Genomic DNA, 61,455 nt, shown 5'->3' on the forward strand with positions numbered 1-61,455 from the left:
AATGTCCTCAGCCAAGGACCAAGCACGCATATCAGAAAAGAAACAGTTAAAAAAATCAGCAGCTTCATAATAAACGGACATCATATCTTTTTCACCGGGACAAAATAAAACCACATTATCTCCACCTCTAGGTAACACCCGAACATTATCAAAACCAGCATCAATGATTTTCTGTTGCACAATAGGAATATAGTCTCCATTTAGCACTCTTGCCAACGCCCCTTTCCGAGCCCACACAACATCTTCATTATCAGACAAAAACTTACGTATGACATTAGCACCACCAATGCCTCCCGCAACGGAACTTAAACGAACTTGCTCCCTTTCCTCCTCACTACCCTTAGCATATAATTTAACCTGTTCAAGTGTCTGCTTTCTAGCCAACGACATACCTTCCTTCTCCGAATCAAAAACTCCCTCATTGATTTTTTCTCCCTCAATATTATTTTCTTTCACAATAATTTTTTTACCTTCATCACTATTTTTCGACTTATTTTTTCCTCCATTATTTTTTGATTCTTTTATATTTTTTTTTTCAATTTCGGCATTATTTTTCGACTTATTTTTTCCTCCCACTTCCGCCGATTTCTTACCATCCTCCACCTCCTTCAACAAATCTTTCTTAACCTCCCCAAACCTATCAAAGCGTGCGATATTTGCCCACACTTTATTCTGACCAAAACATACATTATTAAGAGCTTTCTGCAACTTAACCACATCCTTCACATTGAGAAAACGCAAAAAACCATAGTTTTGACCACGGGCATTCCTATTTCTAGCCATATAGACATCCGACAAAATACCACAAACCTCAAAAGCCTTACGGACATCAACATATTGCACATAATCAGGTAAGTTTGTGACATAGAAGGAAGCCCTAGGGACTGAGTTGTTACCTTGTGATGAAGCAGCAGGTGGAATAGAAGCAGAAACATGTCTGGAATGCCTGGAATGTGCCCCCTGCCTACTGTATGATCTCCCACGATCAGACATGGATTGATGGCGTGAAACTGCAGCTGGAGAATATGCTGGCCGAGAATGATGATGTTGAGAAGGTCCTGACCGTGAATGATCAAAGTGTGGTCGGGAATGCTGATAATGCGGTCGAGAATGATGATGCTGATAGTGTGGCCGTGAATGATGATGACGTGACCTTGAACGTGAATGAAACCTGGTGCGTGAAGGAAGCCTGGTGCGTGAAGGAAACCTGGTACGTGAATGAAACCTGTTGCTGATAAGTGGAAACCCTAATTCATCAAAATTTCTTGAATCACATGACAGATAGCGTGAATCCTGAGAATGATCCTGATTGCGTCTTCCTGAAGAGTGTAACCGGTCCTCCCTGTATCCTCCATGCCGAGAAGAAACCCTAAGCTTGTCCTGTCCTCGATCACCCGGTCGGATCGCTTTCCGACGCTTGTAGCTCACCGTAGTCCATTCCCCTGAATCCCCTCCCCTTTGTGCCACCCTGGCAGGCGTCCCTTCCCTCCCGTATGCCGGCGAGTGGTGCCGACGCGGTTGCCTGAGGCTTCCCCCATGGCTGCCGCCTCTCTCTCTCTCTCTAGCTCACTCTCTCTCCTCATCTTTTTTGGTTACCCTTATCATACTTGCCTTTGGACTTTTCAGAACCAACATGCCTCTTCCATGTCTGAGTTTGCAAAGCCTGAATTGATTCTTTGACATCTTTTCTTTCAATTATCCTCAATTTATGGGCTTCCACGGACCCTAAAAGATATTATATCTTCATAATAGGAACATTACCAAATTCTTGAATAGCTACAATGACATGATCAAAGTGAGGAGTCAAGGTTCTCATAACCTTCTCAATTATCATCTTCTCTGTCATAGTTTCACCACAACTCTTCATCAAATGAATAAGATTCTGAATCTTGGACACATTCCCTGCTATTTCCTCTTTTGCAAACTCGGCATGAGCAATCCTGTCAAATTTTGCATTATCAACCACTGAATGAATGCAATATGACGCCTTGCAATCCCTGTTCTTGGAATATCTGTGAAGAAGCCTTTGAGCTTCAGTTGTGTTTTTTGCAAGCTCTGTGGCGCCATTGGTAACCACCTCGAGAGCATATTGAAGGCCACACAAATATTTCGTATGCTATCCCATCTTTCCCAATTCTCGCTATCAAGAATCAGAAATGAATTGGGAATTCCGTTTCCACCATTCATCGTTGCAACAGATGAGAATTCGACCCTGTAATATGTGACCTATACGCATAAGAACCAAAAAATTTCTGATACCAATTTGTTGGTGCAAGCTTGATGCTTACACACAATGATGAGAGAAAAGAGAGAGTTCAAAACATTCTATTATGTGGTGAGAATAAATAATGAAGAGAGTTTTGTTTGGTGAGTTGTAAAACTATGAATTGATATTGAATAAAGATTATAGTATGACATATTGATATGAGGTACAACATATGAGGTATATCAACGGAATACAAAACTAGGTACTTATATGGTAAGTGTGTAGCAACTTGCTCTACAAGTCACTAACTATTTAGTTACTATCTAACTAACTATTATTAACAAATATTGTTAGATTTATCAACAACACGAAAGTCTTATTGGAACTTATTTTGAATGGCCAATAGTAATAGATTTCTATAGAATAGTTTAGTCGATTTTAGATTTAATTAATTCTACACATGTAGTAGGAAATGTCAAGAAGAATCTAGAAATAAGTGTCTAGAATATGACATCCACACCTATAAATAGGTAAGCATGTATTCATTTGTATTTGATACAATTTGGATAGCAATACAATCTATTCTTGCTTCAAGTCCTCACACTACTTGCTACTATATATCACCTATCAACTAAAGACTCTACACTATCCAACTACAATCTAAACTAAAACTACTACCTAAACTACTAACAGTGGTATCAGAGTTACGTTCGATCATATATTAGGCGTAGAAAACTATGATTTTTGGAGCATTTTTCTATGGTATTAAACATGTCTTAGAAAAAATTTTAATAGTGAAAACTATGATTTTTGGACCATTAAAATAAGGAAAATGTTAACGAGTGCCCCCGGGGCACTGGTTAAGGAAGCTAAAAGAAGAAAGTGAAAGTCAAAAAAGACACTTTTTAATCTTTTAATGCATTGATTATACAGCTTTCAAGGCAAATATTACTATATTTGCTTCCTTAACCAGTGCCCTGGGGGCACCGGTTAACAAGACCCTTAAAATAAAGATATGTTTTTTATCTCAAGATTTATGGGAGATTGTAGAAGAAGGATTTACTCTTTCCGCAGAAACTTCAACCCTCAGTCCAACTCAGAAAAAGAAGTTGAAGGAAAATAAGGAGAAAGATTCAAAGACATTGTTTTTTCTACAACATGTGATAGCAGACAATATTTTTTCGGATAGGCAGTACTGGTCGCCCTGCCCTTACGTATCATTTGCCATGCAGCGCAGGGGGCAGAGGCATCGTAGGCAGAAGGGTTGATTCTAATCAGGCTTTTTTTTTTGTACATTTTGACTATGATGATGGTGATGTGTTATTATGACATGTTTCGTACCATTTCGTATTTCTATGACATTTTCGTACGTTTTATATTATTTCTTGCGCTTTATTTTTATCATGTCAAATATAATTTCGTACATTTTATATTCATGAATTGGCAATTGGATGAAAAAGAGTGAAAAAATTTGTTTAAGTATGTGTAAAAACATGTTCAAATGAAAAATGGAAGGAGAGCTGCTTGAAATTGAACCAAACACACAGCAGCAGTTAACTGCCGATGGCTATAGCGGTAGTTAACTGCCGTTAGGGATGGGAATAGGGCAGGTCGGCCTATAGGGGCCTATGGCCTAGCCTACGACAGGCCAGGCCAGACTTTTTTCTTAAATAGAGAAGGCCCAGACATTTTTAGAAGCCTATTTAGCTTAAAAGGCCAGGCCGGAGGCCATTCAAAAAGCATCTTAGGCCTATTAGGCCGACCTATTTATTTTGTACTTTGAATTAAAATAAAAATATGTTAACTGTTTCAGTAATTTAAGCTTATTAGTCTACATTAATTTTTTTGCATATTTATATGTATTATTATAAACTAGAATTGAAATCTGATACAAAATATAGTTAAATTCCCTAAAAATTAATGTTGATTATCAAAAGAGAGTTTAATCTAATTGATATATTAGTTCGCTAGTCTATTTAAACTTAGATCACATTGATTATTTAAAGATGTTCATATGAAACAGGCTAGCAGGCCGTATCAGACTTTCAGAAGGCCAGACTGAGGCCTAAAAAGTAAGCCTATGACAGGCTGCAAGCCAGGCTTAGGCCTTCAAAAAAATTGGCAGGCCAGGCTCATGCCTTACAAAGCCTAGCTCGGCCTAGCCTATTCCCATCCCTAACTGCCGCTGGCACCAGCGGCAGTTAACTGCTTCCGGTTTAGCAAACAGTAGTTAACTACCGCTGAGGGCTTTTAAGTAATTTTCATGTGTTATTAGGAAGTATTCAATGTCAGAAAGCAATTTTCATACACATAAGTCCAGAATATAAGTCCAGTCCAGCCCAAATGTAAGTCCAATTTTATCCAAGCCTGTGCATATATAAGCTAAACTTCTCATGAAGAAACCTTAGTTTCTCCCATTGTGTTGTTGTGTGCCGCTGCTCAGAGTCTGAGAAAGGGGGTTTTGTAATATCCCGCCTGTCAGTATCGGTGTATTACCAGTCGATCACGTAAGTATCAGAGTCGTTTTAAACAAGATAGAGGCAAGGGCATAATGGTAATTTCATGTGGAAAGGTTATTTATTTAGATTTGTCCCAAAATATCTCACTTTCCTCTTTCTTTTCTCTCTCTAGGTTTTGTTTGTGATTTTGCTCTCCTTTCTCTCTTCTTTCACGCCATCCTTTCCTCTCTTCTTCACCAATCCTTCTCTAATTCTTCTTCCATACCAAGCATATTTTCTTGTTCCTTCTTAATCCTCAAACATATGGAAGCTTAGTCTTCATTGATCCTTTATCTTTCCTTTCAAGAAGTGATCTAAGATTCTAGGGTTTGGTCTTGATCAAGAAACTAAGGCTTTAGTTGTTGTTTTGGGAGCATATGTGAGTATGTTGCATGGGATTGATGAAGCAAGCAAGAATCAATTATGGGTTTGCTTTGAAAGCAAGATTTAGGGTTTGTTTGTTGTAAGTTCAAACATGGTTCAAGTATGGTTTCTTCATGTTCAAGGTGTATTAGTTTTGCAAGAAGGAATGACAAGTTGATCGGTTTGAGCAAAGGAAGCAAATGGAACAAAGTTAGGGTTATGGCTTGTTTGAGCTTAGAGCTTGGGGATGCTTCAAGAACTTGGTTAGGTGAGTTCCATAGATAGCTTTCCCACCCTTTGGGATTATGATTATGCCATGTATGTTTAATATGAATAACAAGAAAATTCTAGGGTTTATGTATTAGTTTAGTTGCCCCTTTTCATGCCATGCTTACTAAGTGTGTTAATACTTGCCACATGAATGTTTTACAAGTTTCTTATGATCAAATATGTACCAATATGTTTAGGGACACTTGGTTTGAGGTTTTTGGGTCAAAAATGCCATTTTTAGGGGTGTTGGACTGTCCTAATTCGCCACGGCGAGTAAATAGCTCGCTAGGCGAGCTAGAAGGTCGAACAGGGGGTTCTGCTCGCCTCCTACTCGCCATGGCGAGCAGTAGCTCGCCTCCCCAGTAAGTTCACTCGCCTAGGCGAGTAAGTAGTGCAATCTGGTGCTGCTTGCTCGTTTTAGGCAGATTCGGTGATTTTCGTTCCGGATCTTTTGTGCAGTCTTTTATAAATGTAAACCCCTCAAACCAAGGTCCTAAATGATGATCAAGAAAGCATGATTCTTATGATGTGAAGCAAGTATTAAGCATGTTAGTAAGGCATGGCATACTAGAGAAATCATGTCATGAAACGGGTAGTAAGTTATCCATAAGTAAGGGAAAAATTAGAGCCTCGACATAGTTGTCGAGAACTAGCAAGTTAGCAAGATTCCTAGAATGCTAAGACGCGAAGTATAAACTCTTCGCATATGTTTAAGAGTGTATAACAAGCATGATAAGTTGTGGGTTGATTAGTTAATCACTCCACCATGTTTAGGAATTTACAAGCATGAACAAGTATAAGTTTACAGTTAATCGGATCGATTCAAGGGTCCGAGGTAATAAGCAAGCAAGTATGAATATGTTTAAGTATACGTACGACAAGCATGTATGGGATTGTTCTCGGGGTTACTCCACCCGGGACTATCCGTAAAATGAATCAAGATAATAATTGTTTGTTCAACGCTAACCTAATGAATGAACTTAGATACGTTTATGCACGATATGATTATGTTATGTTTATGCAAGAATGATTACATGTATGATCAAGTTAGGAGCATTAGATGCTAAGACAAGTGCAAGTTATGCATAGAACAAGTAAAGAACATGATACCGATGACGATCTTAGGTTTCCCCTAATCGTCCGGTTTAGCATCGTGCCATGATTATGATATGTTTAGGCCTCGATACATAGAGCGTATTCTTGGCAATGCGGTCCTAGGTTCCCTCGGCTGCCATGACACGTATAGGAAGTGAAGCCTATAACAAGTGAGATAAGCCTATGACGGGTCTAGCATGCACTACCGTCTAGGATACATGACCACACACGTATAATCAACCGTCAGGTTGTAATGTAGACACGTGGTGACCGTAGGTTTTCCCCCGAGGTTACCTATAGCCTAGGATTTAGGGGAACTCACTGAGACATTATGTCTCATCCCAATCCTTATTTGTTTCAGATAAACAGGTTGGATGGCAAGCTAGTAGCCGAATGGATGTTTCAACAAGTGATCGTTCGTACCCGCAGCATGATGTTATGGACTTCAAGGATGTATTTTATTATACTTTAGAAAAGATGAGTAGTATATCTTTGTACGAATGCATGTTGTTGTAAATAATATTCATTCGAAAATTTATTGTTGTATATTTTAATGTATCCAGTACTAAATTCAACGCACGTGATAGACTTTCTAGATACGTCTAGTATGGGTGTTACAGGTTTCCTTTCTGTTGTTTTTCGTCGCTGTTCCTCTGGCCCATTTCTATAAATCATCTCTCCCATATCGATTAATCATCATCTGTGACCTTTAAACATCAATCAAAACTCAAAACAATGTCAAGCAAGTTCAAAGGTAAAGATTTGTACTTGTAAAAAAAAGTACAATAAGGAATACTAAGGTTTGTCTTGTATTCTAGGGTTTTTAGTGATTATCAGATCCCTTGAGAGTTGTCTCATATGTGGTATTTATAGCCTTCTATGGGCTTGATTTTGAGTTTGCTTAGTTAACAAGAAACAAGGGTATTTCGGGTATTTAAGCGTTCTCATAGCGGGTTCTAGAAGTTCTCAAAGGCGGCGTCCTGATGAGGACATGCCTTGGGCTTTCTAAGCATTTTAAGGGATACTTTTCCTTTCTAGAGGATTTTAAGGCCCTTAGGAATATATTGACGGTCCACAGCCCCTCAAGCACGAGTCTTGGAACAAGGCGAAGTGATGAATCTGTAAGGTTGATCGTACATGATGCTTTAGAACGTTCTAGAAATTTCTGGAAACCTTTTGAGGTGGCATTCTTAAGAGGACATGCCTAAGGACGTTTTTGGTCCTTCAGAAAAGCATCTAGGCCCTTAGGTCTTTAGGAAGAAATTGACGGTCCACAACCCCCAAGCACGAGTCTTGGAACAAGGCGATGTGATGAATTCTTTGAGGATTGCTTACACGCTGCTCTATATGTTTCTAAGTTTTTGTTAGGTTGCGCTCTTGACTAATTTTTGTCGAGTACAGTTATGCTGGTGTTTAAAACTTTGTTATCTTCTTCTTTTAATTAGCTCTTTTTTCGATTTGTCGTCCGTTCTAATAGTTAGTGTTGTTGCATCATTTTGGTAAATGAACTTATGCATTTTGAGACGATTATTGCCATGCGTCGTTTTTTGTACATATATGTATTTCTTTAGATAGTTTCTTGTGTTTGTCTTGGTGATTTTTCTTGAATCAGAGCCTTTTAGGCATTTCTATTTCTTCATGACGCCGAGTCAGAACCATGAAAAAGGTTGACCCATTTTGGGTGTTCTATTTCTTCATGATGCCGAGTCAGAGCCTTGAAAAAGGTTGACCCAGTTTGGGCGTTCTATTTCTTCATGACGCCGAGTCAAAGCCTTGAAAAAGGTTGACCCAGTTTGGGTGTTCTTTATCTTCTTGGCGCCTTTGTATAGTCTTTGTCGTTTGAATTTTTCTGAATGAAATAGACACAGAGGAGAACATTTTTAAGAGAGTAGGGCGCCTCGTTAAAAACCATATGCATTTGGGCGTGCTGTTTGGTGAGTTCTTCATTTTAATCTCGCCTTTGTCGGGTTTGTTTGCCTCCCAAACTTTATTTATCTGAGATATAACATTACCTCCAAACTTCCAAAATAAAGGAATCTTAATCATACTCATTATTTAATGAGAACTACTTACTTCATTGTCTTCTCTTATTAACTCGCCCATATTTTTTACTCCTCTTCCTATTCTTTTCATTCTGTTTATTTGATTATCTTGTGCTATTAATCTTTTTATTTCTCCTATTAGATTGGAACTAAGTCTTCCTATTATTTTTCTTCAATTGAAATTCGTTACTTAAATTTTAGTTTTGAATTAACTTGCCGACTTTGTTCTTTTATTTCAAACTTATTCTTTTAACCCTTACTAACTTGAAAATAACTCCCTTATTGTATTAATTTTATGAAGTTGGAAACTAGTTCTTCTGCTCAAACTCATTCTTCTATTTGGGTCTATTTTGTCTTTATTTCAATCTGGCGTTTATTTAGTCATAGTCATGCTTTTACTAAGCAGTTAGTTTAGTTTGCAAAGTAAATGATACATGAAAGAGTTCTCAGGAAAGAGAGGTGGGTCACTTGGACCACTTAAATACCAAGGTTTTCCTCATCAGAATCCCTGTGACCTTTTAACCATACTACACTTTACTTCTACTATGGGGTGCCTAGAGTAATTTTCCTTTTGTTAAGCTGGTACTACCTCTCTAAATATTTCTGCTAGTCTTTCTTTTTCCACTAAATTTGCTCACTTCATTTTTTATTCCTATTTCTACTCACTCGCCCATAAATATTGTTGCTAGAAGCGAGAAATAATAGTAAGTTAAATAAATTAAATCAGCGCTAATTGTCCATATTTTATGTAAAACTTACACATATGTACACCAAAAAATAATTCCAAAACAAATGTTATCACTTAAACATCCTATAACAAACTCTTCAAAACATCAAATCATTCTTGACGCAATTGAGCATGCTTCCTCCACCTTATTGAACTTTTGTCTTAAGAGAACTTGATTGGCAATTGAGGACATTTATGATAATTGATTTCCATAATAACTTACCTTATCTCACATCTCCTTCATTCCAAAATTAATATTGAATCACTTTCTACAATACATTACATACAATGCAGTTCCTCTTTGATAATCACTAATATGTCAATGATTTTTAATCTATGTGCAAAAAAATTAAGATATTTATTTTTACTATAGACCATTATTGGATAATTTTCTTCAGCCCCCTTTTCAAAGTAACAGAGGTACTCTATTTCCATACATTAAAGTTAAACATCACCACGATTTATTTGAACTACTACATGTTAATAAATTATTTCATTCTTCACCTTTTCAATGCAAGAAAAAGTTTATTGAATTGGAAATTTCCACAAGTAAAATAAGAAAAAACCAAGTCATCAACTCAAGTTATAAATATGTTCGAATTTTAATCTTGCATAAATAACCGCATGAAATTTCATTAAGATGAACAAACAAAGTACTAAAGTAAAGATAAAAGTTAAGAAGAGAGAGATATAAATAAAAATTAATGTATTATTTCATTAATATATGTACGTGATCGTGATCAGTACGTACATAGAGTATTATTTATGATATATATATATATATATATATATATATATATATATATCATTCATACATGATGATATTATTTATGATAGAGAAGGAGCAGGACCCGGACCCGGAGCGCTAGCATGAGGGCTAGGAGGAGCGCAGATAGGGTTAAGGCAGATGCACCTGATTTTTGATCCACAATTGAAATCCAAATCCAAACGTGAAGCATCAGTATTGAGAGCAAACAGTACTACAAGCAAAAAAATTAGAATAATAATCAATAATTTCCTCATGTTTTTGTTACTTTGTAAGTATTGTTTTTTTTTTTTTTTTTTTTTTTTTTTTTTGCTCAAAAAAAAAAAAGTATTGTTTTTTTTTTTGCTTTGTACTGTAGGATGGAGTTGAGTGTGTATTTATATTCAATAACCTCTCCCACTTGTTTACAAGTTACAACCTCCCCCACTTCTTTCCATTCATCAAAAATAGAAAAATAAATTAAAATCAAACCTCAATTGAGTTCCATATAACAAAATAGCCGGACATCATTTAATTTTAAAATCAAAATAGTCATATAACACGTGCATGTAATCTTCAAATTATTTGTTACATTATCTCAAACTTAGGCTTTTAATTATCTATTAATAATCAACTTAATATCAAATCAAATAAACCTATTATTTACACTTGAATAGAAGGTAAGCGGGCAACAAGCTGCGCCGCTAGACCTTTTTGAATGGCAAAACCAATCCTCGTGAACACAACATTCATGGACCTAAAAAATAAGCGGATGTGAGACTCGAACCCGCACCATTTTGCTAAAAGAAAAGCCACCTTTCCACTGCGACCAAGTGAAATAATAAGATGTTATTTATAAAAAATAATTAAGTCAAAAATGAATTAAAATATAAAAATTGAATGAATCTGATAGACAAGTTAATTATTTTCCAACTCAGTTAAGCTCAATAATGTTCGTAACATCCTACGTTTTCCTCTATGAGATTGTTTTAGAATAAGATTTATTAAGGATAATCTAGAATGAGAAATTAAGTGTGAGTAATTAGAAGGTGCATATAATAAGTGAGGTTAATTAGACCAAGCCCAAAAGCTAGATAACCAAATGATGTGAATAGAACATGAATTTTAATTGGCCAAAAGGGTATTTTAATAAGAAAACTGCTCTTTTCCCGTACGTTTTTTCTCCTTCCCACCTCAAACTGCCTAAAATAACCTCAAACGTGACTTAAGTTGCGTTTAGTAGAGTCAACGTAAGTTAAGTCACGTTGAGCCAACATGAGTTAAGCTACGCATGTACAAAGCCAACATGGGTTAACTCATGTTAGTTTTAGGTAAGTTAAGATTCTATCAACTCTTCACAAAGATGCTATTTTTTTTTTATTTCAAAAAAAAAAGATGCTATTTTTTAAGACCCCAAACATACAATATGTTATGTTCATTTTTTAAAAGCTAAGTCATGTTTTCAAAACATAAAATCATTCATGATCCAAAAGAAATTATCATTTTGAAGAAAGAGACACCACACTTTAAATAATTGCTCGAACATAATGAATTTATGGGTCCTTTCACTAAGCTATGTAGCACTTCCATCTCGACTTTTACTTTTTAAAAGTCAAATATATTAATAACACCATGAAAGTCGCTATTATTTTTTATTTGAGTTTTGATTTGATACTATAGAGTATTTTTCATGCTGCATGTCTCTTTTCAAAGGATGTATTCTAAGCGATGTAGCAATTCAATCTCGACTTTTACTTTTTAAAAGACAAATATATTAAAGACACCATGAAAACCACTTTTATTTTTCTTTTGAGTTTTGATTTGAAACTATTGAGTATTTTTCCTGCTGCATGTCTCTTCTCAAAGGATGTATACTAGCAATTACTATCTATATTTTTTATATGCTTTTCAATTCCTCTTTTTTTTTCCCTTTTTTTTTTTTAAAAGGAGTCGTGATATTTTTTTTGTTTTCTATTGGTTAATATAAGATAATCTTAGCTACTTTCAAACATTTTAAAAAGGACGGCTATATCGAGTTTGATTTCTAGTGGAAACAATTTTTGTTTAAACTTTATTTGCTTTCCGGTCAAACTCTAGACCAATGCAGTGTTAACCGACAAAATATGTATCACATAAATTAATAAAATTAATACCTTTTTCTTATAAAATGAATTATAAAAGTAAAAAGACTAATTATAAATACATGATTAGGGGTGGTTTGAGAGGGAAACCAAGGCTTTAATAGCATTGCAACTTAAATTTACAAAACAAGACAAGACAAGATATTTCATTGCAACTTTATTTCCATATCTTTTTGTTAAATAAAGATGTGTTAAATGAAATGTGTTTTGTGTAGTATATTTTTAATAATGACTTTTTATCATAGTGAAAGATAATTTATAGATTTATTTCGGATATTGATAATTTATATTGAAAACTTGACAACAGTAAAAATATTACTAAATGAATATTTAATTCAAAAACAATTTTGACCAATCTATTTTAACTCAATTGAAATTCTAGTCCCCACATTTTTAAAATCACTATTTAGGTCCCATGTTTTACATTTCTTGGGTTTTTTAAGATGTTAATAATTTAAAATCACTCTCTTAGACATTCTTGAAGTCTATTGAATATCTGCCCCAAAATTGCACAATATTATCTTTGTTACTGCATAACAAGATTGAAGGCTAAGTACTTATTTTTATTTTTTATTTTTATCATTTCACAAAATGTGAAAAGCAAACAAAAAGATTGCAAGAAACATGACCTACACAATCACATTGGAGCTCTCAAAAGATAAACACGCAAATGTAAATTTCATTCAAATTGATGCACATTATAGGCTCTAACCATCAAGTTTTACCATATTCTCCTATTGGAAGTAGCCTCATGTATATGTATGACCCTAACATTAGTTTAGACTAATTAACATATATCCCACAAACCAAGTCTACCTTATTTCACATCTCCTTCATTCCAAAATTAATATTGAATCACTTTCTACAATACATACAATGCAGTTCCTCTTTGATAATCACTAATATCTCAATGATTTTTAATCTATGTGCAAAAAAAAAGATGATATTTATTTTTACTATAGACCATTATTGGATAATTTTCTTCAGCCCCCTTTTCAAAGTAACAGAGGTACTCTATTTACATACATTAAAGTTAAACATCACCAAGATTTATTTGAACTACTACATGTTAATAAATTATATTTTCATTCTTCACCTTTTAAATGCAAGAAAAAGTTTATAGAATTGGAAATTTCCACAAGCAAAATGACAATAATAATCAATAATTTCCTCATCTTTTTTTTTTTTGAATGGCAAAATATATAAATATATATATATATATATATATATATATATATATATATATATATAATAGATAATTTCCTCATCTTTTTGTTACTTTGTAAGTATTGTTTTTTTTTTTGCTTTGTACTGTAGGATGGAGTTGAGTGTGTATTTATATCGGTGATTATTAACCTAACCTCTCCCACTTGTTTACAAGTTACAACCTCCCCCACTTCTTTCTATTCATCAAAAATAGAAAAATAAATTAAAATCAAACCTCAATTGAGTTCCATATAACAAAATAGCCAGACATCATTTAATTTTAAAATCAAAATAGTCATATAACACGTGCTTTTAATTATCTATCTATATCATATATATGATATGAAGTTATTTTTAACAATAAGAACTTCTTCAAAAAAAAAACAATAAGAACAAGATACTTTCTATCTAGTATTAAAAAATGAACAAGATACTTTCAATCCCAACATTTTTAAAACCACTATTTAGGTCCCATCTTTTACATTTCTAAGGTTTTTTTTAGTCCCCATCAGTTTTGGTGAATTTTTACTCTCATTAATAGCAATTCCATGTCATTTATAAAAAATAATTAAGTTAAAAAAGAATTAAAATATAAAAATGGAATGAATCTGATAGACAAGTTAATTATTCTCCAACTCAGTTAAGCTGAATAATGTACGTAACATCCTACGTTTTCCTCTATGAGATTGTTTTAGAATAAGATTTATTAAGGATAATCTAGAATGAGAAATTAAGTGTGAGTAATTAGAAGGTGCATATAATAAGTGAGGTTAATTAGACCAAGCCCAAAAGCTAGATAACCAAATTGTGTGAATAGAACATGAATTTTAATTGGCCGAAGGTATTTTAATTAATAAGAAAACAGCTCTTCTCCCATAAGTTTTTTTCTCCTTTCCACCTCAAACTGCCTAAATTAACTCCAACGTGACTTAAGTCACGTTTGGTAGAGTCAACGTGAGTTAAGTCACGTTGAGCGAACATGAGTTAAGTCACGTACGTACAAAGCCAACATGAGTTAACTCATGTTAGTTTTAGGTAAGTTAAGATTCTATCAACTCTTCACAAAGATGCTAATTTTTTAAGACCCCAAATGTAACACCCACGACGTGGCTTTCGATATCCCGCCAGTTGGAACGGGCACTATCCGTAAGGATGACCCCACGTTAATAAGAGGAACCGAATCACATCGGAATGAGAGGGATCCGGAGGCCGTGTAGGTATGGGACTACATGGTTGAAGCTAGGAAGGCTTATAAGAATTGTTAGGTACTACCCATATCAACAAGATGCATCTTCTTTTCGGTAGCTCATTCCATAAGAACTTCACAGTTAAGCGTGCTTGACTTGGAGCAATTTTGGGATGGGTGACCTACCGGGAAGTTTCCCGGTAAGCGTGCGAGTGAGGACAAAACACGCTGAAAAGACTCGTGTTGGTTTGTGGGGTTAGTCGGCAATCCTAAAAAGCAGTCTGGGATGTTACAAAATGGTATCAGAGCTGGTCGATTCAGATCGTGCCTTGGGTCATTAGAATTCAATAAAATGTAGTGGGACCATTGGGTTCCGGATGTTTATTCTAAACGTCATATCTAGTTGAGCCTGATCAACTCGGTCTAGTATATGACAGGTAGGACAAATGTCTGAGAGCTGAATAGGACCTAGGAGGAATGAAGCATGCGGAGAAGAAAAGTCAACGTGTCAGGTTCTATAACGAATTTTGATGAGGAAGTATTCAACGACAAATGACCCAAGGAAAGGTTCTCCAAGGACATAAGGGAAATGTTAAGATTAAGACGGAGTACTCTGGTATTGTTGAACGACACTTTTTATGTGGATACCGTAAAAGTAAGATATTCAGGGTGACTAAGGGATGATTGCAACTTTGACAGGAGCCACAATATAAGAAGCATAAGCAAGGTATAGAAGAAATGAGTATTTCTAAAGGCGTAACAAGAACTACGTGATCAGAAGATTAATTTAATATGAGAAAATTATCCGACGAACAATGGAATTCATAAACTCTCAATGGATGTAGAGTATGTAAGAAGTGAATGACTCGAATGCCGAAACAAGCCAACTTTTGATGTTTGAGTTGTTAAGTTAAACTAATAAGAATTGCATGCTAAGGAAATTTAATTAGACCCCCCTGCATCTATCACGAGTTATTAAGTTGTTTGTTGAACTAAGAAACACAAGTTTAGCAGTAAGTGGAAAGATATCCTAGTAATGGCCAGAGACAAGATGTAATTTTCGATCGATACAGAAAATAAAGATTGAATAATAGGTGGTCGAAGATTAGTGAACTAATGAACGAATGATGTCAAACTCTTTCAATAGGATGACGAGGACATGCATGTGTCAACACATGAATATAGTAGGTTGATATGCTAAGGATTAATCTGGACTTTGGATTGAGAATTACTTCGAGGTTCTGTTATATGAAAACTTGCCACTAGTGCGAAAGAATTAAGAATGAAGTAAAGTATTGCGAAGCTAAACATTTTCATTTGATGAATTATCTTACGCATGTTCAGGTTATGAGTATTTAAAGTTACAAGTAAGCACTGCAGGGCAAACCTGGTTTCTGGTAGGATTCCAGTTAAAAGGTAAATCCTGAGTGTTCATGTTTATGACAAGATGCCTTTAGTGATGGTTTATGTTAAGCGGGTAAGATCCGAGTCTGAGACAATAAGTTTATGTGTAGCAAGGTAAGTTCTGAATCATAATATACTAAGCAAACTCTAAGTTTGAGTGATATTAAGATCAAGAAGGCTATGTTCAGTTACATGTGTGTTAATAAACAAGATGAGGACATGATGCGATGAATTCTTTGGATATGTATGAATGGAAAATGTTTGGCTCAGACCATAAATGGTAAGTTTTGTCATGATGATTGGTAGTCGATCTCTAAATTTCGAGGACGAAATTTTTTTTTAGGGGGGTAGAATGTAACATCCCGCTCTTTGCTTAATGGAATTTTATCTGTTAAATGTATCAAAGGACTGATGTTCATGAAAAGCGAGCATGATGAAGAATGATATGTACGATGGAAGATATTAATATGTTTGTCAGACGATATCAGTTAAGTATGGACTTATGTACCAGAGTCAAGCTAAACTCGACTAAGACGAAGGGCATTTAAGTATTTACGTACAAGGGAGTATATAAGCATTTTTGGGGTGGAAATCTTCATAATTTCCTTCACTTTCTCTCTCTAGGTTTTTGGGAAGAAAATTCTCTCCTCCTTCTCTCTATGAACCGCCCTCCCTCTCCTCTCTAAGTCATCCAATCTTCCTTCAATACATGATCAAGTATGGTTTTGGTAGCTTAACAAGCAAGAAACAAGTGGAGGAAGAGATTAAAGCATGGTTTGGTGGAAGGGCTAAAGATCAAGAATGAAGAGGAAGCTAGGGTTTGATGCTTGATGCTTGAGAAGTTGCAAGAAACATGTTAGGTGAGTTCCATAGATAGTTTACCTACCTTTGATTGTGTAAATTCATGTTAGAAAGGATTGATTTATGTTTATGAGGGATTTAGAACCCTAATGTTCTTTTGAGCAATTCTTGTTGATTCCATGTTAGTTTGCCATGAAATATGTTATTTAAAGTCAATATATGTTGCTGGATGATTATGGTACATTGCAAGATCAAACTGGATGAGTTTTGGGGTCAAAATGACAAATTTAGTACCACAGACCCGAAGAACCACGCTATTAGCGAAAATTTCGCTAATAGCGAAATTCTTCAGGCAGGCCATGCCCCAGGTGCGCTAATAGCGCAAGGCTCTGTGTTGGCCAACATGCTTTTTGGCTGTTGGCTCATTGTAGGGTCGGTGGTGCGTTCCGATGCTTTTCTTTCATCGTTTTACAACTTTATAACCCCGAAACAACATCTAGGTAATGCACATAACATCAAACGATTCTTGAAATGAAAATCATGGCAAACTTAATAAGAATGGCAAGAGTGAATCAAGAGAGTTTATTTCGATATTACTCGGGTAGCAATGATTTAAGAAGGGAATGAATGTAGAGCCTCGACATAGTTGTTGAGAACTAGCAAGTTAGCATGAATCCCTAAGTATGTCAAGTATAGGAATATGAAAGCATATTTAAGTAAGACGCGAAGGATAATCTCTTCGCACATGAGCTAGAATAACTTAGCTAGTATGTAAGTTGTGGATTGATAAGTTAATTCTCTCCACCATGTTAAGTATGAATAAGTATAAGTTACCGCTAATCAGATCGATCAAGGTTCCGAGGTAAATAAGCAAGTATGTATATGTTTAACTTATGTGTACGACAAGACTATGACTTAATAAGTGTAGGTGACATGTCTCTTGATATCCACATCATGGGGATACAAGGGGTTCTCGTAATGGGAACGATTCAAGCCGTAAGGGACCCGCATGTCACTGAGTAAACAAGACGTAGGTGCTCGTGTCTCTTGTTATCCACGCCAGGGGGATACGGGAGGTTCTCGACCTAAGGGGAACGGTTCAAGCCGCAAGGGACCCGCACGACACCGAGGGAGTCCGATGTACGTACATCGGTCATGTATGGGATTGTTCTCGGGGTTACTCCACCCGGGGCTCTCCGTAAAATGAATCAAGATAATGATTGTTTGTTCAACGCTAACCTAATGAATGAACTTATGCACGACTATATATGTTATGTTTTCAATTATGTTCATGATTATGTAAGAGTGATTACATATATGATTAAGTTAAGAGCAAGAGCATTAGATGCTACAAGACAAATGCAAGATATGAAATAGAACAAGTAAAGTATGTTATGCCGATGACGATCTTAGGTTTCCCCTAATCGTCCGGTTTAGAATCGTGCCTTGATATGTTATGTTTAGGCCTCGGTACATAGAGCGTATCTTTGGCAATGCGGTTTTAGGTTCCCCTCGACCGCCATGACACGTATAGGAAGTGAAGCCTAAAACAAGTTAAGATAAGATTATGACGGCTCTAGTATGCACTACCGTCCAAGTATGAAAGTCCCCACACACGTATAATCAACCGTCAGGTTGTATTGTAGACACGTGGTGACCGTAGGTTTCCCCTTGAGGTTGCCTATAGCCTAGGATTTAGGGGAACTCACTGAGACATTATGTCTCATCCCAATCCTTATTTGTTTCAGATAAGCAGGATGTTTATGCATGCTCGTAGCCGGATGGATATTACTTCAAGGGTTCGTTCGTACCGCTGCAGGACATTATGGACATCAAGGACGTATTTTTATGTATGGATGAGATGTATTGTATCATTATTTATACGAACGTGACTTGATGTAAATATTATTCATTCGGAAAATTTTATGTTGTATATTTTAATGTATCCAGTACTAAGAATAACGTTCATGCTAAACTTTCTAGATACGTTTAGTATGGGTGTTACATGTTAAATGAACTCTGTTTTGTGCAGTATTTTATTTTATAATGACATTTTATCATAGTGAAAGATAATTTATAGATTTATTTTGAAAACTTTTTTTTAAAGGAATTTATATTGGAAACTTGACAACAATAAAAATATTACTAAATAAATATTTAATTCAAATACAATTTTGATCAATATATCTATTTTAACTCAATTGAAATTCCAGTCCCCACATTTTTTAAACCACTATTTAGGTCCCATGTTTTACATAACAATTAAATGTCAGTTATAGAAATTAATTGAGTTAAAAAATAATTAAAATATAAAAATTGAAATGAATCAGATATACAGGTCAATTATTTTCCAACTCAGTTAAGCTAAATAATGTATGTAACATCCTGTGTTTTCCTCTATGAGAATGTTTTAGAATTAGATTTATTAAGGATGATCTGGAATGAGAAATTAAGTGTGAGTAATTAGAAGGTGGATATAGTGAGTCAGGTTAATTAGACCAAGTCCAAAAGCTAGATAACCAAATGGTGTGAATAGAACATGAATTTTAATTGGCCAAGGGTATTTTAATAAGAAAACTGCTCTTCTCCCATACGTTTTTTCTCCTTCAAAACATCAAATCATTCTTGACGCAAAACAAATTAATTCATTTTGAAGAAACGGACAAAATGGACAAACTAAGATCAAAACCAATACAAAATTGATAAAGCTAAAAAACAGAGAAAAATGATGCAAGAAAGCTACTTCCAATTCGGCAAAACCAGTAGCAGAAGAGCTATGAATAGATAGTCACACCAAAACTGAAATCCCAAGAACCATATGAAGCTATGAAACTCAGCAGCAAGTTGCCGTGCCAAAAACTCTGCAGCAAAGATAACCTGCAAACTATTCTAACAATTGACAGCCTAAGTGGATTGGACACGCGTAGGATAAAAGCGGAACGGAAGGAAACCCGAAAAAACACACAAAAATAATCCTACAGGTTCGAACATGGACGAAGTAGTAAATATAAATGTTGTAACAATTACTAACATTTGTCGTTCAAGAAAAAGAAATAAAAAATTACCCCGGTGAATTCTCTGATACCCTCCAGAATAGACCCAGCCAAGGATTCATACAGAAAAGCCATTGCTAAAACTGCCGTTTTCAACCACCATAGCGACCATCAACGCACCAGTAAATTGGGTCGCAGCAGAGCATAGCTCCGCACTGCAATTATGCTATTAGGCAGCGATATTGAAAACATAGCTATTGAGATTCTCTCTTAATTATTCTTTGCCTCTGATTATCTTCCTGTTTCGAAATAGATCTACATACAACTATGTCTGGTAATTCAAGTTGCACCGTTTACATAGGTAACCTAGCTTTTTTCAATTTAGAGGATTATGTATATGATAGTTTTGATTTTGAATTTCATAGAGCTCCTTGCAAATTAACTGAAAATTGGTTATACATATATTGATTCTATTGTCTTTTAGGTTAATAATAATCATGTTCGAAAATGTGAACGGCATAGAGTTGCTTATTTATTTGATTTTTTTTGTTAATTGTTCACTTTGCTTTTCGATTTTTCTCTTCATGCAGTATGGATTCTACTCACCATTGGTGATGTTAATTACTAGATAGCATATGAAAATTATCGAGTGGATTTCTGAACATATTAAGAACTCTAGGGGGTTAGTTGTCATGGTGTAAGAATCAGCATTTTACGACCATTATCAAGATATGTTGCCGGCAGAGATTCTCCAGAAACCAATACAATAACCTTGCCCCATAACATGCTTGCTGGTACCAATCATTTGAGCTTTTGATAATTTATTTCAAGTTAGAAACCACCAGAGTTGTCAAATATCAGCAATGGCAGATATCATTTGTCTTTAGTCATGATCATATCCTAAATCCATGCTAAAACTGCCGTTTTCAACCGAACTAACCACTCGAAATATCTGAAAACCAATCAGCCACCACTACAGAAGAGCATGTCAACTCTTCAAAACATCAAATCATTCTTGACGCAATTGAGCATGCTTCCTCCACCTTATTGAACTTTTGTCTTAAGAGAACTTGATTGGCAATTGAGGACATTTATGATAATTGATTTCCATAATAACTTACCTTATCTCACATCTCCTTCATTCCAAAATTAATATTGAATCACTTTCTACAATACATTACATACAATGCAGTTCCTCTTTGATAATCACTAATATGTCAATGATTTTTAATCTATGTGCAAAAAAATTAAGATATTTATTTTTACTATAGACCATTATTGGATAATTTTTTTTTTTTTGAAAGAAGAGGTTGTATTTATCATGTATAATTTTCGAGTCAATATCAACGAAATACAAGAAGTCATGACAACATCACATTGATTTTGTCTCAACTTTACATATAAGACTAAGATCAGACATGTTCATCGTGGAATTGTGCCTTATTATTCTCTATGTCTTGAAACCATTCTGAAACAATTTTTCGTAAAGGCAAAAAAAAAAAAAAAAACAAATCAAACAAATTTTCTTTTGTTGTAGAGACCATTCAAACTTATTTTTTATTATAGAAAGGCATTATCCCTCAAAAAAAAATTATAGAAAGGCATTCATATCATTAACATTTGCCTAATAAATCCACATTAACATAATGATTTTTTTTGTGGTTAAATGAAACCGAAATTTGTTGTTGTGTCAACCATTTAAATAAGTTTTTTAATTATAGAAAGTCATTCATATAGTTGACATATTCACATTAACATTTTTTTTAAATAAAAACAGATATTTTTGTTGTAGAAACCATTCAAATCAAATTTTTTTTACTACAGAAAGCCATTCATATATATATATATATATATATATATATATATATATATATATATATATATATATATATATATATATATATATATATATATGAGGATGTATACTATGAGAATGACTATCTTACATGAGAATGATGAGAATGATCATCAACCATTAGATCAAAAATAAATGGTTGATATTAAAAAGTCACATATATACCTCACTTTATTATATCAATACTCATAAAATCATTTCCCTTTTCATATTCTTCTTCCCACAATTTCTCCAATAAGTAGTATAGATAAACTGAAAAAAAAAATGCAACCGTTAAGTCTAAGCACTGTGTAATACTAAATCAACCTTCAACTTCAATTGATAAATTAAAATAACCCCACATCAATTTTAACAATTGAATTATTTGGGATTGTACGGTTTGAGAATCAAACCACTGAGAATTTTAATACAAAATGAAAGCTATTTCTATTGAATTATTGAATTATTAGAAACCAACATAAAGATCTTATCGTCGGATATAATAGAAAGAAAAAAAGGGTTATGAGAAGGTTAATGTTTTTTTTTTTTTGAAAAGCCAAAAAATATATTATTAAATGATTGTATATATTTTGGGGAGAAGAAAATGAAAAAGGAAATGAGTTTATGAGAATTGATATAATAAAGTGAGGTACATATGTGGCTTTTTAATGTCAACCATTTATTTTTGATCTAATGGTTGATGATCATTCTCATCATTCTCATATAAGATAGTCATTCTCATAGTAAACGTTCTCTATATATATATATATATATATATATATATATATATATATATATATATATATATATATATATATATCTGTGTGTGTGTGTGTGAAAGGTTTGGTTGAAAAAATCCATATCAAATCCATTCATTATTTGACACCCATATGCCTAATAAATGCATATTGCCATACAATGAATTTTTAAATCAATTTTTTTATTATAGAAAGCCACAGTAAAATTTCGTTGGCTAAAATTTGATTTAATCACTTTACAATTTCTACCGTCAACGTAAATTCGTCTACCACTCGTGCTATAAGTAGTTTTCATACTTTACGATTTTGTGTCACTCAATCATTTTTATCGAATTCTTTTCTTTTCTAAATTTCTAAATGACTACCAACTATGATTATCTCATTGACATTAACGACAATAAAAGCAAATGAGGCTTTTTTGCAAAAGTTGTTAGACTATGGACATCATCTGATTCGAATAACTCTGAAAAACCAAGACAATCCATTTAATTTTAATGGATAACTATGTGAGTTTTTTAGATTTTATATTTCGATACTATTAAGCTATATCATCATTTATAAAATATTTTTTTTTGAAAAAGGTCATTTATAAAATATTAATATGTTATATGAGTAATTTTTTTAATTATTTTCACATGCAGGACCACAAAATACATGCAATGGTTGGTAGTGAACTTTTTAACAAGTTCGAATTTAACATGAGAGAAATGATAAGGAAAGAAAAAAAAAATTAACCGTGAGAGTATATGGAATGAAATGAGTTGATGATAATTTGCAGTTTTATTTTTTATGAAGGATTTGAAGATTTTGAGATAATTATTTTATCAAAAATTAGACTCAATTAAAAAAACGTCACATCATTTTAAAATTTCAATAAAGCGTATATTTTTTCAACTCAACAAAACACATCTATATTTTTTTCATTGTCAAATTCCACCAATTAACTTGAAATAATGGAGGTTGAATAAAAAAACAGCATGTAAGCAAATGTCATTCAATAACTAAAATTTAAGATGAAAAATTAAACAAATGACATCTAAAAACTAACAAAATAGTTTATCATAATTTTGGAACTTTCTAGGTATCCTACATCGAGTTTGATATCACATAGTCACCATAAATCTTAAGACATTAGTTTTATGGGTCATCTCAGTTATTTGTTGTTCAAATTCTACTATTTCGTCCAATATATAACTTTAATTCACACTTTTTTTAAGAACTTTAATTCACACTTGATACATTTACATTTGTTAATCAACTGTGTCATTCTCAGTGTGTGTAATTATTAGATATAGTCGAATAAGGTCAAATGGAGGCACAACATGTTCAAAAAGGTTGGTTGGTGGTATTTCATGGATGGAGAATTTTGTTCATTCTTTTCAAGAGAAGAAAGAAAGTATATTCGAAGAAAAAGAACATATATGAAAAGGAAATTTGAACATGAAAGAAGATAAGAGAAAAAATAAATAAGTATTGTGTGTTTGTTTGTGATAGTATATGAAATAGTGAGTATAGGAAATAAGTATTGTGTGTTTGTCTATGTTTAATTTCAATGTTACACAAATATTTAGGGAGGGCAATAAATGTGCTGATCAACTTGGTAACTTAGGTTTATCTTTGCCTGCTTATTCTTGGTTCAACAATGTACCTCCTCAGGTTAATGTTGAATTTGTAAAGAATAAGACAGGTTTTCCTAACTTTAGGTACTGCTAACTCATGTGGAGGGTTTTCGGTTTTATGTCCCCCCTCCATCCTTATATATATATATATATATATATATATATATATATATATATATATTCATCGTGGTTGTAGCCTTTCTGGCAGCTTTTCAAACGCCACATAATTTTAAATGTGTAATATACATGTATTTTGTTAAATTAGCGTAACACATATGCAAATTTCCATGATCACTTGCCACCAAAAACAAAAAATGATGAATTTACAAAAATAGAGGTTGAATGAGCAAATTCATAGCAAAGAGAATGACATCCAAAAACTAGATTTAAAGATAAAAAAAATTAAACATAATACATCCAAAAACTAAAAGAAAAAGTTCATAATAATATTGTGCCTTTCGGGGATCCTACATTGAATTTGATTATAACATCAAATTAGGAGAATCCACACAAGTGAGTTTGACACCACATCTTCACCATAAACCTTAAGGTATTAGGTATATTGGTCATATCACTTAGTATATGTTTCTCAACATCCACTCTTGCATTCAATGTGGAACTTTAACTTACACTTGACACATTAACATCTCTCCCTCAATTATGAGACTTTCTACTAAGCATGACAGCAAAACCCGTACCCACAGTTACCCGCCCAAACCCACCCTGATTTGACGGGGGTTCTCCGCTTTGACTGGGTGTGGGTATAGGTTTAGGTTATCACTGATTTCTCAACACTGGCAACATGGACATATGTACTCACCCCGAACACATACTCAAACTCATTTCAAACGAAGAAAATTACTTTATTACCTATTGAGATTTTCCATGTTATAATAATTGCTATTGAAATTTAAAGGAGCAACCAAATTTCTCGATCATGGAAATATTAATGTTAGCATATTGTTGAATAATGCAGTATAACATTGCCCGTGGTGCTCGAAAAAACTTCTTTTTGTATTAAAAAAAATGATTCATTATGGGGATGAGGATCAAGCGGGGATACTCTAACTCGCCGGAGAAGAGGATGAGATTTAATTTCTCATCCCTATTGGAAATGAGTAGGGTGACATGTAAGTATATGAGAGTCGAGGATCGGAAGAGAAACGTAAAACCCTTCTCAACTACACCCTATTATCATGCCTTATGCATTCGAGATCAAACCGAACTATGATACCATCGTTGAACTTGATGGGGGAGTCAACACTGGTGTGGACTAGCCTATTAAACAAAAATCAACCACACAAGTGAGAATGATACTACATCTTCTTGCAATATTTTAAGTATGACAAAATTGTGTCCCGTGCTTATCTAAATAACTAATTGAAACATCGTTTTTTTAAGGATACCATTGTTTTTTTTTTACTTTGCAAAACATATTAGAGACTAAAAACAAATAGCCTAGCGCCCGTGCATTGCACGGGTTAACACACTAGTTACATACAATGCAGTTCCTCTTTGATAATCACTAATATGTCAATGATTTTTAATCTATGTGCAAAAAAATTAAGATATTTATTTTTACTATAGACCATTATTGGATAATTTTCTTCAGCCCCCTTTTCAAAGTAACAGAGGTACTCTATTTCCATACATTAAAGTTAAACATCACCACGATTTATTTGAACTACTACATGTTAATAAATTATTTCATTCTTCACCTTTTCAATGCAAGAAAAAGTTTATTGAATTGGAAATTTCCACAAGTAAAATAAGAAAAAACCAAGTCATCAACTCAAGTTATAAATATGTTCGAATTTTAATCTTGCATAAATAACCGCATGAAATTTCATTAAGATGAACAAACAAAGTACTAAAGTAAAGATAAAAGTTAAGAAGAGAGAGATATAAATAAAAATTAATGTATTATTTCATTAATATATGTACGTGATCGTGATCAGTACGTACATAGAGTATTATTTATGATATATATATATATATATATATATATATATATATATATATATATATATCATTCATACATGATGATATTATTTATGATAGAGAAGGAGCAGGACCCGGACCCGGAGCGCTAGCATGAGGGCTAGGAGGAGCGCAGATAGGGTTAAGGCAGATGCACCTGATTTTTGATCCACAATTGAAATCCAAATCCAAACGTGAAGCATCAGTATTGAGAGCAAACAGTACTACAAGCAAAAAAATTAGAATAATAATCAATAATTTCCTCATGTTTTTGTTACTTTGTAAGTATTGTTTTTTTTTTGCTTTGTACTGTAGGATGGAGTTGAGTGTGTATTTATATTCAATAACCTCTCCCACTTGTTTACAAGTTACAACCTCCCGCACTTCTTTCCATTCATCAAAAATAGAAAAATAAATTAAAATCAAACCTCAATTGAGTTCCATATAACAAAATAGCCAGACATCATTTAATTTTAAAATCAAAATAGTCATATAACACGTGCATGTAATCTTCAAATTATTTGTTACATTATCTCAAACTTAGGCTTTTAATTATCTATTAATAATCAACTTAATATCAAAGAGTTCCATATAACAAAATAGCCAGACATCATTTAATTTTAAAATCAAAATAGTCATATAACACGTGCATGTAATCTTCAAATTATTTGTTACATTATCTCAAACTTAGGCTTTTAATTATCTATTAATAATCAACTTAATATCAAATCAAATAAACCTATTATTTACACTTGAATAGAAGGCAAGCGGACAACAAGCTGCGCCGCTAGACCTTTTTGAATGGCAAAACCAATCCTCGTGAACACAACATTCATGGACCTAAAAAATAAGCGGATGTGGGACTCGAACCCGCACCATTTTGCTAAAAGAAAAGCCACCTTTCCACTGCGACCAAGTGAAATAATAAGATGTTATTTATAAAAAATAATTAAGTCAAAAATGAATTAAAATATAAAAATTGAATGAATCTGATAGACAAGTTAATTATTTTCCAACTCAGTTAAGCTCAATAATGTTCGTAACATCCTACGTTTTCCTCTATGAGATTGTTTTAGAATAAGATTTATTAAGGATAATCTAGAATGAGAAATTAAGTGTGAGTAGTTAGAAGGTGCATATAATAAGTGAGGTTAATTAGACCAAGCCCAAAAGCTAGATAACCAAATGATGTGAATAGAACATGAATTTTAATTGGCCAAGGGTATTTTAATAAGAAAACTGCTCTTCTCCCGTACGTTTTTTCTCCTTCCCACCTCAAACTGCCTAAAATAACCTCAAACGTGACTTAAGTTGCGTTTGGTAGAGTCAACGTAAGTTAAGTCACGTTGAGCCAACATGAGTTAAGCTACGCATGTACAAAGCCAACATGGGTTAACTCATGTTAGTTTTAGGTAAGTTAAGATTCTATCAACTCTTCACAAAGATGCTATTTTTTTTTATTTCAAAAAAAAAAAAAGATGCTATTTTTTAAGACCCCAAACATACAATATGTTATGTTCATTTTTTAAAAGCTAAGTCATGTTTTCAAAACATAAAATCATTCATGATCCAAAAGAAATTATCATTTTGAAGAAAGAGGCACCACACTTTAAATAATTGCTCGAACATAATGAATTTATGGGTCCTTTCACTAAGCTATGTAGCACTTCCATCTCGACTTTTACTTTTTAAAAGTCAAATATATTAATAACACCATGAAAGTCGCTATTATTTTTGTAATATCCCGCCTGTCAGCATCGGTATATTACCCGTGATCGTGCCAGAGGAACTAAAATCATGGAAAGTAAGTTAATGGGAATATTTATGACAAGTCAGCTTTTTACGGGGAAAAGTATCAGAGACGAATTAAACATGCTTAAGGCAAGGTTAAAATGGTAATTTCACATGGAAAGGATATTTAATTGGTTTTAACCCAAAAATATCTCATTTCCAATTCTCTTTCTCTCTCTAAGTTGGCAAAAGCTTTTCTCTCTTCCTTCTCTCTTCTCCTCCACGCCTCCTTCCTTCATTCTCACTACCAAATCTTTCCAAAACTTCTTCTTTCCATGGAAAGCTTTAAGTTTATGTTTCCTCTTGATCTCTTTATTTAAGGGAAGTGTGTTTTTGGTTTATTTCTCTACTTCTCATCTCAATAAAGGTTTCAAGGAGTTAGGGTTTTGGATTGAGCAAGAAGTTGGAGTTGGTTTTATGATACTCTCAAGATCAAGGAACAAGTAGAAGCTTGATTGAGCTTGTTTTTCCAACTCTATCTTTACAAGGGAAAAATCATGGAATTAGGATTTTGGTGGAAGAAGCCTTGGATTGGATTAGAGATGAGCTAGCAAAGGTCATGATGCTATGAATTGCAAGAAAGGACAACAAGAATGTATGGTTTAAGCAAAGGAAGCAAGTGATCACAAACTAGGGTTTTGCCATGTTTGAGCTTGGAGCTTGTTGATGCTTCAAGAACTTGTTTAGGTGAGTTCCATAGATAGATTTCCCACCCTTTGGGATTATGTTTACGCCATGATAGATTAATATGAATAACATGAATTTATCTAGGTTTTCAAGTATATGTTAGTTGCCCATTTGTATGCCATGCTTGCTTGACTTGTGAATACTTGCTGAGTTCATGTTTTACAGGTTTCTAATGATCCTAAGGGTCATATAACACTTAGAGACACTTGGTTTGAGGTTTTTGGGTCAAAAATACCATTTTTAAGTGTTCTGGACTGTCCTAACTCGCCACAGCGAGCTATTACTCGCCACGGCGAGCTAGAACTCCGAACAGGGGGTCCTGCTCGCCCCCAACTCGCCACGGCGAGCTACTGCTCGCCTCCCCAGTAGAATCACTCGCCTAGGCGAGTAAGACAGTGAGAAATCTCACTGTTTTGCTTGCTTCAGGCAGGCATGGGGATTCGCGATGCGGTTTTCTCCATGGTGTCTTTTTACGAATGTAAACCCCTCAAACCAAGGTCCCAAATGATGATCCATGAAAGCAAGATTCTTATGTTAAAGAGGCAAGTATTATGCAAGTTAGTAAGGCATGGCATACAAGAGAATCATGTCATGAATCGGGTAGCAAATTGTTCATAAGCAAGGGGAAAACTAGAGCCTCGACATAGTTGTCGAGAACTAGCTAGTTAACATGAATTCTTAGAATGACAAGACGCGAAGTATAAACTCTTCGCATATGTTTAAGAGTGTTTAGCAACCATGTTAAGTCGTGGTTTGATTAGTTAATCACTCCACCATGATTAAGAATTTACAAGCATGAACAAGTATAAGTTTACTGCTAATCGGATCGACTCAAGGGTCCGAGGTATTAAGCAAGCAAGTATGAATATGTTTAAGTATACGTACGACAAGACTATGACTTAATAAGTAGGTGGCATGTCTCATGCTATCCACATCAGGGGGATACAAGAGGTTCTCGATCTAAGGGGAACGATTCAAGCCGTAAGGGACCCGCATGTCACTGAAATTAACAAGACGTAGGTGCTCGTGTCTCTTGTTCTCCACGCCAGGGGGATACGGGAGGTTCTCGAACTAAGGGGAACGGTTCAAGCCGCAAGGGACCCGCACGACACCGAGGGAGTCCGATGTACGTACATCGGTCATGTATGGGATTGTACTCGGGGTTACTCCACCCGGGACTTTCCGTAAAATGAACCAAGATAATGATTGTTTGTTCAACGTTAACCTAATGAATGAACTTAGATACGTTTATGCATGATATGAATACAATTATGTTTCTTATGATTATGATTATGTTATGACATGTAAGAATGAGTCTATGCACGTTTATGTTTAAGAACTAGAGCACTAGGTGCTATAAGACAAGTACAAGGCATGGAATAGAACAAGTAATGAACATGATACCGATGACGACCTTAGGTTTCCCCTAATCGTCCGGTTTAGAATCGTGCCATGATTATGTTATGTTTAGGCCTTGATACGTAGAGCGTATTCTTGGCAATGCGGTTCTAGGTTCCCTCTCGACCGCCATGACACGTATAGGAAGTGAAGCCTATAACAAGTGAGATAAGCCTATGACGGGTCTAGCATGCACTACCGTCTAGGAATCATGACCACACACGTATAATCAACCGTCAGGTTGTATTGTAGACACGTGGTGACCGTAGGTTTCCCTGAGGTTACCTATAGCCTAGGATTTAGGGGAACTCACTGAGACATTATGTCTCATCCCAATCCTTATTTGTTTCAGATATCAGTTTGGACGTCAAGGTAGCAGCCGGATGGATTTTTCAGCAAGAGCTCGTTTGTACTAAAGCATGAAGAACATGGATCTCAAGGATGTATTATTTTCAAATTAGACAAGTTATGATGTATTGATATTGTACGAACGCGTTTTGTTGTATATAATTCATTCGAAATTTTTTTATGTTGTATATTTTAATGTATCCAGTACTAAATTCAACGCACGTGCTAGACTTTCTAGATACGTCTGGTATAGGTGTTACATTTGGTATCAGAGCAGGTCGATTAAGACCGTGCCTTTGGGTCATTAAGTTACAACTAAGGTAGGGGACCATTGGGTTCCAGGTAAATGTTCTAGTTGTTGTTGTTAGTTGAGCCTGATCAACTCGGATGCCTGAGAGCTGAATAGGACCCAGGAGGAACGAAGTATGTGATGAAGAAGTTGATCGTGCCAAAAGGTGGCCGGTGAACAAAGCAAGTAGAAGTGGGAATCCTCCGGGAATATAAGGTTTTGTTAAGAAGGAACGTTCCGACAATGTCGGGTAAGATGTTAGTGATACTTCATGTACCCGAAAGTGAATAAGTTGGATATATGTATCTAACCATGACCGAAAGTTTCGGTAAGAGTTGTTGTTGGAACGAGTTTATGATATTCTGGAATGTCAGTACAAGGTTACAAGATAGTGAGAAGTCGACGTATGTTGACGGAGTCAGCGAGCTCTCAGAAATGGTAATATATGAATGAAGTTAAGGACATGTATGTTCGGAAAGTTGCGTAAGTGGCAACGTAATGAGGTAAGCTATTCGTAGTGGAGGAAGTTAAGGATTCAAGAGAAAGTTTTATATTATCAGGATTAAGGCATTGATTTTCGACGTGCCAAGAATTGTATCGAAAAATAAATTATGACATCAAGTAACGAATGCATATCATATCCTAAGATTTTCAAGGAAAAGGACATGGGCAACCATCAACGAAATCGATACGGTTTAAGGTAGCTTTGGAGGTTAATAGGTCAAGAGTCAAGAACGAGCTAAGATCAAGAGTATAGAAGTTCCAGCAATTAGAAGGAAAGTTACAGATGTTTATGCATGAGGTGTGAAGTAAGAAGTTAAAGTGGTGCTAAGTTATGAGGAATCACAAGGTTCACCGATTATGTGGAATTATGACGTATCGCTCGAACCTATGTTTTGCTTAATTAACTTGCTAAGGCTCATTATGAAATTGAATTATCAGGTTTAAAGGATTTATACGTATGGGTGATTGAGGTTGATATTTTGAAAATTCACGAGATTTTCTAGGAACCGGTTTGCTTCGACACTCGTAGAGCGGGCTAGACTCATTAGGGTCTAGGTTTGATGGCACGTATGTGTTATCAACTCGTTCTATGATTTTAGAACAACGGTCGGGGCCAAAACTCAATATATTTATAAAGTAGGAAAATCATCAACGTCAATGACCTGTCGCTAGCTTACGAAGTTTTCTTTTAAAAGAAAAATCAACGAGCAAGCATTGTTATGATTAAGCAAAATATAGTATGCGAGGATGCGAAGGTACAAGGATTAGATGTTCAAGAAGGATATGTTCAAGTGTTATATGAGTTTTTCAAAGGAATTCGAGTTGCTTGGAAACAAGTTCAATTATGATATGTATGGTAAATGTAACCAGCAAGAACGTAAGGTTTACCCCCAAGTCAAGTATTATGAGCATAAGATAAGTCATCACGAGTTTTGTTCTTACAAGGTAGTAGTAGTAAAGACAAGTGTAAGGAATGTGAAGTCTCAATCGCTCTAACGGATTAGAGTAATGGTTTAAACCAACCGGTGGGAATCAGAGTAGCGCCATGGAAGATAATCGTTAATCACGAAACATGGAATTTTAGTATGTATGGATTTTCGTGAAGAATGTTCGGTTGGTAATTCAAGTTTAGCAAGATGCATCATAAGACAAGCGAGGAGTTCTCGATGTGATAAGTAAGTATGGATGTTTATATAGTCATCATTGGCTAAGGTAAAAGTTTTAAGTATGTATCTCCACCAAGGTAAGATGAGAAGGACAAGAGTTGCCACATATGAATTGGTCAAGAATGCATGAATGATGATATTGGAAAACATGTTAGGTTCAGAAGGTTTCCTCTTTTGATTCAAGTAATGATTGAAACATAGAGTATGATGACCGGTTTCGGAAAAAGGTATTAACGCTTAAGTGATAACTGAATGAAATTATGTGGAGAATCAAGTTATGTGTTCCTAAAGAAGAGGAACAAGTTACCGTCAAGTGGGCGAAGGATCATCTATGGTCTATGTTATGCAGTAATATGTGTATGAGCTACGTATATTAGTTAAGAAGGTAAGAATCCACTTTCGGAGTTAAGTATGTTATCATGAAAGGAGATGCAACTCTCGAGTTTATGCAATGAGAATCATACTCTCATATGCAAATACTTGTTGAGTGAAAACGATACTTGTTAAGACATGTTAAGTCATGATTTTATAACTTTTAGAAGCTAAGATTGGTATTAAGGAACTTGGGAACGATGCTTATTTTAAACTCATGGAATTATCCATTTTTGAAACTGATAAGATACGTTGTAAGTAAACTCACTTAAGACGTACAAGTTTCAGGACCAACTTGTCGTGGACAAGTTTTGGGCGAGTTATTAAATCTTTTTTCAAAATATAGAAACTCGTCTGGTGGTTCTGTGGTACCATTACACAATCAGTTTTGGAAATGATAAAATCTTTTTAGTTGTGTATATATATTCGTTCCAAGAACCCGAATACCAAAGTTTAAGAAAAATTTCTTCAAGAAAGATTTTAGAACACGTATCGTTATCATTTAACAAGAGACGACACTTGAAAGTATGCACATGTTATGGAAACGACAATGTTCGTATGAAGCCAATATCCTACGGGATACATGGAAATGTGTTAAGAATGTATGATGTATGTGCAAGTAAATTTGCTAGAAAGTTTCAAGAACACGTTAACCACAACGTTGGTTATTAGATTGTCAGATAAAGTGGCTAGTTGATTTTGCTTATCTATGTCAAGCTATATGAGTTACCCTTTAATTCGGGTGCGATAAGATGCACTAAGTTTTCAATGAGAACGGAAGATTTCTTAAGACTCGGAAAGAGATTCGTGGAATCGTCTAGATGGGTAATGGAAGTAAGAGGCATATGTCTCAAGGTACAGTACGTAAAATGATTCATGTATTCAAGATAAGATGTATGTATGAAAGATGTTAATATGTTAGAAGTAAGCACTGCAGGGCAAACCTGGCTTCCGGTAGGATTCCAGTTAAAAGGCAAATCCTGAGTGTTCATGTTTATGATAAGATATCTTTATGAATGGGTTATGTTAAGCGGGTAAAATGCAAGTCCGAGACAATACTTCTATGTGTAACCAGGTAAGTTCTAAATCATGATGTAGCAAGTTAACTCTAAATTCTGAGTAGCATTAAGATCAAGAAGGCTATGTTCAGTTACATGTGGGATAAAAAAAAATAAGATGAGGACGTGATATGACAAACCCTTTGAATATGTATGAATAGAAGAAGTATGGCTCAGACCATAGATGGTAAGTTTTTGTCAGGATGATTGGTAGTTGATCTCTAAATTTCGAGGACGAAATTTTTTAAGGGGAGTAGAATGTAATATCCCGCCTGTCAGCATCGGTATATTACCCGTGATCGTGCCAGAGGAACTAAAATCATGGAAAGTAAGTTAATGGGAATATTTATGACATGTCAGCTTTTTACGGGGAAAAGTATCAGAGACGAATTAAACACGCTTAAGGCAAGGGTAAAATGGTAATTTCACGTGGAAAGGATATTTAATTGGTTTTAACCCAAAAATATCTCATTTCCAATTCTCTTTCTCTCTCTAAGTTGGAAAAAGCTTTTCTCTCTTCCTCCTCTCTTCTCCTCCACGCCTCCTTCCTTCATTCTCACTACCAAATCTTTCCAAAACTTCTTCTTTCCATGGAAAGCTTTAAGTTTATGTTTCCTCTTGATCTCTTTATTTAAGGGAAGTGTGTTTTTGGTTTATTTCTCTACTTCTCATCTCAATAAAGGTTTCAAGGAGTTAGGGTTTTGGATTGAGCAAGAAGTTGGAGTTGGTTTTATGGTACTCTCAAGATCAAGGAACAAGTAGAAGCTTGATTGAGCTTGTTTTTCCAACTCTATCTTTACAAGGGCAAAATCATGGAATTAGGGTTTTGGTGGAAGAAGCCTTGGATTGGATTAGAGATGAGCTAGCAAAGGTCATGATGCTATGAATTGCAAGAAAGGACAACAAGAATGTATGGTTTGAGCAAAGGAAGCAAGTGATCACAAACTAGGGTTTTGCCATGTTTGAGCTTGGAGCTTGTTGATGCTTCAAGAACTTGTTTAGGTGAGTTCCATAGATAGATTTCCCACCCTTTGGGATTATGTTTATGCCATGATAGATTAATATGAATAACATGAATTTATCTAGGTTTTCAAGTATATGTTAGTTGCCCATTTGTATGCCATGCTTGCTTGACTTGTGAATACTTGCTGAGTTCATGTTTTACAGGTTTCTAATGATCCTAAGGGTCATATAACACTTAGAGACACTTGGTTTGAGGTTTTTGGGTCAAAAATATCATTTTTAAGTGTTCTGGACTGTCCTAACTCGCCACAGCGAGCTATTACTCGCCACGGCGAGCTAGAACTCCGAACAGGGGGTCCTGCTCGCCCCCAACTCGCCACGGCGAGCTACTGCTCGCCTCCCCAGTAGAATCACTCGCCTAGGCGAGTAAGACAGTGAGAAATCTCACTGTTTTGCTTGCTTCAGGCAGGCATGGGGATTCGCGATGCGGTTTTCTCCATGGTGTCTTTTTACGAATGTAAACCCCTCAAACCAAGGTCCCAAATGATGATCAATGAAAGCAAGATTCTTATGTTAAAGAGGCAAGTATTATGCAAGTTAGTAAGGCATGGCATACGAGAGAATCATGTCATGAATCGGGTAGCAAATTGTTCATAAGCAAGGGGAAAACTAGAGCCTCGACATAGTTGTCGAGAACTAGCTAGTTAACATGAATTCTTAGAATGACAAGACGCGAAGTATAAACTCTTCGCATATGTTTAAGAGTGTTTAGAAAGCATGTTAAGTCGTGGTTTGATTAGTTAATCACTCCACCATGATTAAGAATTTACAAGCATGGACAAGTATAAGTTTACCGCTAATCGGATCGACTCAAGGGTCCGAGGTATTAAGCAAGCAAGTATGAATATGTTTAAGTATACGTACGACAAGACTATGACTTAATAAGTAGGTGGCATGTCTCTTGCTATCCACATCAGGGGGATACAAGAGGTTCTCGATCTAAGGGGAACGATTCAAGCCGTAAGGGACCCGCATGTCACTGAAATTAACAAGACGTAGGTGCTCGTGTCTCTTGTTATCCACGCCAGGGGGATACGGGAGGTTCTCGACCTAAGGGTAACGGTTCAAGCTGCAAGGGACCCGCACGACACCGAGGGAGTCCGATGTACGTACATCGGTCATGTATGGGATTGTACTCGGGGTTACTCCACCCGAGACTTTCCGTAAAATGAACCAAGATAATGATTGTTTGTTCAACGCTAACCTAATGAATGAACTTAGATACGTTTATGCATGATATGAATACAATTATGTTTCTTATGATTATGATTATGTTATGACATGTAAGAATGAGTCCATGCACGTTTATGTTTAAGAACTAGAGCACTAGGTGCTATAAGACAAGTACAAGGCATGGAATAGAACAAGTAATGAACATGATACCGATGACGATCTTAGGTTTCCCCTAATCGTCCGGTTTAGAATCGTGCCATGATTATGTTATGTTTAGGCCTTGATACGTAGAGCGTATTCTTGGCAATGCGGTTCTAGGTTCCCTCTCGACCGCCATGACACGTATAGGAAGTGAAGCCTATAACAAGTGAGATAAGCCTATGACGGGTCTAGCATGCACTACCGTCTAGGAATCATGACCACACACGTATAATCAACCGTCAGGTTGTATTGTAGACACGTGGTGACCGTAGGTTTCCCTGAAGTTACCTATAGCTTAGGATTTAGGGGAACTCACTGAGACACTCATCCCAATCCTTATTTGTTTCAGATATCAGTTTGGACGTCAAGGTAGCAGCCGAATGGATTTTTCAGCAAGAGTTCGTTCGTATTAAAGCATGAAGAACATGGATCTCAAGGATGTATTATTTTCAAATTAGACAAGTTATGATGTATTGATATTGTACGAACGCGTTTTGTTGTATATAATTCATTCGAAAATTTTTTATGTTGTATATTTTAATGTATCCAGTACTAAATTCAACGCACGTGCTAGACTTTCTAGATACGTCTGGTATGAGTGTTACAATTTTTTATTTGAGTTTTGATTTGATACTATAGAGTATTTTTCATGCTGCATGTCTCTTTTCAAAGGATGTATTCTAAGCGATGTAGCAATTCAATCTCGACTTTTACTTTTTAAAAGACAAATATATTAAAGACACCGTGAAAACCACTTTTATTTTTCCTTTGAGTTTTGATTTGATACTATTGAGTATTTTTCCTGCTGCATGTCTCTTCGCAAAGAGTCCTGATACGTCGACCACCTTACGTGGACAAACACCCCATACCACTCTTAGTTGGCATATTTAACAATTTTTTTTTTGCCTAATCCATGTCATACCAAAAAAAAAAATTGGCTTCTTTCCTCTGGTTCATTCAGTCCAGTTTCTCTCTCTCTCTCTCTCTCTCTCTCTCTCTCTCTCTCTCTCTCTCTCTCTCCTCCCTCTCTCTCCCCCCTGTTCCAGTTTTTCGCCGGCGAGAAGAATTTCGCCTTCAATCACTTTACCTTCTTCAATCAATTCAGTAGGGTGAGAAAGGGGTTATTGATGCTCGCGACTCTCTATCTCTCTTTGTCTCACGTCTCGTTCGCTCTCGCTCTCGACGGCCTTCAAACTCTCTGTTCTTCTCCAATTCTCTGTTTTCGATTCTTGTAAGTTCTATCACCTTCTTCAGCGCTAACTCCTGATTCATATTCCATACATAAGGTTATTAGGGTTATATTTGTGTTTTTGCCTGTGTTTTTCAATTCCATGTGATTGCATGTGTTCAATGTCAATTCAAATTGAGCTTGTTCAATATTTGATGCTGATTGTAAGTGATTACGTTTATTCTTTTGGTTTTGTCAATTTTAAATTTGTGAAAGAACACAATTGATCTAAGGAAATGTTGGAAATGCTAAGGTCAATGTTGACATCCCTGATGCTAAGGTTATATGTTTTAATTATTTGTATATCACAAATTATCGTATGAAAACTATATCATTTTAAGCCAACCTGTCATGTAAAAATTAGATAACCAAAAGAATGAGCAATGCGATTACGCCTGAACAAATCTGGTTACACCTTTGTAAAATTATGGTTATATGCTTCAGTTAATTGGTTAGTAGAATTATCATTTTAAGACTATATAATTTTAAGCAAATCTATCACTAAAATACCAATTGTGATCAACTTTTAAGTTTCATGCAGTGTAATTACTTTAATTTGATGTTTGCAGATTAGTAAACTTATAGATGAGTAATTTTAACACAGAAAAAAAAAATATTGTTACGCCTTTGTAAATTATAGGGTAATCTTTCTCAATTTTGGTTAGTTTTTGTGAAGCCTGTTAAAGATGAACAATAGTTCACCTCTCACCCATGCTCATTAGTCAAGATTATCTAGTTTTCCCAAATGTATTCCTTTCACATGATTTAGGTGGATAAATAGTAAGAAAGAGATAAAATGTACCTCAAATCTCATTTTTGGATAAAACATGGTTACACCTTTGATAAAACTTGCAGCTTACAAAAGAAGTTGTTTATTGTCAGATGGACGTTAAATGTGGTGAACTAGTGTGCTTCGATGTTCGTTTGGCTTAAAATGTCATTGTTTTTAAACAGGAAGTTACAGTTAACCATAAATTTGGTCTGTGTGACCACAATTTTTCAGTTGTGTGACCATCATTTTTCCAGATTTTTGAATTTGTTCATCTTTAGGCGTGAAAATCTCGCAGCTTATACAAGAAGTTGTTTATGGTCGGACGGAGGTTAAATGAGGTGAACTAGTGTGCTTCCATGTTCGTTTGGCCTAAAATGTCATTGTTTTTAAACAGAAAGTTACAGTTAATCATAAATTTGGTATGTGTGACCACAATTTGATGTTCTGATTTATATAGTCAATACAATTTTCAAGTATGGCCAACATAGTACAATATTCATACAATTACATATCAATTGTCTGTAAAGAATTATTAGAATTAGTTTGATTGAAATTCTTACGTGAAAAATTTCATGCGTTATAGTAGTGTATTCATTTTTTTTTCCAAATACTTTTCTTGATAGAACAAGGATGTATCTGATGCAATTCAGAAGGTTGCTATTGCCTATGCAATTCAGTGAAATAAGCTAAAAATTTCTGATCATGTTATTTTCTACCAGGTAACTCTACTAACTGCACAGTTTTGTTGTTGGCTTCAAGCTTGAGTTCTAATCTTGATTATCTTCGTTTAACTTAAAATTGCACTTCCTTTGTCATAGGGGGCTTTGGAGGATAAAAGAGCCTGTTTGGGTTTAGTGGAATGCATAAATCATAAGCTATTGCCACCATTTCCCGTTCGGCATGAAAAAACTGGTAATTTTTCTATGAGCTATAACATGAACAATTCCATATTGGTGTTGTATTCATATGAGCTTAAAATTGAATGTCATTCTATATAGTTTTATTATCAGATGATTTTGTTGCACAAAACAAATTCACGGTCTTGTTAATGCCAAATGAATTGGACAGTGTCACGTCTCATATACTCCAAGACTTGCAGCACACAAAAACAATACATGATCCTGAGATAAAGGTTTGGCTACCATTAGGCATAAGGACAAAGAAGAAAGGTGGTGGAAAGAAGAAAATTGCGTCTTTATTTTATTTCTCCAGGGAATATTCTATTTTCATACTTGAAGCTTTTCATTGGCCTCGTGGAAGGATAGAAAATGGAGATATGATTTACAAATTGATTATGTATCTTATGGTGATGTCATTTTATTTTGAAAGATAGAAATTAGAGATAAGATTTATATTGTTGGGAGTAATGAAATTGGAGATATTATTACATTTTATCTATTATGTATTTTGAATTGTATATCTAAATTTTAATGAGTATTCTTATAAATTTTAACGAACTTTTACGAGGACCAAGCTACCCAAATTTTAATGAAATTGTAAATTTTTTTATTCTCTTTTAAATTTACCAGGACCATGTTAAACCTATATTATTAATGAAACATAATATGTTGTTAGTTACTAACTTTCTTGAACAATACTATAGTATGGTACTCACTAAGCTTGTAATGTACTATTCCTTCTAATCGCACTATGTATGGTTTTATGGTTCTTAAGATAGATATTGACAGAGTATGAATATGAATATGTTTTGTGTGACCACATTTTTACAAATACGTGACCACTATTTTTTTCATAAATTAGAACTTGTCCGTCTTTAGGCGTGATAAACTCGCCGATTGTAAAACAGGTTATTTATGGTTGGAAATGCTTTTAGTGCAGTGATCAAATGAGATTATGCGTTCAATTCGCCTAAAACGAAATTATTTACATCTGAGAAATATAAACTAGCCAAATATATGGTCTGTATGACCACATTTTTACAAATATGTGACCACTATTTTTTTTCATAAATTAGAATTTGTCCGTCTTTAGGCATGATAAACTCGCCGATTGTAAAACAGGTTATTTATGGTTGGAAATGCTTTTAGTGCAGTGATCAAATGAGATCATGCGTTCAATTCGCCTAAAATGATATTATTTACACCTGGTAAATATAAACTAGCCAAATATATGGTATGTGTGACCACATTTTTTAATATGCGTGACCACTATTTTTTCAGAAATTAGAACTTGTCCGTCTTTAGGTGTGATAAACTCGCAGATTGTAAAATAAGTTATTTATTGTTGGAATTGCTTTTAGTGTAGTGATCAAATTAGATTATGTGTTTGATTCGCATAAAACAAGATTACTTATACATGGGAAATATAAACTAGCCAAATATATGTTTTGTGTGACCATATATTTTAAGGTGCGTGACCACTATTTTTTTTCAGAAATTAGAACTTGTCCGTCTTTAGGCGTGATAAACTTGCAGATTGTAAAAGAAGTTATTTATCGTTTGAAAGGCTTTTAATGCAGTGATCAAATGAGATCATGTGTTCGATTCGCCTAAAACGAACTTATTTACATCTGAGAAATATAACTAGCCAAATATATGGTCTGTATGACCACATTTTTACAAATACGTGACCACTATTTTTTCATAACCACATAACTACAATTATTTGTGTTCATATATAGTACAACATTGATACATGAACAATTATTTTTTTTACAAGCAAACATGTATTCAATTAAAGATGGTTATGCATATTAGTACAAGCAGCAAAGACTGCGGGTTTAGGGACATATCCCACCGATGAGTTAGAACCAAACCTTTTTCAACTCCCACTAGGCTATGGGCAGCAACAATCTTAGTTCTTTTAATAAAAATAACAGTACAATTGTACATAGTAGATAAAATGTCTATGCAATCTAGAATAATATTTTATATCTCAACCACCCAAATAAGACCTTGGATACATTTCACCGTGATTTCAGACTCAGTTTCAATGAGGAAATGTCCATCTTGATTTGTTGTGAGGATCCATTGGAGACACCACTGAAGGGCTAATGCTTCGGCCAGAGTAGGGAATAGTTGCCTTCATTCTAGTTTTATTGCAGCAAATTTCAGGACTCCTCTATGGTCTCTAGACTACTATTCTCCATATCATTGTATCATCCTTAAAGCATCCTCCATCCACATTCAAATTCAGATTCATCACACCTGGTGGAGGGGGACACTAAAATTCAGTATCAGTTCTCACTAAAACAGTAGCTACAGGTGAAATAGCTATTTGGATAGGATTCAATTGCTGATTTTGGAGCACCATCTAGTTCCTAACCTGCCAAATCTTCCAGAAAGTGATACAAAAAAATTGAGCTGATAGGTGATCTTTTTTATCATCTAACCATACATCTAGACTTTCAACCACAAATGAGTAAGAACATGATGTCCTTAGGTAATTTGATTGACTCTACTAGCATTGTCGAATAGAACTATTATAACTATATATAACCAAAATTTTGAAGAGTATAACCAAAATTGTACAAAGGCGTAACCATATGTTTTCTTGCGTGCAAAATTGGTAGTCTATAAGTTTATCATACTCATAACAGAAAACTAATGCAATTAAGAGTCCAAGAAACATAGAATATATATCTCTTGATATCTTTGTGATAAATTGCCATAGAATGGTATTGTTTTAGCAGGAAAACTACATATAGCTAAATATTTGAAGCGTGTAACCACAATTTTACAAACGCGTCACCGTGTTTCAAAATTGGTCGTAAGTTTACCAAATTACGTTTTATCATGGTAGTTAGGGTATGTCGGACCATTAAGCTGCGAGTATTACACGCATATGCACAGTAGGACAAGCAACACACACACACAGTTTTTTAGCCAATGCGATTCAAAATAAAAAATAGATTATCTTCATCCACAAAGAAAAATGATGTCTTCATGTCTTTATTGTGATTCAATTAGAACTGCATAGGATTTCTACTTTTCTGAACCGACATTATCTCAATTTAACATTCATTTAAATATGCTTAATTAAATAAACAAATCAAAACATGTCTTTGTTAAAACGATAACCATCATAATCAATAAACCTTATTGAGTCTACCAAATAATTAGGAATAATATGAAGCTACTAAGAGACCAACTCAATCTCTAAATTCATTAAACAAAACCTTCTTTATCAGTAAAACTTGTACATAAAACTCAAAAATTGGAGATGTTGGACAAATGTTGACACTAACTCTACGTGATATCATTTAGAGGAACAACCACAATCAAACTACAAAAATTGGAGAAAACTTATATCCATCAGATCATCCACTAACACTTGAACAAAATCTAACAACCTACCAAATTATTCAACATAATCCAAAATTTTATTAATAAAAATCAAAGTTAGCCTTGTTATGCAGTACTAACATATGTCCATCACTACTATTGCTCAACAACCAATAATCCTACCCAAAGTAATGCACACATCAGTTCATAAATAACTTCACCACAGTACTCTATTGCACAAAAAAAAGCCTGTCAAAGCAACCCCAAAGCACCTCAATAACTTCACCACAGTACTCTATTGCACAATTAAAAGACGTATCAATCAACAGTACTATACTATGTTGTAGCAAATATCACACCATAATCAATGCTTCTTAAGAGTACCACATATGCAGTACTCTATAACTATTGCACCACATTGACAAAATTATATGATTGACAATTAAAAGACGTATCAATCAACAATACTATACTGTCATGCAATTCCAAAAAGACGTATCATAGACATACTTACAAAAATTTATCTGCACTTAACCATATTTTAACATAGACGTAACCACATTTTTTTCCTTCAAATTTCCAACACTTTGACCATTTTTTAACAAAAGGGTGACCACAATTCTTGTGATTAAGAATTTGACACCAACTCTACGTGATAACATTTACAGGAACAACCACAATCAAACTATAAAATTTGGGGAAAACTTGTGATTTTTTACTAACAATAATACAATGATAAATGAATGTTTTCTATGTATAACATGTTTTCTATGTATCACAAAATCAAATGCAATTCTCATCAAGTGCAACCATTAACATAATAAAAGCATCCAAATGGGTAAGGTGCAAAAACTTCATAAATTGGTATAGCTAATTCCAGAAGGCCAAAAACAAATGCACATATTACAGAGCTGTTGAAATATTGTCCATGTTGAAATTTGTGTGCGCAAGAGAGATTGAATTAGACAGTTAGCTACATAAAGTCTAAAGTGGCACCATAATTTATACTATACAAGCTGGTCAATTGAAAACAATACAAGATTTAAGATATACATCACCTTCAACAGTTTGATTCGGCGACGGAGACTATGGCCAAGGTTGAATCGCAGAAGGAGAAGGTTGAATCGCAGAAGGAGAAGAGACCGTTAGAGAGAGTGCGGCCGTCGGAGACTGGGAGGAGATGGCGGTCGGAGATCGGAGACTAGGAGGAGATGGCGGTCAGAGATCGGAGAGTGGGAGGAGATGCCAAGGACATAGAGATGGAGGAGAGCAGAGATCGCGTAGGAGACAAAATATCAATTGGTTTTGTTTCTCAGATCTATTCTTTCCCTTTTTTATCATTCTTCTTTTTTTCTTTTTCAATAAGCCACATCACTTTCTTATTTTAATATTTTTTATTGGCCAGGTAAGGAGTGGTACGAGGGTGTATACCCAAAAGGGTGTTCACCAATCTTTTTCCCTTCGCAAAGGATGATGTATACTAGCAATTACTATCTATATTTTTTATATGCTTTTCAATTCCTCTTTTTTTTTTTCTTTTTTTTTTTTAAAAGGAGTCGTGATATTTTTTGTTTTCTATTGGTTAATATAAGATAATCTTAGCTACTTTCAAACATTTTAAAAAGGACGGCTATATCAAGTTTGATTTCTAGTGGAAACAATTTTTGTTTAAACTTTATTTGCTTTCCGGTCAAACTCTAGACCAATGCAGTGTTAACCGACAAAATACGTATCACATAAATTAATAAAATTAATACCTTTTTCTTATAAAATGAATTATAAAAGTAAAAAGACTAATTATAAATACATGATAAGGGGTGGTTTGAGAGGGAAACCAATTAGATCGTAATCAACTAAATAAAAAGAAAGAAATATATATGATTTGTATGAAATTAATTATAAATCATATTAATTCACAAAATAATAAACAAAACCCTATTAGACACAATATTAAATTGTTCCATTTGGCACCTATGACAAAATTATATGTCATGACATGCATGTTATGTAATCTTTCTTACCCTTAAACCATTAACTATCATAGAGAAATTCAACCAATGTAACCAATGTTAACAATATTAAATTCAACCAATGTAGGATACCACTCCAAATGTCAATAGAGAAATCACAGCTAAATTGTCTAATTAACTTATAGTAAAATGTCTAATTAACATATTCAATGAAAATTTACTTTAAATCAACGAAATTACTAATTTCACAAATCATCCATCCTATAATTATCGAAATTCACATATATATCAAATCACATACTACCTCCGTCCCTAATTATAAGACCCTTTTGAGAATTTTTTTTGTCCCTTTTTGTAAGACCCCTTTTCTATTTTCAACTACATTAATTATTTCTTTACATACATGCCCCTATTTATTATACATCTTTTTCTTCAATCAACAATAAATAACATGTTGAAAACATAAACCAACATCTCTCTTAAAGGATAAAATTGTAAAAACAATAGTAATTACAAACATATTTAATACAAATATCCACTATCTTAATTCCCGTTATTTTTTCAAAAAGGCCCTATAATTAAGGACGGAGGTAGTATTTTAAACTAAATTAATAAAAACAAATTCTTATATTTGTCAATCACAAAAATAAAAAAACCATAATCAATCTTTTTACCGATCCATCGAACTCAAAGTGGATATTAATATTCAATCTCATAACCTATAATTTTCATCTAAATCATGATCAAGACATAGAACACTTACTTGCAATTACTATCTATATTTTTTATATGCTTTTCGTTTCCTCTTTTTTTTTTTTTTTTAAAGGGAGTCATAATATTATGATTTGTTTTCTATTGGTTAATATAAGATAATCTTAGCTATTTCCCAACATTTTTAAAAGGATGGATAAATTGAGTTTGATTTCTAATGGAAACAATTTTTATCTGATCGAGTTTGATACATGAAGACTATGTAGTTTGAAAAGAGAGAAACAATCACTCGTTCTGTAGTAAGGAGTTGCCGTATGACCAAAAGCTTATAAAATTAAAATTATTATTATTATTTGGTGTTGGTTAAAGGCAAACAAGAATGGTTCTATTTTGTTCTCGTGAACTTAGCTCAGTTGGTAGGGAATCTATAATATATGCAAGATTTGGGTTCGAACCCCAAACACCACAACAAAAAAGAAAAATGGATCTATTTTTTAATCTAAACCTTTGGTCGACTAATTATTCTTGTTGGGTTATTCTTACATTTGATTTTGTCTTGTTTGTTGAGTTGTTATGTGGAGATTTCACTCACATGTATTTCTCAATTTTTTTGTTAGGCACATATTATGTTTCATTGGGTTTTTAATTTATTTTGGTTTTTTAAAACAAAAAACACCTTATTCAATTAAATAATACGAAACCATAATACATCATGCTAAAATATTACCGTATTACATTGGTGTTATGGTAACAAATGTCTACGTTCAATCAGTGCTTGGTACAATCAGTAGGCTTGAAAGAGATAATGTTTTTTTTAAGATCATAACCAACCAATAAGTTCTGTTGCACCAAGTTCCCAAAGCTGGCATATCCATTTGGAGCTGGAATGAAGGCAAAGCACACAATCCCCTCATCAATTGGAACAAAGGTTCCATTAGAATCTAACTTAACATCTGCGCTTTTAAAATGAGCCGTAATTACAGGAAAATTTGTTTCTTTTGTTGTGGTATTGTAGCAAAGGCTAAAAAAATGAGAAGGATCGTCAACACGCTCTAGTTTAACCACTTCTGCGACAACTGATTCTAGCGTAGTGTGAAATTCATTTGGTAAAGCAGTCACTGTTGCACCAGAGTCAATTAGGATGTTCTGTGTAGAAGAAGTATTTGTTCCTTCGGATTTGAACCCTCCTGCAAAATTTATTCTTTTATCTCCCACACTAAATGCTTCCAATGTAACGAAGTAATAGCCTTTATTGATACCGGTTAGTTTGACTATAGGAGTAGAAACAACGTTATCACCAGAAACAATAGCAGCATCTCCAAAATTGAGTTTGCTAGAAAAGTTAGACACAATAGGATTGTCAACATAAAAAGGGATCAAACAATAAGAGAATTTTCCATCAATTGAAGATTCTAATTGTTTTATAAGGGAAGTAGGTCCACTTCCAAAGCCAATTACACCGGAGGTTTGGCCATTAAGCGAAAGACTATTGTTGTGTCCACATCCTATCAGGATTTTTGGAAATGAGACACTAGACCCAGAGGTGGAATCTAATGTTAGAGTCTCCACACTAAGATCTCCTTGTGACTTTGATCCATCACCATATCCATAAGTATATTTACAAGCATCTTCATTGTAAGAACACGAGGTATGTTCCACGGAGTTACATATTTTAGATGAGCAGTGAATGTTTTTGTAACTTGAAGATTTTGAAGGATTAAATATAGGAGAGGTTTGGTTGTAACATATATCACAAGGCTTGCATTGAAGCCAAACTAAGTTACTACCTGTATCCATAAGACCGTAGACCTTAAATGGTGGGGTACCAACTGAATAACTCATTAAATATCCACCATGATCTGGGATTAAAGTTGATACATGTGTGTTTGTTGTAGGAAAAAGTTTTTTGTTGAAATAATTGACACGGTTGATAGAACGACGCACTGCATTGAAAACTTTTTTGAATTTAGTTTCTTTTGGTTGATAGAATGGTGATTTTAAAGAGTCATGGTGGATGAGTTCGACACTGAACCCATTGTTTACAGCATGAGAATGAGCATTTAAGTAAGAAAGGTAAAATAAAATAATGGTAAAAAATGAAAAATGTAACATTGTTGCTAGAGATTTGAGTGAAAAGTTGTTAGCCAAAGTTATGTTATTCGACGGCTTTTTATAAAAGAATAAAGATAGGTAGACAGGTGCAAAGATAAGACCGAAAGAAACTAAAACAGGAAAAGTATCGATTATTTATATCCATTCAATCACTGATTTTTTGTGTGTGGAGATTATACTTTTTTTTTTGGTAAAAAAATTATACTGACTTATATTATACCAAATTGTGTTTTTTTTAAGGGACCTAATTTTGCGATTTGATTTTAGTTTTTTTCTTACCGAATATGGTTAATATTTGTTAGTTGATTTGAGATATTTTTTTTTCCCGAATATGGTTAATATATTTCCATCCAACGCAAATTTTTCTTAATCACATTATTTAATTGTTGTCATTTTTCATTTTTCTATCGAGGGAAACCTTACACATGATAAGGATCATTGTTTTTTTTTTTTATCAGGTAGCCTAGTGGCTAGAATTCACCTTATAAGGTGAATTAGTGGGGTGTCCGGGGTTCGAACCCCGACCCCTACATATAATAATGCATTAGTGTTTATTATTAACAACTCTTTTTCCTAATTTGAGGAAAGAGAAACCATAGGATGTTAATTTATAAAATGAATTAGAGTAAATTATATTTTCTCCCCTAAGACAAAACTGAATTACACTTATATTCTCTTTTATGTTAAAATATACACTCATCTTTTTTGAAAAGTAAAAATTTAAACAAAATTATACTCTCCTCCCTTAGGAGAAACTTGGGTTATTATTCCCTCCATTAAAAATTAGTTTTTTTTTGACAATTTATGAGGTGTTTATAAATACATATACATACGTATTACACTTTAATCTATATTATATAAACTAGCATTTAGGTGGGCACGGAGTTCCCGTCAATCCGCTCTTTTTATTACGCTTATGCGTATAAATTATGAATAGTAGTTTTTATTAAATTTTGATTAAAATTAATTTGATTTTGATTAAATTATAAGTATAGATAATAGTTATTTTTTACTTTCATATTATAACAAATTATATTTATCTTTTTCCTTGATACGAACAATATAAAAATATTTGTCAAAAAAAATAATATAACAAATATAATATCTTTCAATAAAATATAACAAATATAATATAAATTTTTATCTTTTTGAATGACACCAACAAAATAGCATTCTCATAGTCAAATTTGATTAAGGGTATAATTGGAAGGAGTAAAAGTCAGTCCAAAACGGTCTACTTTCTTTATATATACTAACGAAAAGACGGGCACTCACGCACCCGTCTTTCCGCTCTTTTTATTGCGCTAACTTTTGAAAATTATTAACGGTGTTTTTTTTAATGAAACTAGCAACAGACCTGTGCTAAGCACGGGCCCGTGCTCCGCACGGGTTGATCCTTAAATTGCGATTTATGTGTCAAAACGCATTTACAATATTATTTACATTGAGAAATAAGAAAAAAAATTAATCATTAAGATGAAGATAATAATAAAAATATCGAAATAGTTGTTATTAAATATTATAAAGTGGTAGACCAAAAATATGTGAAAATATTATAAATAATAAAATCACATGATAACGGGGACGTTAATAAGCCCCATGATTTTTATACACCATTGAAAAATATTTATAATTTTTTTAGCATTTTTTTATTTTTATATGAATTTATAAACAATAAATACGGGTATCGTGCAAGATTCTTATATCAAATTATAATTAGTGTATTATAATTACTCCCATTATTATTTAGAAGATACAATTAGGCATGATAATGGGGCGGATGGAGACAGGTTTTACCTTCCCCGTCCCTATACCCTAATACCATATACTTATCCGCTACCCTACCCATATCCAACGGAGATAAGAAATCGAATTTCATCCCCGTCTCTGACGCGTTCGGGTATCCCCACTCCATCCCTGCAATGGATAGTTTTTTTTAATAAAATAGAAGTATTTTTCTGCCTCATACGCAATGTTGCAATGCATTATCCTACAAAGAAATGACAACAATAGATCATGGCTATGGTGATGGAGAATAGAGAAAACTCCGAAAAGTGGGTGTCATATGATAGACTGAGACTCTGATTGTGTGACTGAAAGGATTTATGGTTTGAGTTTCTTTTTATATAAAAGGGGCAATGAAATGATTTTCTACATTCGGGACGAGTTTGGGTATGAGTTTGAGTGGAAAACCCAAACCGAGTCAAAGCAGGGAAAAACCCGTCAAATTAAATTTGGTTCGGATGGATACTCGCGGGTATCGGTTCTGTTGTCATGCCTAGATATAGTACATAAAAAAATCAATTTAAGTAATTAATATGGACTAATTGTTGTCCCGTGCATGATTCGTACAACAACATTAGTTAGTGTCTAATTAATTAGAGAGTAACGTTTGTCTTGTTTTTTTTTTATAATCATTCTTTAAAAGGATATAGTGATTAAAAATAACATTTTTATAAGAAGACATTAAGATAAACAAAAAAACATATGAAAATCGTTTATATAAAAGAAGTACTCTTGAAGATGTGTAATTTTATGTAAAGTAGTTGTATTTCTCATAATAAATACTAACCCCGTGTATAATTTTCCATAAAAAAAAAAAAACTTGTGTATAATTAATAAATGAGAAAGATTTTGTAACTCTTCCAAATTATGTTATCTGTGATCATTCAATTGGATATAATTGAATTAATTTAGATGTAAAAATATGTATCAGTGAGAAATAGTCCTATGTTTTTTTTGTCAAAAAAAAAAGTCCTGTTTTTTTTGTTTTTTTTTACTCTTTTTTTCCCTGTGTTTTTTTAAGTATCAGTATAAAATGTATTTATTAATGTTTTTTATTAGAAACACATGATGAGATAAAATCACATGTACTTCATAAAGTTTATTTTTAGTAAATGTAAATTAAATATATGAAAAATTTGTTATGAATTAAAAAAACGACATTCAATAATTTATAGATTTTTTTATTATGATAAAAACCACCTCTTTATAAAAAACAATTCAGGACCCGTTTTGTTACAAATTAAAATAAAAGTGATTTTGATATCTATCAATTAAGAGAATTTATAAAAACAAATCATGATTTATTTTGTTTGGTTATTGTAATTAAAATCACATGTTTTAAATAATTTAATTTGTTTGGATACAACTATAAAAAATGAATTTTTTGTTACAAAATTACATCAACTTTAATAATTAGAGAAATATTAACTTTAATAATTAGAGAAAGATTAAATTTACTAATTAGACAAAGATAATAGATTGTAAATTGTTTTTAACTCTTTAGGTATTTAGAAGTTGAATTATAGAAAAATTTATTTTAATGGAGATTAAGATTAAGTTTGTTTGTTCTTTTAAAAAAGATTAAGTTAGAGTGTTTTAGGTGTGTTTGTTTTAATTTGTTTTTAAGAGAGAAAATATAGGGGGAGATTGAAGCAAAAGACACAAAATGATATACTTTTGATGACGACTCAAAAAATTAAGAAGATGTAAGATTGTATTTTTGGCACACATTAAGTTTCATAATTAGAGAATAGATGATTAGAAAATAAAAGATTAAGTTTGTTTGTTATTTAAAAAAACATTAAGTTAGTCTGTTTTATCGAATGAGTTTGTTTTAATTTGTTTTTAAAAGAGAAAAAATAGAGGGAGGTTGAAGCAAAAGACACAAAAGGATATAATTTTGATGACATGTCAAAAAATTAAAAAGGGGTAAGATTGTATTTTTAGTAGACATTAAGTTTTATAATTAGAGAATAGATTTTGATTTTGATTAAACTAAAAATATATAAGTTTTTTGCTTTCAAGTTATAACAAACCAAACTAACCATGATTATATATTTCAATGACACCAATGATATAACAAAAAAATATAATCTAAATTCTTTTTTTTAATGACACCAACAACAATCTTTACTATAGAACAAAATTGTTTAAGCGTATAATATATACTTCTATACTATATATAAAGAAAATTACCCCTTTCAGTACTTTTGGGTTGGATTTTTCTTTCTAAAAACACCCTCAATTTTCAATACAAATAACACATGTAACAAATAGATAAGAATAAATATAAATATTAAAACAAATATAACAAATATATATTTTTGGTTTTTTTCCTTTATCCTAAGTGTAACAAATTAGATTGCTTTTTCATCATTTCAATTATACCCTTAAACAACTTTTTCTATAATAAAATTGTTGTTGTCATTAAAAAAAGAATTTAGATTATATATTTTTGTTATATTGTATTATTGTCGGTGTCGTTGAAATAGATAATCATTGTTAGTTTAATTTTTTATAAATTGAAAGCAACAAACATTTATATATTTTTTATAGTTTTAATCAAAATCAAAATTTCATAAAAAAAAACACCGTTCATAATTTTCAAACGTTAGCGCAATAAAAAGAATGCACGTGCCCGTCTTTTTGCTAATTGAGATAATGAAAAAGTAAGTATAAATATACTCATATAGTTTGTTATAATTTTTAAATGATAAAATAAAAAAAAAACCAGACATATATATATATATATATATATATATATATATATATAATCATATCTTGTTTGTTACATTTTTTATTTAATATTTACACTTATTTTTTATCTATTTGTTAAATGTGTTATTTGTATTGAAAATTAAAGATATTTTTGGAAAGAGAAAAAGCTAGCCCAAGATAGCTGAAAGGGGTATACTATATATAAAGAAAATAACCCCTTTCAGCTCTTTTGGACTGACTTTTTCTCTTTTCAAAAATGCACTCAATTTTCAATACAAATAACACATGTAACAAATAGATAAAAATAAATTTAAATATAAAAAAAAAAGTAACAAACATGATATGAATATATATATGTCTCTTTTTTTTCTTTATCATTTAAAAAATGTAACAAACTATATGAGTATATTTATACTTACTTTTTTGTTATCCCCATTATACCGTTAAACAACTTTTTCTATAATAAAGATTGTTGTAGATGTCATTAAAAAAAAGAAATTTAGATTATATTTTTTGTTATATTGTTGGTGTCATTGAAATAGATAATCATGGTTAGTTTGATTTGTTATAACTTGAAAACAATAAACATTTGTATTTTTAGTTTTAATCAAAATTAAAATTTCATGAAATAAACATCGTTCATAATTTTCAAACGCTAATATAATAAAAGAGCGGAAAGACGGGTACATGAGTGCCCATCTTTTTGCTAATAGAAGATAAATATTTTTGTGATATCTACTAACTCTTAGATACACTTTAATAAAAAAAAAAAAAAAAAAGAGGGATGCTATATCATGCAATAAACAATTTCACGAGAATCCCACGATGGTGTATTTTAACACAATTTTGCTCCAACTTTAATCCCTGATTTTACGACATTTCTGGAGATAGTGGTACATGTGTAACAATTAACACTTCTCGGAATGATTTCGTGAAAAAAACTTTCACTATATACATATCGTTTCCCATTTAAAAAATGGTTAGTCATTAATGAACATTTAAAAGGAATTGATCAGCTGGATTTAAATGCAATTAAAACAAGTTGACTAAATCATTGCAGAGATTAAAAAGTTGTTTTTTGAGAATGTTTTAAGAATATTTGCTCTTAAAAAAATGTTGAAATGCCGGTGAGGACACTTGGCAACTACACCATTCGATCATAAATATAAGTAAAAATTCATATTTTAGATTCATTCAATAAATGATGTATGTTGTCTATAATAAAGACCACATACATCATTTATTGAATGAATCTAAAACATGAATTTTTTATCAACTACCAAAGTGGGTCCGAATTATTTTTTTGGTAGAATCCAATTGGTTTAGATAATGAACAGTTGTCGGTAAAAATAAAAAAAATATATGTTTTTTTTAGGAAAAATACAATAATTAATAGTTGAGCTTTTTGTCAAAAACAGTTGACATTTTTTATTTCAGAGAAAAACAGTTTACTTTTTTCAATTGTCGTTAATTAGTAAAATTTATTTTCTTTAATTCCCAAAGTTTTACTTTTCTTAAAGAAATGGTGTTGCGTAAAAAAAAATGTCCTCGTGAGCTTAACTCAGTTGGTAGGGACAGTGCATAGAATATGCAAGGTCCGGGGTTCGAATCCCGGCCACCACCAAAAAAAAAAAGAGAGAAAGAAATGGTGTTATTAAGGTTTTTGTTATAAAATAAACTAAAAGACACAAAATCAAAGAAGAAGAGGAGGAAGAAGATGAAAGCACTTTGTATTTCTCTTCACAAGTGCGTCATTTACATTGCATATAGGTCCTATTTATAAGACACAAATATTGTAAGTTACAGGTGTATGAAGAGTCATAGGACTAAATGTAAATGGTAATGACTAAAGTCATTTACTCATAGGAGTTAGGGAATATAGAAAGCTTGGGAACAATGGACATCCACATTATGCTAATATTATTATTCATAACACTCCCCCTTGGATGTCCATGAAGGATATGCCTCATTAAAACCTTACTAGAGAAAAACCCAATGGGAAAAAAATCTAGTGAAGGAAAAAGAGTACAACATCCTTTTGTGTCATAATCTGCCTCGTTAAAAACCTTACCAGGAAAACCCAATGGGATAAAACCATGGTTAAGGGAAAAAGAGTGCAGACTTGGGATATAGTTCTTGAAAAACTAAAATTTAATATCGAAGCATCCATAAAGATTACATAAAGAGTGAAAATCTTTTTATGATACAGTTCTTGAAGAACTAGTATAATTCTAGAAGAACTAATAACTTAATATCAAGCATTCGTGAAAGATTGCAAAATAAATTTATTGTGATTTCCTTTGTCATTGTCGATAGAGGTTTGTGTTTGAGTTCCTGAAGAACTAGAATTCATCAATATTAAAGCGTCCTTGAAGGATTGCGAAAATTATGATTTTTCTTTCCCATTGTTGATCTACCAAAACAAATTAAAGAAAATTTGTTTATGCTTCTTAAATATGCTCCAGAAGTAGCTAAATTGAGTAAAATGGAAAACATAATATCAAGAATATTTTGAAAGATCAATTATATTTGTGATTAAAATAAGAGTAGTTATTGTTTTGTACAATCGATGTAAATTCTTTTGAGATAGATGTCACGGAAATATTATAATGGAGTGAATTTTGCATCTAATGGAGCATATGCGCTTGTTAAAACTTCCCAAAGGTCAGTATGTCAATTATATTCGCATTATAATTAGTGCTTTGCTTAATGCCACCTTTATCATGTTCATTACTTGTTGTTTTGCATGCTTATTTGTGTGATGACCATTTTCTTTGAACTTCATCATGATTTATAGTTACAAACTTTATGATATTAAATCTTATTTTTATAGCTGAACTTTTATGACCTTTTATGTTAATTGTACATAAATTTTGTTTAAAAAGTTCTATTTGTATAGCAATCATATTTTTCTTTGTTATTAACTTTTGAAAGAATTAAACATTTAAATATTTCTGAAGGTTTCTCAAACAATGAAGATCATTTAAGATATAGCACTTGAAGGACTATTTTTTTATTTTAATATTAAAGTATCCTTGGAGGATTGCACAAAGAATGAATATTTTGAAACTAAGCTCTCATCTTCTTCATCTCTGCTCTTGTCCATTTAGTTATTGAAGGCTCTAGAAGAACAAATATATTGTCTTTTATGAAACTAGTTTTAGTATTACATTTGACACTATAAAAAATATTGAAGACTCCAGACGAGCAAATATATTGTTACATGAAAGAATAGAGTTACACGTTAAAAATGTATTATACTAATCTAAGTGTCATACTAATTTATTATGTTTCATGGACATCCTCCCAAATGAATGTCATATTAAAATAATAAATGAAGGATAGGTTGTGTCTATATTATGAGACAATTTTTCGATAAATAAGTGTAGTGAAAAATTATATGTCTTCTCATCTATATTGACTACACATATATTAGTGAAATTGATGCACATATCATTGTAAACATGAAGTTTACATATTATATTATTAGTGCAATAGAAGCATGTATTATTGTAAACTTGAAGTCTACAAATTATATTAAATTTATCGTTGGCAAGACCGGTTGGGTTATCCCGCGGATCAATTATGATGCAAAAATTAGTTGGAAAAAAATGGATAAATATTGAAGAGCCAGAAAATTCTTCAATCTAGTAACTATTGTGTTACTAGTTCCCAAAGAAAGTTGATAATTTAAAAGAATGAGTCTCTCACTTATATAAGGTGATAATTAAATTAATACACTGATCATGTGAATCACTAGGATTTTATATGATTTGAATCGATGCATCAACTAAAAGATCACATGTATATCCACAACCAGAAGTTTGTGAGATTATTATGTCAACAAATTTGACCAAGAGTTTATTTTCTGGACTTTTCAGAAATCATTTGATAAGTATCATTTGTCAATTTATATTGAATAACCGGTAGCATATGCTCATAAAAATGAACTTGAAGATCCATTCTTTAGACGTCTAAAGTTAATTGTATAATTCATACTTATCAGACCATGCCTTATAAACTCTATTTTGGTTATGAGACCATGTCTTATAAACTAAATTTTGGGAATCAACAAGTTGTTGAGATATTGATTTGCATCAAGCCAACACAATACTATATATAAGTTCTCCCCTTAATTTATCATTGGTTTTAGGTTAACAACCTAATATTTCTCATCTAAGTGGATGTTTGGATGTGTTGTGTATATCACAATTGCTCCAATATAATGCACTACGATAAATCTCGAAAGAATATTGGGAAAAAATATTTGATATGAATCTCCATCTATCATTAACTGTATTGAGCCAACTTATTTACAGCCTAGTAGGCTGATTATCAATTGATGGATTAGTTTTCACAATATTAGGGGGAGATAATAAGCAGCTGAAAATGTGAACCTGGAGTTCAAATAAATTATTTGAAAGGAAATATTATTGTCTCGTCTTGATCCTCAAGGTATAACTCATTTGCAAAGGTAAATAAATCAAATATCTGCTGCTAATGCTCCAAATGACATAGATGCCTTTGTCGGATAATCTAATATGCAAATGAGTCTCAATTGTGCCTGAAGCAAGGTAGATCAATCGGTTCCAAATATAAAAATCCTCGAATAAGAAAAGGAACTTAAAGGAATGATAACCTAAACGAGGATATAGAAACTAAAAGTGTTTTCTGACATAATTGATTTATTTGTTCTAGAAGAACTAATCAGGTACCTGAAACTTATGAAATATTATGTCATGAATGAAAATCTCAATGAAATGAGATGGAACCGAAGTAAAGTCAACGTCGACGTGTTTTTGAATATAATATAGCGCTACATGTGATAAGTAATTATGAGGATCATGAGTTAAAGTCTATTTAAGATTATAGAAAAAGAAAATATATGCAGATGAAAAGAGACAATTCCAGTGAAATTAAACTCGATTTGTAAAGCTGAATTTTTCGAACCTGTAGTCCGCACACTTGAAGATGTGAAGTTAATTAGATATATCTGATTTTTCGTGCAAAAAAATCATATATTAGGGACCATAGCCTCTTTTATATTGGATGGCCATTAGGGTTTCCCATTATTCCGTTAATGGGCCATCCGGACATCCACTCATGTTGAGTCCATATCAACTAATTAATTATCCAAAATAGAAATCTAATTAGCCTTATTACTTAATTGGATCACTAATCAATTAAAGCTCTAAATTGATAAATAACTAATATAATTATTATTACGATATTTGCCCACATAATGATATTGGAATATTATTAAATAATAAAATATTCCAACAATCTCCCACTTGGGCTACATATCTTAATAATTTTACCAGAATTCTTTAGGCGCGCGTCCGAATATTATTTATCTTTAGATTTCAACCGTACAATCTGGTCCACCTCATACATTAATAATGGGACCACCGCGGCTGTCGTCACTGACATATAACGTGACGGAACCCCGACGACCACCATATCAATGCACTTGATGACATAGATTGATATAGATGAGTGGCATGGAAATTTCATGTAATGTGATCTCTAAATCATGCCTATTTCCAACTGATCCAACTGAAAACTTTTGTGAGATCAAACTGAAGTTTGCAAATTTAGTATTTGCACAAAATGATACAGAAATGGTTATAACAAAATAACCTCATGAACTTTATTTCTGCAGAAAATCAAAACATAAAGTCTGTATCGATACCAAAACAAAAGTATAGAACATAAAGTAAAAGAGACTCCCACTAATCCAAGACATCCTTAATGACAACAACCATATGAAAGACCTTATGTGTCATGTCTTTGATTAGCGGATCAGCTAGCATAAAGTTTGTCTCTACATGTTCTATCATTTAACAACAATAATCTATAAGGTAGTGAATTTTTTGAAATTTGTTGTTAAACAACTATACGACTGAATTATGTCACTATATAAGTTGAGCGGCCTTTCAATACTTTAACAATATGCAACCAAGTGACATAAATACTTACAGTCATTTCCTGAGTTAGGATGTGTATTATCTACTTACATCCAAAAGCCAAAGTCTGACACATAAATGATCTCCAAATTGTCAGATCTCTTATTAGAGCATAAGCTCTCTTGTTCTCTTTAAAAATTCTTCTGGTTGCTTCTTCAATAATTCAAATTTTGAATTGCTCAAGTATCTGCCAAACAATCTTATTATATATTTTCCAAATGCGTATAGTAAGATCATACATAAAAAATATTTTATAGGAAAAGCTTAGGAAAATACTTAAATTTCTGAATTCATAAACTTCCTAATGGGCAATATTTGAGACTGAAAAGTCTCTCTCAGTGATTACAGTCACCCATAACTGATTATGTCAATTTATTTTCAACCTTATTGATATAAATCTTTTGCGATGTCCGAATAATACCTTGAGAAAAATCTCTAAGTATTGAAATGTCTAATACAAAAGAGGTGTCCCCAGGATCTTTCATCACTAACTTTTGTTAGAGATTTCCTTGGTTTCACATAACAAACATATATCATTGTTGACTAAATAAAAATAAAATTGACATATTAAACTAGGAATATAAACTTACTCCCACTGAACTTGCTAAATCCACAATTCTCCATAATATTATCTCCAAACCACATGAGACAATTACTTTATGAGAATTTGTGGTAACACTGAAGAGACAAATTTCTTAACATATAAGTTGGATCATGACTTTGCAAACCATTTACTTTGTATCAATTGACACAAAATTTTTATTCAGCTGCACCATATTGTATCATTAATGTCACCATGAAGAAACACTATATTTAAATCCATCTTATGCAGCTCCATAATTATAATAAGTAAACTAGTATCATGACTGTGTTAATAGAGTCTTTCAAATATACTAAATAGAATTTCTCTTTTCAGACAATTCTTAATGACACTAGAATCCCTAGTTCTTGAGGGTGTTGAGTTTGATCTATATGAAATAGTTTCTTAACTTGATTGAGAGGAATAACAATAATGTCCTCATGAGGATCCAAATATACTATAATAATAGTAACTATATGAATTAGTTTAGAACTAATTCTTCCTCATTCAATTTTGTTCTATTACCATATCTCTCCCCCAAACTCAATATCCTCAAGAAAACTTAACAATATATGTCTCAAAATTTTCTGAATTTGTGGGACGAAAACTTATAGATATTCAAAACCTTAAACAATATAGAATGTCACAAGTCATAACAGAATTGACTCTAATAATTGAACTTAAAAGACACATTGAATCATCATAAAATAAAAACGTAAAATATCTTGGTTCATTCAAAGGGAAATTAAAACAAAAAAACAATCTAAGCAATGATTCACCAAATTGTCTTTTAAATACAAAAACAATCCATTAATGACAATCTAAAAAATAGTTTAAAAAAATGAATAAGGAAATCTTTATCGACTTTGTCCATTCCAAATTTATATATCTTTCAACATCATTGGACATAAGTCAGTCAAGAATACCTTTCTTTATTTGCCCTTATCTTTTGAGGTATTTTCCGAATGAGCACTATTTTATTTTCTCTTGCTTCAATTTTTCCTTATTTGCACACTTTATGAATTGATCATTTAAATGATCATTTCTAACTGAAATAGTTATAAACTTAATTGTGCAAAGAGAATACTAATTACTGAATTCTCGAACAAGTCATATGATAGTCGAAATTACTGAATTTTCGAACAAGTCATAGATAGTCGAAATTATAGTGTCTTAGCAAGATTAAATATTTACATAATGTGCTTCTTACATTTTCTTTGCCTAATAATCTTCATGAAATACCCACTCTCCAATGAGATCTTGTCTTTCTCTATATTGCTTTAAAAGCACCTTAGTTTAAGCAAAGAAAATATGATAAAAATTTTGTCATCTTAAATAACACCTCTAATACATATGATATTTCAGCATTATGATCTCACGTGACCTATGAGATTTGGTGTATACTCACTTATCAAACTTGATTCTCACATTAAGTTCTGAATTTATGAGAGAATGTGAGTTTCACCACCCTTATTTAAGGTCTAGATCCAAGAACAATATTAATATTATTCTTTAATTCCTAAAAGTTAAAGCTTTTAACAGTTAAAAAATTTAACTTAAATTAGCAGATACACTAAACTATATTAACTTAAAGAGAACAAGAGTAGAAAAATTACTCACCAAAATACCTATTGCACCATCAATATTAAGTCTTTAAACAATATCAATTGCTAGTGGTATTTTACAGCAATGATCAAACAATGACAATTTACTTTGACAAAGAATAAATTCTTATAATTGTCACGTGTTTATCATAATATATGTGAATGTAAACTCTTAAATAATTAAATAAGTTTACACTAACACAACATCATCACACATGTCAGTTAAATATTAAAGAAACGTGCTTCTTTATTTGTAAATAAAAGACCTTAACAAGATACCAAACGCACCATTAAAATACAATCTTTGGATTGCTAAGAATTAACTGCAAGCGGTACTCTCAATGTAATGATCAAACATTGGTGATAAGTCCTGTCAAATAATAGTCACCTTTGGGCATCCTATTATCCACATGGATAATAACGTTATAATCACCACATATTTACCATCACAGGTATGTAAATATCCGGCCAAGTTGTGCCTTCCTTGGGGCCGATGACAACTCGCATAAATAATTACACACTACATCTTTTGTAACTTGAGTTGAGTCGAATCTACGCAACAGAGGTTACTTAGGCAACATTATTGTTTCAACCGTCTCAACCGCAATTACTAGATAACCTTACTATATATTAAATTAGGTGATAAATCCTGTCAAACAATAGTCACCTTCGGGTATCCTATTATTCAAATGGAAAATTACTTTATAATCAACACACATTTATTATCTCATGCATGCAACTATCCGGCCAAGTTGTGCCTTCCTTAGGGCCGACGACAACCCGCATGAATAATTCCATACTACGTCTTTTGTAAGTTCAGTTGAATCAAATCTACACAACAGAGGTTACTTTGGTAACATGTTGTTTCAACCAAAACAACCGCAATTACTAGACATTTCACAGTAAATTAAATGGGAATGATCTTAAATTTATAATGTAGGCTGAATTAGTCCATTATGTCGCTAAGTAACCACAAGGCCACTCAACAACCCTTATGTGTGAAGAAAAATTCACAAGAATTTGAAAGAAGATGCAAGTCACAAATCACATCAATGTGTGTATAGATCGCATAATAGCAACAACAAACATAGCATAAAATATTTTCAAAATGTATGATAAGACAAAATATTATTGTAGAAAACTTAATAGCAATAAACTCTAACATCATAATCATGCTATAAGAAAAATATTCAATTTCATAACCAAAAGAAAATTGAATCTAATATGTCAATAAATATTCATGCTATAATTGATTCACACACAACTGGATGATTCTTTAAACAAAATAAATCGTAACTCTAGCATAAATATTTTCCTAAATAAAGGAAACAAACTTTATATGTCTATAACTAAACAAACAAAACTAGAATTATTATTTTCCAAACTTTAAAGAATCAAATTCTTACTTTTTGTACTAAAAATTTCTTCATAATATTTTGAGTCAGTAAAGGCAACAAATATTCCGCAAGTATATATAACAATCAAATATATATAACAAAACTTAATTTGCCTTATTTCTCAAAATAATCTCCATGTACAAAATCTTTGTGAATCAACACTAATTTCAAATAGAAATTAAACTGCAAGATATGATAAAAAATGGAAAATTATTTTGACCAAAAGATTTGATATAGAAACAAATCATCAAATTCACGATAAAATATCCAAATATTTATCAGTGCCATATTCAAATCCTTATTTCATTTTGGAAACCGACTATCAATTGCAAATAAAGCCAAGAGCAGACACAATTGATTTCACAAATTCGAAATATGCAAAATGCTTACTTCTAAAACTTCAAGTATGTGAATTCAATTTCATCGATGTATCCTGCTTTCGAAAGTTGCAGCAAACCAAATTCATATCAAAAAAGAAAATATATATATA

The 61,455-nt window shown here is 32.8% G+C and overlaps 2 long non-coding RNA genes and 2 pseudogenes across 3 annotated transcripts; 1 reads left to right on the top strand and 3 right to left on the bottom strand.

The window, feature by feature from the left end:
- LOC146951577 (uncharacterized) overlaps nt 1-1,538 on the bottom strand; it is a 6,547-nt pseudogene extending 5,009 nt beyond the window's left edge.
- A 35,162-nt stretch (nt 1,539-36,700) lies between these two features.
- LOC146951578 (uncharacterized) lies at nt 36,701-39,351 on the top strand. 2 transcript variants are annotated; one of them, XR_015027948.1, is made up of 4 exons: nt 36,701-38,297; nt 38,502-38,597; nt 38,697-38,790; nt 38,947-39,351. It is a non-coding gene; the product is annotated as an uncharacterized LOC146951578 (long non-coding RNA). The 2 variants fall into 2 exon arrangements; XR_015027947.1 differs by lacking the exon at nt 36,701-38,297 and having other exon boundaries at nt 38,464-38,597.
- Nucleotides 39,352-40,451: 1,100 nt separating this feature from the next.
- On the bottom strand, nt 40,452-43,169 carry LOC146951579 (uncharacterized). The gene is made up of 2 exons (XR_015027949.1): nt 41,164-43,169; nt 40,452-41,045 (listed from the first exon to the last, which is right to left on the bottom strand). It is a non-coding gene; the product is annotated as an uncharacterized LOC146951579 (long non-coding RNA).
- A 2,319-nt stretch (nt 43,170-45,488) lies between these two features.
- LOC146951580 (aspartic proteinase CDR1 pseudogene) lies at nt 45,489-46,925 on the bottom strand (annotated as a pseudogene).
- Between the last annotated feature and the right edge of the window lie 14,530 nt (nt 46,926-61,455).

The sequence above is a fragment of the Medicago sativa genome, chromosome 2, assembly GCF_051527215.1.
Source record: "Medicago sativa cultivar Bolivia chromosome 2, Bolivia_mono, whole genome shotgun sequence".
NCBI lineage: Eukaryota > Viridiplantae > Streptophyta > Magnoliopsida > Fabales > Fabaceae > Medicago > Medicago sativa.